The following is a 72,089-nucleotide window of genomic DNA, read 5'->3' on the forward strand; positions in this document are numbered from 1 at the left end:
ACAGAACAGAACCTCATCAGGTATTCAGGGACAGAATAAACCCTCCTCAGGTATTCAGGGACAGAATGGACGATCCTGCGGTACGGTATTCAAGAACAGAACAGACCCTCCTCAGGTATAATACTGTACAGTGAATAGATAGCGTGCTACCGGGTATAAATTTACCGCAGTTTGCGCAATGTTTGAACAATAAAAAACGAAACAACGGTTTTATGTGTTTTTGCCTCGGCATGAAACCGATGTAAAGCGAGCAATTCGACAATGTTGAATCGTGTAAGTTACAGGATATATGATCAGTGTCCGTCTCCTCAATACATACTAGGGCTTCGTGGGAAACTAGCGCAACTCGGGTTTTCAAATACACGCTATCAGATAGTAATTATTATTGCCAAAAAATTCTGTAAATTCGACCACCGATCACATTACTTTATAATATCTGTACTCCGATTTCCGATTTCAAAAATCATTCTCCCTGTTTTGCTCCCGGCAGATTTGGTGGGTTTGTAAGGGACACCAAATCAAGACAAATCAAACGAAATCTAACAATCAAATGAATAACCGGGACAATCCCTATTCCAAGATCATATACCCTAAGATGGAATTGAAGCCATTTAAAGATTACCTTTCATCTGACAGCGAATATTTGATTCAACTACATCAATTTATATAAATTTCATTGGAATCAGAACACTCTGAGTGAACGAATACGATGGACTAATATCTCCTAGGAAAAAAAAGCACATATTCGAGTCGCTGTTTCGTTGTAAAATTCTCGCGTACAGAACTGAGCCCACAGAGCCGTCACCACAATAACACGGACACCTTTTGTCATACACGCCACGAACTGGTTTGTACCAGAACAATCAAAAACTGACCTATTTGGCCAATCTATAGATTGCGCATGAGTGGTCTGTCGAAGGATTATTCCAGCTCGCCTTGAGCATGATCTACCAGAGACCAGGGTCACATAAAATGATAAACACACGACCTGAGGTGCCACGACCACAATTTTGTAGATTTTAGCTAAAAGTACTAAGAACTCTACCAGGACATCCTCACCTTTGATTGGTGCAGTCTTTGGGCTCGAGGATGTCTTATCAATTATATACAGGATAGGTGGCGGTAAATCAATATGAAATAGTTTACATATTGAACTAAATGGTTCACTACGTTAGCGAGGAATGAACTATGTTAAAGACAAGCTAGGTCCGGTTTCACAGTATACCGAGTTAGAATTAAAATCAGTTCATTTTAAATGTCTAAAGAGTCAAATTCAACTCAGAACTATGACACTGGATCCCGGGATAAAGATATGCCAAGTTATTCTCGAAAAGGCTTTAAATCAATAGAAAAAAATACTCTAAATATAGTATAGAAAAAATACTCATGCATGTAAAACAAATCACTTATAGTACTTTTGTAATGTAAGTCTTATTATATCTTGTATACATTGATGTAAATTATTCAGAAAATAAATATGATATGATATGATACTCGCACTTTTTTAGTTGCTGTTTCCTTTTCAAACTCGCTGTTTCATTTTTCGAATTACGGGATATTTCTGTTACGACTATACCGAGAAACTAGGTTCTTGTGAGTTAAGAATTGACTCTGAGTTATCGCATTGAAAACGAACTAACTTTTGACTCGAGAGTTAAGTCTGACTCGCAACTGCGGATCCAGGCTTCTATATTCGTCGCTGTGATCACATCGAGCACGCGTATCAATCGGTGGAATTCAGATTTTAATCAGTAACTCGTAACACCCTCCTTAATGTTGTCCAATTCGCGTTTATCGGCAATCGGAGACTAGACGCCGTTCTCGTTGTTTTCACGGGTTTTTTTTCGCTTTCGCAGCGATAACCGTTTCGAGAGAACATTGATGTTTGAAATGTTTGTCAGGTTTTACTCGATCGACGAGGCGGCGGAGATGGTTATTTTTACGTCGGTTATGTTTAAGCGTTATCGGGACGGGATCGAAACCGGGGCTGCTCTTACGAAACCGACGATATGGGTAATTCAGGGAAAAAAAGCTACACAAAGACGGGCTGTTGTATAACAAACTAGCGATTCATTCAAAACACCGAAAACGTCTAGAAACTTATCTAAATATAGATCCGGGTGTAAACATCTGCAGGTTGCATTTGAAACAACAGAATTAAGAAAAGTTCCTAGGTTAGTTACGTCAAAATTAGACCCACACAACTGTTTAACTGGATTCAAGGTCATATTAAACCCACACAACTGTGGAACTGGGCTCAGAGTCGATTAAAACCCACGCAACTGTGGAACTGGATTCAGAGTCATATTAAACCCACGCAACTGTGGATATGGATCTAGAGTCAAATAAAACCCACGCAACTGCGGAACTGGGTTCAGAGTCATATTAAACCCACGCAACTGTGGATATGGATCAAGAGTCAAATTAAACCCATACAACTGTTGAACTGGGTTCGAGTCAAATTAAACCCCACGCAACTGTGAAACTGGGTGCAGAATCAAATTAAACCCCAAAATCGATCGAGTTACTGTTTCAACTGACTTTGAACTGAATTTTCGATTTTCAGTTTTGAAGAATGTCACAGCAATCTGTATTGAAGTTTATGTGATTTTCGGCGGTCGTATCTTCTGAGAAATGAGAGACTTGTGAGTGTGTTCCAAGTGAACCCGGGACTCGTCGTGTTGTTCGTGAGTTTTATGAACTTATAACACGATTTCAGTGCAAGTCGATTCGACACGTAATTCACAATCGCTGTCGATCAATTATTCATAATAATTCCAGCCACGACAAACAATCAGTGCAGTAGTAAATTCTGATAGTTTTGTAGCGGTTGCGGTTTTCTTTTTGAAAATCGCCGTAGCATTTCCAAAAAATCGATTCTTGAACCAAATAAAACCAATACAACTGTGAAACTGGAGGCAGGGTTAAATTGAGCCCACACAACTGGAGCCAAAGTTTAGTTAAACCAACATAATCGTGGAACTGGGTCCAGAGACCCACACGGAACTGTACCCAGAGTTTAGTTAAACCCTAAACTGGGTTCAGGGTCAAATTAAACCCACGCAACTGTGGAACTGGGTCCAGAGACGAATTAAACCCACACAACTGCGTAACTGGCTTCAGAGACAAATTAAACCCACGCAACTGATGAACAGGATAATGATGACAATGATCAGACGAGTGGATGAGTCAATAATGAGGAATATATTTATCAATCAATACGGATAATCACGTGACCTACTATGCAAAATAAGAAAACGCCTCGTAATGAGATAATATATAGTCGATATGTTAACGATAATTGTCGCGTTCGGCTATTGTGGAGAATTACAAATTAATCATTACTCGAACATTATGGGAACGGACAGGACAGGACAAACCGCGCTACTTGTGACGCAGTGATAATTTATTCACGAAACGACTTGTTCGTTACTAGCAACATATATAACAAATTAATAACTGAAAGAGCGTCACTTGATCGGATTAATCACGGTACAATATACTGACTATATGCATGGTGTCTCTGATCGCGCGTAGAGGGAGAGGGAGGGAGAGAAAAATAGTTGCTGAAATACTTTTTAAAAGTCTTTTTCGATGATATCTCCAGTGCCTGGTTTCACGAAAAGATGTTTGGCGTAATTGCAATTGGTTACTTCATGTTTTCAATGAGGACAACAATTCAAACTTAACTGATTTAAGCTTAAACTTTTTTCACGAAACCGACCCCAGTTGTGCTGTTCGAAATTACCTTAAAACACGCGACGAAATAGACGAACCAAATCTACGCATTGTTCGGTGTTTGAAGCCGTTGCTAAAAACAAATCTAAATTTCAAAATCGAACCCCCTGTTTCGCTCCCGGCAGGTGTGGTGGGTTTGTAAGGGACACCGAATAAAAAAAATCAATTTGTATTTTTTTTTTTAATTTTATACGATTCTGTTAAAATTTGAATTCAAAATGCACCCGATTAGAGAAGTCAAATTGATATTCGAACGAAAATGAAAGAAAAAGTTAAAGAACGACATACCTGTTTAATTTCTGAAATTACGAGGGCTGAATATTTTGTTAGTTTGTTGTTTGTTCCTCGGGGAGGGGTATCCTGCAGTTCTGTACACAGACACACTGTTAATCCGTAACTGAGCGTCTGCACACAGAGCGCGCGCTGGCGGGAGTTCGGCATGCGCCGCCGGACTGCGCGCGCCATGCACATGATTGTGGAGCCAGCCGGGATCACGTAAATCTGGCCCGGATCAGACCCGAACTATAGAAACGGTTGAAATTTTTTAAAATTTAGCCCGTCACTTGCGTTTTTAAATTTTGATAATTTCGTACATGATATCGCGACGAGCGTGAAATGTCCTCAGTCTCGACAAGTAACAGGGTTTAGTTTTTAGAAAACATCATCAACTTCAGGGCACGATGACAAAATCGAAGATCGAAGAGGCATTATCCGGCCAAGTCCGCATTTTATTGTGGGAGGTAGGTGAAATTCGATACGTTTAATACCGACTAAGCGGATTTACACAGACTACTCAATAAAGCTTTGCAGTGAGCGAGTGAGGCTGATGGTTTCTAGACGGAAGCCATGAGTTCTCAGTCAGGGAAACTACTATTATTTCGAGCTGAATGATCGAGAATTTGTGGCACAGACTCGAACGTGGGTTGTTTATCGACACATTCCGGCAATTGAAGAACCTGCAAGAACCATCGACGCTACTGTGGTAATCGAGGATTCCTCGTGTGGCAAGTGAAGATCCACCAGGTGTGCTAGTAGTAAGCAAGGTTACTGCGGCAGCCGATCATTCCTTCTGTGGTAAGTGAGGTTCAATCAGGTGCGCCAGTGCATGATAGGACAACAACATTGACAAAAGAGGATTCCACTAGTGGCAATCGAGGACTCACCTGATGTCACAAGTGTTACAAGTAAACCGACAGCCCGGGAAGGCACGTAATCGTGTAAACCGACAGCCCGGGAAGGCACGGAATCTTGTAAACCGACAGCCCGGAAAGGCACGGAATCGTGTAAACCGACAGCCCGGGAAGGCACGGAATCGTGTAAGCCGACAGCCCGGGAAGGCACGGAATCGTGTAAACCGACAGCCGGGAAGGCACGGAATCGTGTAAACCGACAGCCCGGGAAGCCACTGTCAAAACAATCTAGTGAACGCGCTTCACGACATTTAAACTAAAAAGCGAATAGTATCAGGTGAAGTACGATCGAGCCGGCGGCGTTCAGTGGAAACGATCAATTTTCAAAGTAGATTTTATCTTTTGTTTCAAGAGACGGTTTTGCGACGAACCAAATGGCCCGTAATTACTAAGATTAATGAGGTCATTATCGGCAAGTGAAACCGTTCACGAAATGGCCGGTGATATTACTGAGAGTCAGAGAGAGAGCGAGAGAGCGAGAGAGCGAGAGAGCGAGAGGGAGAGAGGGAGAGAGCGAGAGAGCGAGAGAGCGAGAGAGCGAGAGAGCGAGAGAGCGAGAGGGGAGAGAGGGAGAGAGCGAGAGAGCGAGAGAGCGAGAGGGAGAGAGAGAGAGAGAGAGAGAGAGAGAGGGAGAGAGCGAGAGAGCGAGAGAGCGAGAGGGAGAGAGAGAGAGAGAGAGAGAGAGAGCGAGAGAGCGAGAGAGCGAGAGAGCGAGAGGAGCGAGAGAGAGAGCGAGAGAGGGAGCGAGAGAGGAGCGGGAGAGGAGCGAGAGAGGGAGCGAGAGAGGGAGCGAGAGAGGGAGGGAGGGAAGGAGGGAGGGAGGAGAGAGAGGGAGAGGAGGGAGAGAGGGAGAGAGGGAGAGAGGGAGAGAGGGAGAGAGGGAGAGAGGAGAGAGGGAGAGAGGAGAGAGGGAGAGAGGGAGAGAGGGAAGAGGGAGAGAGGGAGAGGAGAGAGAGAGAGAGAGAGAGAGGAGAGAGAGAGAGAGAGAGAGAGAGAGAGAGAGAGAGAGAGAGAGAGAGAGAGAGGAGAGAGAGAGAGAGAGAGAGGAGAGAGAGAGAGAGAGAGAGAGAGAGAGAGAGAGAGAGAGAGAGAGAGAGAGAGAGAGAGAGAGAGAGAGAGAGAGAGAGAGAGAGAGAGAGAGAGAGAGAGAGAGAGAGAGAGAGAGAGAGAGAGAGAGAGAGAGAGAGAGCAGCAACTACACCATTTTACTGTCATACATCATTTTTGAATTGAAAGAGTTTTTTGGGGGATATATTCAAGTTAGCGGAGGAACCATATCCAAATTAGACTCGATTCATAAAAGAAATATCAGAAGACACAATTTATGGTTTTTAGGGCCACACAGTCAGTTCATTGGTCTTGCTATAAACCAGTATGAGCTTAGACTGGTCCTGAGTTATTAGATTGGTTATAGAACCAAAATGAGCTTAGAGACATGCGTTAAGTTGTTAAAATATATACAACCGAATGAGCTTAGACTGGTCTTAAACTGATAGATTGGCTAAAGAACGATATCTAGCTTAGACTGGTTCTAATTTAAACATCGACAGTGAAACAGGCCTGGAACATAAGTACAAATCATGACACAATCTTAGCCACTACTGCCCCAGTTCTACTGTGCCCGTGTTGACATTTCGTTTGATAACTTAACCTTGGATCTATTTGTAACTGTGGGTCAAATTGATAAAACTGTAAAGCCTATGCCACGAAATTACGCCTCAGTTGTTTTTCAACCTATATCTGACGAAACTACATTAGGATAGTTATCAGTTATATTCGACTCATAAGACATTCAGTGACTGCTCGGTTGAACTGGTGTTTGTATGATGGGTATGCACAGGCAGTTGTACGCGATGTGGCTGATGTTCTTGACGGCCAGTTTTATAACAATTATCTGGATCGCTGTCAATATTCACTTGTACGGTTGGAACTGCGATAATATATGCGCAGGTAAGAGATTCACCTCCAGCACATGGGAGCCCTTCACCCGACTGACAGGGTTCGTGAGGAGCCCTTCACCCGACTGACAGGGTTCGTGAGGAGCCCTTCACCCGACTGACAGGATTCATGGGAGCCCTGCACCTGACTGACAGGATTCATGAGAGCCCTGCACCTGACTGACAGGGTTCGTGAGGAGCCCTTCACCCGACTGACAGGGTTCGTGAGGAGCCCTTCACCTGACTGACAGGATTCATGGGAGCCCTGCACCTGACTGACAGGATTCATGGGAGCCCTGCACCTGACTGGTAGGGTTCATGGGAGCCCGTCAGCCGACAAGCAAGGCTCAATGGGAACCCTTAACCCGACTGGCACGGCTCATGGGGAGCCCTTCATCCGACGGGTAGGGTTCATGGGGAGCCCTTCGCCCAACTGGAAGGGTTCATGGGATGCCCTTCACCTGACTGACAGGGTTCATGGATAGCCTTTCATCCGACTAGCAGAGTTCATGGCGAAACCCTCCTTGACACCAATAAATTCATTAGTATGATGTTGTTGATGTTTTGCAGGTTGTGTCTCTTTAGTGTTAGTCGTTATAACCGGTATCATCAGTGATATTCGCAGCCGAGATCCCAGTGATTCTCACTCCTGGTCCAGTCTCTATCACCAATACTACGAAGTTGTAAGAACACTAACCACCGGCAGATGGCGCTACGCTCAGTTTATACGTCACTCGCTGGACGTCGCCAAGCAGCAAGAAGCCTTCCTAGTCAATCTACTGAAGGAAGCAAGTCACACAGAATACGGCAGGAAATTCGGATTCGCCGAAATTAACGACGTAAAGAGATTCCGACAGCAGGTGCCACTGTCTAAATACGACAGTTACCGTGAACTGGTGAATAGGATGCTAGAAACAGACGCCGGGGACCTGGTCAGTCCGGGTAAAGCCATCAAATACGGTATGACGTCGGGAACCACTGGTCCGAATAAACACATACCTTACAATTATAAAGCTTGGAATACGCTCGTAAACGACTACCTGTATTTAATCAGATACACTGAATACAAGCACGGTATGACTGCACGAGCAGGACTTCGTAAAATCCTCGAGCTTCTAATCCTGCATAAACCGAATCTAAACCGTTTTGGTAAACCAGTCGCCGGTATACTGGTGCTAGTGGGCGAGCAGGCTTATTCGGTAAAACCGGACTGTATGCGAGGACGGAAACTGAGTGAATCGTTACAGATGTACATTCAGGCGCGGATTGCTTTACAAGAACCAAAACTACAATTCATACAAGGCTCATTCCCGACTATTATGCGCAGTTTCGTTTCCACGATCGAATCTCGCTGGCAGGAAATCTGTGACGACATCGAACGCGGTACATTGACCGACAAACTCGACCTTGACATCGACCTGCGCCGTCAGATCGTCTGCCAGCTGAAGCCGGATAAAGCTCGCGCTGATGAACTGAGAATGTTGTTCGGCGAAGGTTTCGATAAGTTGCTCAGTCGCGTGTGGCCGGAGTTGCAGATGGTTGCACAGGTGACGACTGGAGCGTTCACTCATGAGTCAGCTGTCATCAGAGCCAAATATCTGAACGATTCTGTAATGATGAAGTCTATAATGTATGGAGCTACTGAAGGCTTATATGGTATCACTATGCCTGGTGTTCCTGATGGTCATTATGTTCCGATGTTACCGCTACAGTTTCTAGAATTTATACCTCGTAACGAATGTGAACTCGACAAACCGACCACAAGACTAGCTCATCAGGTTTATGAATATTCTTTTCTCATTTCTTTCATCATCTTAACCTTACTTATCATCGATTATGTTCATCTATTTCATTCCTCATTTACCAGGCATTTCATGTGGTTTTTTCCCATTACAAAAAAATGTAATATGTTTTATAACGTACTCGGGCCAGATTTCAAAGGTGACACGATAAGATATAGTAAAATCTATGTCAACAAAGATACCTTAGTATTTAAAGAAATATCTATATAAACTGCCATTCGATGACAGATACCAGAATCACGAGACGGCATTCTGCGAGTTGCGGTTTCAAGGTATTGTAAGATGGGTATGCATAGACGGTTACATGCGTTATGGCTGGTGATTTCGACGACCAGTTTTGTCACGATGACCTGGATCGTTGTCAATATTCACTTGTACGGTTTGAACTGCGATACTATATGTGCAGGTAAGGAGCAACTGTTTCCAAATAATATCGATTGAAAATTCTGGACCAAAACACATGAAGACTTATAGTGCCTAATAGGTTAACGTGATTGTATCGATAACTTTCGCTACTACATCGTAGTATATAGTGGCATAGTGTCGTCATCAGGTAGATGAGACCTGTTGAAGCTTACATGCACTTAACTGATTAGCCCGTGTTCTTAAAACAATCAAGGTTACCTACCGTTCAACCAGTCTTCGCAATTATTGATTTTAAACGGCTACAAATTCAAGGCAACTTCAACCAATCCTGATATGACCTTCGATGCTGTTGATGTTTTGCAGGTTGTGTGTGCTCAGTGTTAGTCGTTATAACCGGTATTATCAGTGATATTCGCAGCCGAGATCCCAGTGATTCTCACTCCTGGTCCAGTCTCTATCACCAATACTACGACGTCGTGAAAACACTGACCACTGGTAGGCGGCGCTACGCTCAATTCATACGTCACTCGTTGGACGTCGCCAAGCAACAAGAAGCCGTTCTTGTTGATCTGATGAGGGAAGCAAGTCACACAGAATACGGCAGAAAATTCAGATTCGCCGAGATTAACGACGTAAAGAGATTCCGACAGCAGGTGCCACTGTCTAAATACGACAGTTACCGTGAACTGGTGAATAGGATGATAGAAACAGACGCCGGGGACCTGGTCAGTCCGGGTAAAGCTATCAAATACGGTATGACGTCGGGAACCACTGGTCCAAACAAACACATACCATTCAACTATAAAGCTTTGAATATGATTGTAAGTGACTTGATCTATTTACGCAGATACACCGAGTACAAACATAGTTTGACCGCGAGAGCGGGGCTTCGTAAAATCCTTGAGCTTCGTATCCCGCATAGGCCGAATCTAAACCGTTTCGGCAAACCTGTCGCCGGGATAATGGCGCTAGTTGGCGAACAGGCTTATTCGGTAAAACTAGACTGTATGGGAGGGTGTAAACTGAGTGAATCGGTACAGATGTACATTCAGGCGCGGATCGCTTTACAAGAATCAAAACTACAATTCATACAAGGCTCATTCCCGACTATTATGCGCAGTTTCCTTACTACGATCGAATCTCGCTGGCAGGAAATCTGTGACGACATCGAACGCGGTACGTTGACCGATAAACTCGACCTTGACATTGACCTGCGCCGGCAGATCGTCTGCCAACTGAAGCCGGATAAAGCTCGTGCGGATGAACTGAGAATGATATTCGGTGAAGGTTTTGATAAGTTGCTCAGTCGAATGTGGCCGGAGTTGCAGATGGTTGCACAGGTGACGACTGGAGCGTTCACTCACGAATCGGCTGTCATCAGAGCCAAATATCTGCACGATTCTGTAATGATGAAGTCTACAATGCACGGAGCTACTGAAGGTGTATATGGTATCACTATGCCTGGTGTTCCTGATGGTCATTATGTTCCGATGTTACATCTACAGTTTCTAGAATTCATACCTCGTAACGAATGTGAACTCAGCAAACCGACCACCAGACTAGCACATCAGGTTTATAAATCTTTTTCCTTCATTTTACCAGTACTTATCGTAAATTTCGTTTCAATTCTTTGTTTTCTTATTTCTCATTTTTTACGCCTCCGGGCTACTTGTTTGTTTTTCATAGCGAATGATTGCATGTTTTAACAAAGTGCTCGGGCCTGATTTTTAAGTATGACACGATAAGATATAGTAAACTCAATGTCACAAAATGACGACAGTTGTTATACGCATATAAACTATGTGTATGACGTAATCGCCTGAGGATAGTTATCAGATCAGGATCACGAGACTCATAAGACATTTTGTGACTTCTCGGTTTAACTGGTGTTTGTATGATGGGTATGCACAGGCAGTTGTACGCGTTATGGCTGATGTTTTTAACGGCCAGTTTTATCACAATTATCTGGATCGCTGTCAATATTCACCTGTACGGTTTGAACTGCGATACTATATGCGCAGGTAAGGAGCGACTGCTTTCAAATAAGTGAATCATAAATTCTAGACTGATGCACGTGAAGACTTATAGTACTTACTAGGTTATCTTGATTTTATTAGTAACTTAAGCTTCTAGTACACAGTGTTACCATCAGGGGCCGGTTGCATAGTCATGGCTTAGACTTAAGACCAGTCTAAGACCAACTCAGTTCTATAGCCCATCTAACAACTTAAGACCAGTCTTAAGATTTAGGACCACTTTTGGGCTTAAGTCACGACTGTGCAACTGGCCCCAGGTTAATGAAACCTGATGAAGCACTAGTAGCTACTTTTTCTTATAAACTCAAGGTAACCTACGAGCAATTAGTTTTCAAGTGTATTGATTTTACACGGCAATTGATTTTAGAGAACCTCAACCAACCCCGATATTTATGACCATTGATGTTTTGCAGGTTGCGCATGTTCAGTGTTCGTCGTTATAACCGGTATTATCAATGATATTCGCAGTCGAGATCCCAGTGATTCTCACTCCTGGTCCAGTCTCTACCGTCAATACTACGACGTCGTCAAAACTCTGACCACCGGTAGATGGCGCTACGTTCAATTCATACGTCACTCGTTGGACGTCGCCAAGCAACAAGAAGCCGTTCTTGTTGATCTGATGAAGGAAGCAAGTCACACAGAATACGGCAGGAAATTCAGATTCGCCGAAATTGATGACGTAAAGAAATTCCGACAGCAGGTGCCACTGTCTAAATACGACAGTTACCGTGAACTGGTGGATAGAATGATAGAAACAGACGCCGGGGACCTGGTCAGTCCGGGTAAAGCTATCAAATACGGTATGACGTCGGGAACCACTGGTCCAAATAAACACATACCTTACAATTATAAAGCGTGGAATTCTCTCGTGAACGATATGATCTATTTTGCTAGATACACCGAGTACAAGCACGGTTTGACTGCAAGAGCGGGGCTTCGTAAAACCCTCGGGTTTCTAATGCCACATAAACCGAATCTAAACCGTTTTGGTAAACCAGTCGCTGGTATAATGGCGCTAGTTGGTGAGGAGGGTTATTCGGTAAAACCTGACTGTATGCGGGGGCATCATCTGAGTGAATCGGTACAGATGTACATTCAGGCGCGGATTGCTTTACAAGAAACAAAACTACAATTCATACAAGGCTCATTCCCGACCATAATGCGCAGTTTCGTTTCCACGATCGAATCTCGCTGGCAGGAAATCTGTGACGACATCGAACGCGGTACATTGACCGATAACCTCGACCTTGACCTTGACCTGCGCCGGCAGATCGTCTGCCAACTGAAGCCGGATAAAGCTCGCGCTGATGAACTGAGAATGTTGTTCGGTGAAGGTTTTGATAAGTTGCTCAGTCGCGTGTGGCCGGACTTGCAGATGGTTGCACAGGTGACAACTGGGGCATTCGCACACGAATCGGCTGTCATCAGAGCCAAATATCTGAATGATTCTGTAATGATGAAGGCTGTGGGGTATGGAGGTACTGAAGGTGTATATGGTATCACTATGCCGGGTGTTCCTGATGGTCATTATGTTCCGATGTTACATCGACAGTTTCTAGAATTTATACCTCGTAACGAATGTGAACTCGACACACCGACCACCAGACTAGCCCATCAGGTTAAATATTTTCACCTTTTATCGGTACTTTTTATCAATTTCTTTTAATACTTTTTCATTCCCCAATTACCGATGTTTTACGTGTTCTTTTTCATAAAAATCGTTGCATGTTTTTGTGTAACGTATAACGACCTGATTTAAAGTGCGATACGATAACATACAGTAAAATCTGTGTCACAAATTGGCGACAGTTGTTAAAGATATATCTATATGAACTGCTAATCGAGGACAGATAACGGGATCACGAGACGAATAAGACATTTTGTGACTGCGCGGTTTTAAGGTGTCTCTACGATGGGTATGCATAGGCAATTAAACGCGTTATGGCTGATGTTTTTGACGGCCAGTTTTATCGCAATGATCTGGATCGCTGTCAATATTCACCTGTACGGTTTGAACTGCGACACTATATGCGCAGGTAAGGAGCGACTGCTTCCAATTATTATCGATTGCAGATTCTAGCCCGCGACGACTATAGTGCTAAGCACGTTAGGTTGATATAAATAGTAACTAATAGCCTAATAGTGTATAGTAGATTGTTCGGGTAAACAACCTGATTAAGCTACTTTTGACAAGTAGCGAAAGCTTGTATTTCTCGTGATACCAGTCTTCGTGTTTTTTTTTTTAATATTTTGCACTGCTAAAAATTCTAGACGACCTCGTACAACCCCGATATTCATGACCTTTGATGCTGTTGATGTTTTGCAGGTTGCGCATGTTCAGTATTAGTCGTTATAACCGGTATTATCAGTGATATTCGCAGCCGAGATCCCAGTGATTCTCACTCCTGGTCCAGTCTCTATCACCAATACTACGACGTCGTCAAAACCCTGACCACTGGTAGGTGGCGCTACGCTAAATTCATACGTCACTCGCTAGATGTCGCCAAGCAACAAGAAGCCTTTCTAGTCGATCTGATGAGGGAAGCAAGTCACACGGAATACGGCAAGACATTTCGATTCACCGAAATTGACGATCTAAAAAGATTCCGACAGCAGGTGCCACTGTCTAAATACGACAGTTACCGTGAACTGGTGGATAGGATGATAGAAACAGACGCCGGGGACCTGGTCAGTCCGGGTAAAGCCGTCAAATACGGTATGACGTCGGGAACCACTGGACTGAATAAACACATACCGTACAATAATAAAGCGTGGACAATGATTTATAACTATTTTCATTATTTCTGCAGATACGTCGAATACAATCACGGTGTAACTTCAAGGGTGGGATTGGGCAAATTATTGGAGCTTCGCATCTCACATAAACTAAAAGTTAACCGTTTCGGCAAACCGATCGCTGGGGTATTAGTTTTACTTGGTGAGCAGGCTTATTCGGTAAAACCGGACTGTATGCGAGGGCACGAATTGAGTGAATCGGTACAGATGTACATTCAGGCGCGGATTGCTTTACAAGAATCAAAACTACAATCCATACAAGGCTCATTCCCGACTATAATGCGCAGTTTCGTTTCCACGATCGAATCTCGCTGGCAGGAAATCTGTGACGACATCGAACGCGGTACATTGACCGACAAACTCGACCTTGACCTTGACCTGCGCCGTCAGATCGTCTGCCAGCTGAAGCCGGATAAAGCTCGCGCTGATGAACTGAGAATGTTGTTCGGTGAAGGTTTTGATAAGTTGCTCAGTCGCGTGTGGCCGGAGTTGCAGATGGTTGCACAGGTGACGACTGGAGCGTTCACTCACGAGTCAGCTGTCATCAGAGCCAAATATCTGAACGATTCTGTAATGATGAAGTTTAACTTGTATGGAGGTACTGAGGGTTTATATGGTATCACTATGCCTGGTGTTCCTGATGGTCATTATGTTCCGATGTTACCGCTACAGTTTCTAGAATTTATACCTCGTAACGAATGTGAACTCGACACACCGACCACCAGATTAGCACATCAGGTTGTTAAATTATTTTTCATTATCCTCCAATACTTTTTATCAATAACGTTTCATTTTTTCATTCCTCATTTTCCAGGCTTCTAGTACTTGTTGTTTTTTTTTTTCAAATAAAAAACCGTGAACTCGGGCCGATGTTCTGACTACGATCTGTTCGGGTCGTTATGCGACCTGAGCTTGGCTAAAATGTGAGACGATAAGATAGAGTAAAATCTATGTCACGCAATGACGGCAGTTGTTAAACATATCTGTGACGAAATCGCCTGATAATAGTTATCAGGATCACGAGACCCATGGAACGGCCTGTGAATGTGTGGTTTCAAGGTTTTTTTTCTATGATGGGTATGCATAGGCAGTTATACACGTTATGCCTGATGTTTTTGACGGCCAGTTTTGTCACGATGATCTGGATCGCTGTCAATATTCACCTGTACGGTTTGAACTGCGATACTTTATGCGCAGGTAAGGAGCGACTGCTTCAAATTAATATCGATTGTAAATGCTAGAGTACGCAGAGACTAAGAATGTTAATGTTTTGCAGGTTGTGTGTGTTTAGTGTTAGTCGTCATAACCGGTATTATCAGTGATATTCGCAGCCGAGATCCCAGTGATTCTCACTCCTGGTCCAGTCTCTATCACCAATACTACGACGTCGTGAAAACACTGACCACTGGTAGGTGGCGCTACGCTCAATTCACACGTCACTCGTTGGACGTCGCCAAGCAACAAGAAGCCGTTCTTGTTGATCTGATGAGGGAAGCAAGTCACACAGAATACGGCAGGAAATTCAGATTCGCCGAAATTAATGACGTAAAGAAATTCCGACAGCAGGTGCCACTGTCTAAATACGACAGTTACCGTGAACTGGTGGATAGGATGATAGAAACAGACGCCGGGGACCTGGTCAGTCCGGGTAAAGCCATCAAATACGGTATGACGTCGGGAACCACTGGTCCAAATAAACATATACCATTCAACTATAAAGCGTGGAATTCACTCATGAACGATTACCTGTATTTAGTCAGATACACTGAATACAAACACGGTATGACTGCAAGAGCAGGACTTTGTAAAATCCTCGAGCTTCTAATCCTGCATAAACCAAATTCAAACCGTTTTGGTAAACCAGTCGCTGGTATAATGGTGCTAGTGGGCGAGCAGTCTTATTCGGTAAAACCGGACTGTATGCGAGGACGGAAACTGAGTGAATCGGTACAGATGTACATTCAGGCGCGGATTGCTCTACAAGAACCAAAACTACAATTCATACAAGGTCTTTTTCCGACTATTATGCGTAGTTTCCTTACTACGATCGAATCTCGCTGGCAGGAAATCTGTGACGACATCGAACGCGGTACATTGCCCGATAACCTCGACCTTGACCTCAACCTGCGCCAGCAGATCGTCTACCAGCTGAAGCCGGATAAAGCTCGCGCTGATGAACTGAGAATGTTGTTCGGTGAAGGTTTTAATAAGTTGCTCAGTCGCGTGTGGCCGGAGTTGCAGATGGTTTTACAAGTGACGACTGGAGCGTTCACTTCTGAATCGGCTGTCATCAGAGCCAAATATCTGCACGATTCTGTAATGATGAAGGCTATCGAGTATTGGGGTACTGAGGGTTTATATGGTATCACAATGCCTGGTGTTCCTGATGGTCATTATGTTCCGATGTTACATCTACAATTTCTAGAATTTATACCTCGTAACGAATGTGAACTCGACAAACCGACCACCAGACTAGCTCATCAGGTTTTTAAAATCTTTTTACATCATTCTATTGGTATATTTCGTCAATTTAGTTTTTTTTTATTTTCATTCCTCATTTCCCAAGTGTTTAGGTGTTTTTTTCTCAGATAACGATTAAAATCAATATAGCTGCAAGGCAGCGATAACATGTTTTCTACACCTCTTACATTTGAACTCAGGGGAATGACCATAGAATATACAAGGTTTATAAGGTAAATTCATTGCCGGGAATTCGAAGCTGATATTATGATAAGAGAAAATAATGGAGAATGTGACTGAAATGGATGTTTGATTCGGATATTCCCGGAGTATTCCATTTATTTTGGCAAATGAATAATGCTCACAGCACAAACAAACGAAGAGTATGTGATATCCTACAGCAATTATATACCTACCTACAAGAATCCTTGAAATTGAAATATTTGATAATTTCAAGTTTTACCTCATTTGTTGATGGTGTTCTGTTCCGTAAATAACGAGTTTAAAATCGGATGCATACCACATACATGGAATCCACTAGTTCAGAGTGTCTGTTATATTTTAGTCAGAATTTATTATCGCGTCAAGATGCTGCTACTAGTCGAATTTGATAGGACATAAATTTTTAGAACGCTCGCGAAAGGGGAATGGAAAATAATATCACGAAAATAACAATAGTTTCCTGCGAAGTTATCAGTGATGATAATTTAATTTTCTTTTCTGCGCTCCACTGCGTTTCAGAGCAGTTTACATACTTAAGTAAAAAAGTGCTCGATGCTTTATAACGCAGTCCTGTCAGACAACTGGATATACAGTCGACCTCGCAATAATCGTCAATTTAGGGACCGGCTCAAAAGTAACGATTCATCTAATTGACGGATTAAGTGCATTGTGACTTTCTGACTCATATCACCAGTCTCTGTTTTTCAATATCTACTATGAATGAATGAGAACATGCGATGAGGTCGTCGTGATTCATGTATGTATCGATTTTCTGTGTGTATTTGCTACAAAGCTATAGGGTCTGTGTCAAGGCAATATGGCCTAATAAACGCGGCACCTGCTGATTAATATTCATTTGTGCAGCGACGGTTTAACTGATATCATTACGTATGAGCAGTACTTATAAACGGACTTGATGTAGCAGTGTCTATGCAATAAAATGACAGCTCAGTCGCTATAGATATCTAGCGAAACCGGCCGAACTAGTTTTCTGGCTAAATGAGAATATTTCATTCTGTGACAGCGCGGTGTAAGGCGTTTTTATGACGTTGGGTATGCACAGGCAGTTATACGCGTTATGGCTGATGTTTTTGACGGCCAGTTTTGTCACAATGATCTGGATCGCTGTCAATATTCACCTGTACGGTTTGAACTGCGATATTGTATGCGCAGGTAAGAAGCGACTGCTTTCAAATATTAATTATATCGATTGTAAATTCTAGACCAAAACACGTGAAGACTTATAGTAATTAGTAGGTTAACTCGATTTTATAAGTAATTTTAGCTTCAAGTGCACAGTGGCTCAATCAGGTTTAATGAAACCCGGCGAAACATAACTCGTCACTAGTAACGAAAGCTTGCATTTCTCGTGTTACCAGTCTTCGCGGTTATTGATTTAACACCTCTTCAAATTCTAGACGACCTCGATCAACGCCGATATTTATGACCTTTGATGTTTTTGTTTCGCAGGTTGCGCATGTTCAGTATTAGTCGTTATAACTGGTATTATCAGTGATATTCGCAGCCGAGATCCCAGTGATTCTCACTCCTGGTCCAGTCTCTATCACCAATACTACGACGTAGTGAAAACAATGACCACCGGAAGATGGCGCTACGCTGAGTTCATACGTCACTCGCTAGACGTCGCCAAGCAACAAGAAGCCTTTCTAGTCAATCTGATGAGGGAAGCAAGTCACACAGAATACGGCAGAAAATTCAGATTCGCCGAGATAAACAACATAAAGAAATTCCGACAGCAGGTGCCACTGTCTAAATACGACAGTTACCGCGAACTGGTAGATAGGATGCTAGAAACAGACGCCGGGGACCTGGTCAGTCCGGGTAAAGCCGTCAAATACGGTATGACGTCGGGAACTACTGGCAAGAGTAAACACATACCGTACTGTTGTACAGCTTGGAATTCACTCATGAACGATTTCTTCCCTTTCCTGAGATACACTGAATACAAACACGGTATGACTGCGAGAGCGGGGCTTCGTAAAATCCTCGAGATTCTTATTCTACAAAAACCGAATCTAAACCGTTTTGGTAAACCAGTTGCCGGTATAATGGCGCTAGTAGGCGAGCAGTCTTATTCGTTAAAACCGGACTGTATGCGAGTGCACAAACTGAGTGAATCGGTACAGATGTACATTCAGGCGCGGATTGCTTTACAAGAACCAAAACTACAATTCATACAAGGCTCATTCCCGACTATTATGCGCAGTTTCCTTTCCACGATCGAATCTCGCTGGCAGGAAATCTGTGACGACATCGAACGCGGTACATTGACCGATAAACTCGACCTTGACCTTGACCTGCGCCGTCAGATCGTCTGCCAACTGAAGCCGGATAAAGCTCGTGCTGATGAACTGAGAATGTTGTTCGGGGAAGGTTTTGATAAGTTGCTCAGTCGAATGTGGCCGGAGTTGCAGATGGTTGCACAGGTGACGACTGGAGCGTTCACTCACGAGTCAGCTGTCATCAGAGCCAAATATCTGCACGATTCTGTTATGATGCAGTCTGAGTACGGAGCTACTGAGGGCAAATATGGTATCACTATGCCTGGTGTTCCTGATGGTCATCATATTCCGATGTTATCGCTACAGTTTCTAGAATTCATACCTCGTAATGAATGTGAACTCGACAAACCGACCACCAGACTAGCTCATCAGGTTTATGAATATATTTTAACCATTTTACAAGTACTTCTTATCAATTTCGTTTTATATAATTTTTCCATTCCTCATTTTCTAAGCTTTTACCGGTTTGTTGTTTTTTTTTCATAGATAATGATTATGATTAATGCACCTGCTAAGCAACGATAAGCAGTTTTCCGCACCTTTTGCATATGAAGTTAAGGGATTAAAAAATTGCAAAAGATATTTATTGCCGGGGAATAAAACCTGATATTATAACTGTAGAAAATCGGTAATGTTACTGAAATGGATATCTGATTTGGGTATTCTCGGTTCCGTCCACTTACTTTGGCACGTGACTAATGTCACAAACGATCAATATCGTGCAGTAATTATATCCGAATCCACAACAGTACTTGAAACTGAATTTTCAAGTAATTGTACGTTTTACCGTATTTCTGGGTGGTGTTTTGTTTCGTAAAATAAACATTTTAAAATAGGATGGACGGTACACATATTGAAACTACTGGTCCAGAAAGTGTGTTTTATTTTTGTCAAAATTTATTATTACGTTTAGAAGCTGTAACTAGTCGTGTTGACGAGGCACACGTTTTATAGAACGCTTGCTGCTTGACAAGGGAAATGAAAATGACAATCACGAAAATAAACATATTATAGAATTTTCTGCGAAGTGATAATTACTGATGATGATTTCATTTCATTTTCTCTGCGCTCGACTACGTTTCGTGGCGGTTTACATGTTCAAACGTCAATAAGTCAAAATCAAAAATAGCTTTATTTGTTTGATAACGTAGTCGGGTCAGAAACGACTCAGTATTGTTAAATCTATACCATAAAATGAGAGGTCACAGTCTTTAAAGATATCTAACGAAACCGCCCGAACTGGTTTTTAAGCCAAGCGTAGGTATTTCATTTTGTGCATCGCAGTTTTTAAGGATTTTTAACGAGGGTTTACTGGTGTTTTTATGATGGGTATGCGTAGGCAGTTGTACGCGTTATGGATGATGTCTTTAGCCGCCAATTTTTTAACAATTACCCTGACCGTTGTCAACATTCACCTGTACGGTTTGAACTGCAATACTTCATGCGCAGGTAAGAAGCGACTGCTTTCAAATAATATCGATTGTACATTCTAGAGTAGTACGCAAGAATAGTTTTTTAGTGGTTAACTTGATTTCATTGAAACTATCGCTAGTACATTGTAGTAGATAGTGGCTTCATCGGGTAGATGAGACCTGTTGCAGCTACAATGCACTTAAAGTAACTTGTGTTCTAAAAACAATCAAGGTTACCTGCCGTTCTAACCAGTATTCGCGTTTATTGATTTAAGACGACTACAAATTCTAGACGAACACAATCAACCCTCATATGACGTTTGATGTCGTTGTTTTGCAGGTTGTGTGTCTTTAGTGTTAATCGTTATAACCGGTATTATCAGTGATATTCGCAGACGAGATCCCAGTGATTCTCACTCCTGGTCCAGTCTCTATCGTCAATACCGATGCGTAGTAATAACGCTTATCACCGGAAGATGGCGCTACGCTCAATTCACACGTCACTCGCTGGACGTCGCCAAGCAACAAGAAGCCGTTCTTGTTGATCTGATGAGGGAAGCAAGTCACACAGAATACGGCAGGAAATTCAGATTCGCCAAAATTGACGACGTAAAGAAATTCCGACAGCAGGTGCCACTGTCTAAATACGACAGTTACCGTGAACTGGTGGATAGGATGATAGAAACAGACGCCGGGGACCTGGTCAGTCCGGGTAAAGCCGTCAAATACGGTATGACGTCGGGAACTACAGGCAGGAGTAAACACATACCGTACAATAATAAAGCGTGGAAAATGCTGTTTAGTTATTATCATTATTTCTTCAGGTACATTGAGTGCAAACACGATGTCACATCAAGAGTGGGTTTGGGAAAAATATTGGAGCTACGTATGTTACATCGACCGATTCTAAACCGCTTCGGTAGGGCAGTAGCTGGGGCATTAGTTTTACTAGGTGAACAGGCTTATTCGGTAAAACCGGACTGTATGCGAGGGCAAAAACTGAGTGAATCGGTACAGATGTACATTCAGGCGCGGATTGCTTTACAAGAACCAAAACTACAATTCATACAAGGCTCATTCCCGACTATAATGCGCAGTTTCGTTTCCACGATCGAATCTCGCTGGCAGGAAATCTGTGACGACATCGAACGCGGTACATTGACCGATAACCTCGACCTTGACATCGACCTGCGCCGTCAGATCGTCTGCCAACTGAAACCGGATAAAGCTCGCGCGGATGAACTGAGAATGTTGTTCGGTGAAGGTTTCGATAAGTTGCTCAGTCGTGTGTGGCCGGAGTTGCAGATGGTTGCACAGGTGACGACTGGAGCGTTCACTCACGAGTCAGCTGTCATCAGAGCCAAATATCTGCACGATTCTGTAATGATGAAGTCTATAATGCACGGAGCTACTGAAGGTTTATATGGTATCACTATGCCTGGTGTTCCTGATGGTCATTATGTTCCGATGTTACATCTACAGTTTCTAGAATTTATACCTCGTAATGAATGTGAACTCGACAAACCGACCACCAGACTAGCTCATCAGGTTTCAAAAATATTTTTACATCACTCTATTGGTATATTACGTTAATTTATTTTTTTTTATTTTCATTCCTCATTTCCCAAGTCTTTATGTGTTTTTTTTCTCAGATAATGATTAAAATCAATATAGCTGCAAGGCAGCGATAACATGTTTTCTACGCCTCTTACATTTGAACTCAGGGGAATGACCATAGAATTTACAAGGTTTATAAGGTAGATTCATTGCCGGGAATTCGAAGCTGATAAGAGAAACTAATGGAGAATGTGACTGAAATGGATGTTTGATTCGGATATTCCCGGAGCATTCCATTTATTTTGGCACATGAATAATGCTCACAACACAAACAAACGAAGAGTTTGTGATTTCCTACAGCAATTATATACCTACCTACGAGAATCCTTGAAATTGAAATATATAATAATTTCAAGTTTTACCTCATTTGTTGATGGTGTTCTGTTTCGTAAATAACGAGTTTAAAATAGGATGCATACCACATACATGGAATCCACTACTTCAGAGTGTCTGTTTTATTTTTGTCAGAATTTATTATCGCGCCAAGATGCTGCTACTAGTCGAATTTGATAGGACATTAATTTTTTAGAACGCTCGCGAAAGGGGAATGGAAAATGATATCACGAAAATAACAATAGTTTCCTGCGAAGTTATCAGTGATGATAATTTAATTTTCTTTTCTGCGCTCCACTGCGTTTCAGAGCAGTTTACATACTTAAGTAAAAAAGTGCTCGATGCTTTATAACGCAGTCCTGTCAGACAACTGGATATACAGTCGACCTCGCAATAATCGTCAATTTAGGGACCGGCTCAAAAGTAACGATTCATCTAATTGACGGATTAAGTGCATTGTGACTTTCTGACTCATATCACCAGTCTTTGTTTTTCAATATCTACTATGAATGAATGAGAACATGCCAAGAGGTCGTCGTGATACATATATGTATCGATTTTCTGTGTGTATTTGCTACAAAGCTATAGGGTCTGCGTCAAGGCAATATGGGCTAATTATTGCGGCACCTGTTGATTAATATTCATTTGTGCATCGACGGTTTAACTGATATCATTAAATTTACGTATGAGCAGTACTTATAAACGGACTAGATGTAGCAGTATTTATGCAATAAAATGACAGCTCGGTCGCTATAGATATCTAGCGAAACCGAACAGGTTTTCAGGCTAAAGGAGAATATTTCATTCTGTGACTGCGCGGTGTAAGGCGTTTTTATGACGTTGGGTATGCACAGGCAGTTATACGCGTTATGGCTGATGTTTTTGACGGCCAGTTTTGTCACAATGATCTGGATCGCTGTCAATATTCACCTGTACGGTTTGAACTGCGATATTGTATGCGCAGGTAAGAAGCGACTGCTTTCAAATATTGATTATATCGATCGTAAATTCTAGACCAAAACACGTGAAGACTTATAGTAATTAGTAGGTAGATTGTATAAGTAATTTTAGCTTCAAGTGCACAGTGGCTCAATCAGGTTTAATGAAACCCGGCGAAGCAGCAACTGGTCACTAGTAACGAAAGCTTGCATTTCTCGTGTTACCAGTCTTCGCGGTTATTGATTTAACACCTCTTCAAATTCTAGACGACCTCGATCAACCCCGATGTTAATGACCTTTGATGTTTTTGTTTCGCAGGTTGCGCATGTTCAGTATTAGTCGTTATAACTGGTATTATCAGCGATATTCGCAGCCGAGATCCCAGTGATTCTCACTCCTGGTCCAGTCTCTATCACCAATACTACGACGTAGTGAAAACAATGACCACCGGAAGATGGCGCTACGCTGAGTTCATACGTCACTCGCTAGACGTCGCCAAGCAACAAGAAGCCTTTCTAGTCGATCTGATGAGGGAAGCAAGTCACACAGAATACGGCAGAAAATTCAGATTCGCCGAAATAAACAACATAAAGAAATTCCGACAGCAGGTGCCACTGTCTAAATACGACAGTTACCGCGAACTGGTAGATAGGATGATAGAAACAGACGCCGGGGACCTGGTCAGTCCGGGTAAAGCCATCAAATACGGTATGACGTCGGGAACTACTGGCAAGAGTAAACACATACCGTACTGTTGTAGAGCGTGGAATTCACTCATGAACGATTTCTTCCCTTTACTGAGATACACTGAATACAAACACGGTATGACTGCACGAGCGGGACTTCGTAAAATCCTCGAGATTCTTATTCTACAAAAACCGAATTTAAACCGTTTTGGTAAACCAGTTGCCGGTATAATGGCGCTAGTAGGCGAGCATGCTTATTCGTTAAAACCGGACTGTATGCGAGGACGGAAACTGAGTGAATCGGTACAGATGTACATTCAGGCGCGGATTGCTCTACAAGAATCAAAACTACAATTCATACAAGGCTCATTCCCGACTATTATGCGCAGTTTCCTTTCCACAATCGAATCTCGCTGGCAGGAAATCTGTGACGACATCGAACGCGGTACATTGACCGATAACCTCGACCTTGACCTCAACCTGCACCGTCAGATCGTCTGCCAACTGAAGCCGGATAAAGCTCGTGCTGATGAACTGAGAATGTTGTTCGGGGAAGGTTTTGATAAGTTGCTCAGTCGAATGTGGCCGGAGTTGCAGATGGTTGCACAGGTGACGACTGGAGCGTTCACTCACGAGTCAGCTGTCATCAGAGCCAAATATCTGCACGATTCTGTTATGATGCAGTCTGAGTACGGAGCTACTGAGGGCAAATATGGTATCACTATGCCAGGTGTTCCTGATGGTCATTATGTTCCGATGTTACATCTACAGTTACTAGAATTTATACCTCGTAACGAATGTGAACTCGACAAACCGACCACCAGACTAGCTCATCAGGTTTATGAATATATTTTAATCATTTTACAAGTACTTCTTATCAATTTCGTTTTATATAATTTTTCCATTCCTTAGATTCTAAGCTTTTACCGGTTTGTTGTTTTTTTTTCACAGATAATGATTATGATTAATGCACCTGCTAAGCAACGATAAGCAGTTTTCCGCACCTTTTGCATATGAAGTTAAGGGATTGAAAAATTGCAAAAGATATTTATTGCCGGGGAATAAAACCTGATATTATAACTGTAGAAAATCGGTAATGTTACTGAAATGGATATCTGATTTGGGTATTCTCGGTTCCGTCCACTTACTTTGGCACGTGACTAATGTCACAAACGATCAATATCGTGCAGTAATTATATCCGAATCCACAACAGTACTTGAAACTGAATTTTCAAGTAATTGTACGTTTGACCGTATTTCTGGGTGGTGTTTTGTTCCGTAAAATAAACATTTTAAAATAGGATGGACGGTACACATATTGAAACTACTGGTCCAGAAAGTGTGTTTTATTTTTGTCAAAATTTATTATTACGTTTAGAAGCTGTAACTAGTCGTGTGGACGAGGCACACGTTTTATAGAACGCTTGCTGCTTGGAAAGGAGATGAAAATGACAATCACGAAAATAAACATATTATAGAATTTTCTGCGAAGTGCTAATTACTGATGATGATTTCATTTCATTTTCTCTGCGCTCGACTACGTTTCGTGGCGGTTTACATGTTCAAATGTCAATAAGTCAAAATCAAAAATAGCTTTATTTGTTTGATAACGTAGTCGGGTCAGAAACGACTCAGTATTGTTAAATCTATACCACAAAATGAGAGGTCACAGTCTTTAAAGATATCAAACGAAACCGCCCGAACTGGTTTTTAAGCCAAGCGAAGGTATTTCTTTTTATGCGACGCAGTTTTTAAGGATTTTTTAACGAGGGTTTACTGGTGTTTTTATGATGGGTATGCGTAGGCAGTTGTACGCGTTATGGATGATGTCTTTAGCCGCCAATTTTTTAACAATTACCCTGACCGTTGTCAACATTCACCTGTACGGTTTGAACTGCAATACTTCATGCGCAGGTAAGAAGCGACTGCTTTCAAATAATATCGATTGTACATTCTAGAGTAGTACGCAAGAATAGTTGTTTTAGTGGTTAACTTGATTTCATTGAAAACTATCGCTACTACATTGTAGTAGATAGTGGCTTCATCGGGTAGATGAGACCTGTTGAAGCTACAATGCACTTAAAGTAACTTGTGTTCTAAAAACAATCAAGGTTACCTGCCGTTCTAACCAGTATTCGCGTTTATTGATTTAAGACGGCTACAAATTCTAGACGACCACAATCAACCCTCATATGACGTTTGATGTCGTTGTTTTGCAGGTTGTGTGTCTTTAGTGTTAATCGTTATAACCGGTATTATCAGTGATATTCGCAGCCGAGTTCCCAGTGATTCTCACTCCTGGTCCAGTCTCTATCGTCAATACCGATGCGTAGTAATTACGCTTATCACCGGAAGATGGCGCTACGCTCAATTTATACGTCACTCGCTGGACGTCGCCAATCAACAAGAAGCCTTCCTAGTCAATCTGATGAGGGAAGCAAGTCACACAGAATACGGCAGGAAATTCAGATTCGCCAAAATTGACGACGTAAAGAAATTCCGACAGCAGGTGCCACTGTCTAAATACGACAGTTACCGTGAACTGGTGGATAGGATGATAGAATCAGACGCCGGGGACCTGGTCAGTCCGGGTAAAGCCGTCAAATACGGTATGACGTCGGGAACTACAGGCAGGAGTAAACACATACCGTACAATAATAAAGCGTGGAAAATGCTGTTTAGTTATTATCATTATTTCTTCAGGTACATTGAGTGCAAACACGATGTCACATCAAGAGTGGGTTTGGGAAAAATATTGGAGCTACGTATGTTACATCGACCGATTCTAAACCGCTTCGGTAGGGCAGTAGCTGGGGCATTAGTTTTACTAGGTGAGCAGGCTTATTCGGTAAAACCGGACTGTATGCGAGGACGGAAACTGAGTGAATCGGTACAGATGTACATTCAGGCGCGGATTGCTTTACAAGAACCAAAACTACAATTCATACAAGGCTCATTCCCGACTATTATGCGCAGTTTCCTTTCCACGATCGAATCTCGCTGGCAGGAAATCTGTGACGACATCGAACGCGGTACACTGACCGATAAACTCGACCTTGACATCGACCTGCGCCGTCAGATCGTCTGCCAGCTGAAGCCGGATAAAGCTCGCGCTGATGAACTGAGAATGTTGTTCGGCGAAGGTTTCGATAAGTTGCTCAGTCGCGTGTGGCCGGAGTTGCAGATGGTTGCACAGGTGACGACTGGAGCGTTCACTCACGAGTCAGCTGTCATCAGAGCCAAATATCTGAACAATTCTGTAATGATGAAGTCTATAATGCACGGAGCTACTGAAGGTTTATATGGTATCACTATGCCTGGTGTTCCTGATGGTCATTATGTTCCGATGTTACATCTACAATTTCTAGAATTTATACCTCGTAACGAATGTGAACTCGACAAACCGACCACCAGACTAGCTCATCAGGTTTTTAAAATCTTTTTACATCACTCTATTGGTATATTTCGTTAATTTAGTTTTTTTATTTTCATTCCTCATTTCCCAAGTCTTTATGTGTTTTTTTTCTCAGAAAATGATTAAAATCAATATAGCTGCAAGGCAGCGATAACATGTTTTCTACGCCTCTTACATTTGAACTCAGGGGAATGACCATAGAATTTACAAGGTTTATAAGGTAAATTCATTGCCGGGAATTCGAAGCTGATATTATAATTAGAGAAACTAATGGAGAATGTGACTGGAATGTATGTTTGATTCAGATATTCCAGGAGCATTCCATTTATTTTGGCACATGAATAATGCTCACAACACAAACAAACGAAGAGTTTGTGATTTCCTACAGCAATTATATACCTACCTACGAGAATCCTTGAAATTGAAATATATAATAATTTCAAGTTTTACCTCATTTGTTGATGGTGTTCTGTTTCGTAAATAACGAGTTTAAAATAGGATGCATACCACATACATGGAATCCACTAGTTCAGAGTGTCTGTTTTATTTTGTCAGAATTTATTATCGCGCCAAGATGCTGCTACTAGTCGAATTTGATAGGACATTAATTGTTTAGAACGCTCGCGAAAGGGGAATGGAAAATAATATCACGAAAATAACAATAGTTTCCTGCGAAGTTATCAGTGATGATGATTTAATTTTCTTTTCTGTGCTCCTCTGCGTTTCAGAGCAGTTTACATACCTAAGTAAAAAAGTGCTCGATGCTTTATAACGCAGTCCTGTCAGACAACTGGATATACAGTCGACCTCGCAATAATCGTCAATTTAGGGACTGGCTCAAAAGTAACGATTCATCTAATTGACGGATTAAGTGCATTGTGACTTTCTGACTCATATCACCAGTCTTTGTTTTTCAATATCTACTATGAATGAATGAGAACATGCCAAGAGGTCGTCGTGATACATATATGTATCGATTTTCTGTGTGTATTTGCTACAAAGCTATAGGGTCTGCGTCAAGGCAATATGGGCTAATTATTGCGGCACCTGTTGATTAATATTCATTTGTGCATCGACGGTTTAACTGATATCATTAAATTTACGTATGAGCAGTGCTTATAAACGGACTAGATGTAGCAGTATTTATGCAATAAAATGACAGCTCGGTCGCTATAGATATCTAGCGAAACCAGCCGAACTGGTTTTCAGGCTAAATGACAATATTTCATTCTGTGACTGCGCGGTGTAAGGCGTTTTTATGACGATGGGTATGCACAGGCAGTTGTACGCGTTATGGCTGATGTTTTTGACGGCCAGTTTTGTCACAATGATCTGGATCGCTGTCAATATTCACCTGTACGGTTTGAACTGCGATATTGTATGCGCAGGTAAGAAGCGACTGCTTTCAAATATTGATTATATCGATCGTAAATTCTAGATTAAAACACGTAAAGACTTATAGTAATTAGTAGGTTAACTCGATTTTATAAGTTTAGCTTCAAGTGCACAGTGGCTCAATCAGGTTTAATGAAACCCGGCGAAGCAGAAACTGGTCACTAGTAACGAAAGCTTGTATTTCTCGTGTTACCAGAGTTCGCGGTTATTGATTTAACACCTCTTCAAATTCTAGACGACCTCGATCAACCCCGATGTTAATGACCTTTGATGTTTTTGTTTCGCAGGTTGCGCATGTTCAGTATTAGTCGTTATAACCGGTATTATCAGTGATATTCGCAGCCGAGATCCCAGTGATTCTCACTCCTGGTCCAGTCTCTATCACCAATACTACGACGTAGTGAAAACAATGACCACCGGAAGATGGCGCTACGCTGAGTTCATACGTCACTCGCTAGACGTCGCCAAGCAACAAGAAGCCTTTCTAGTCAATCTGATGAGGGAAGCAAGTCACACGGAATACGGCAGGAAATTCAGATTCGCCGAAATTGACGACGTAAAGAAATTCCGACAGCAGGTGCCACTGTCTAAATACGACAGTTACCGCGAATTGGTGGATAGGATGATAGAAACAGACGCCGGGGACCTGGTCAGTCCGGGTAAAGCCATCAAATACGGTATGACGTCGGGAACTACTGGCAAGAGTAAACACATACCGTACTCTTGTAGAGCGTGGAATTCACTCATGAAAGATTACTTCCCTTTACTGAGATACACTGAATACAAACACGGTATGACTGCACGAGCGGGGCTTCGTAAAATCCTCGAGATTCTTATTCTGCAAAAGCCGAATTTAAACCGTTTTGGTAAACCAGTTGCCGGTATAATGGCGCTAGTAGGCGAGCATGCTTATTCGTTAAAACCGGACTGTATGCGAGAGCACAAACTGAGTGAATCGGTACAGATGTACATTCAGGCGCGGATTGCTTTACAAGAACCAAAACTACAATTCATACAAGGCTCATTCCCGACTATTATGCGCAGTTTCGTTTCCACGATCGAATCTCGCTGGCAGGAAATCTGTGACGACATAGAACGTGGTACATTGACCGACAAACTCGACCTTGACATCGACCTGCGCCGCCGGATCGTCTGCCAACTGGAGCCGGATAAAGCTCGCGCTGATGAACTGAGAATGTTGTTCGGTGAAGGTTTCGATAAGATGCTCAGTCGCGTGTGGCCGGAGTTGCAGATGGTTGCACAGGTGACGACTGGATCGTTCACTTCTGAATCGGCTGTCATCAGAGCCAAATATCTGAACGATTCTGTAATGATGAAGTTTACCGTGCACGGAGCTACTGAGGGCAAATATGGTATCACTATGCCAGGTGTTCCTGATGGTCATTATGTTCCGATGTTACATCGACAGTTTCTAGAATTTATACCTCGTAACGAATGTGAACTCGACAAACCGACCACCAGACTAGCTTATCAGGTTCACGCAAACATGCATATTTTCATTTTCTATATCAAGAAGGTTCAATTCAATTACGCTTTATCGAGGTTCCTTGAAAAGTCATTTCAGATTAAGCTTATGACCGAGCAAAAAGTCATTTTTATCCATAAAACATATATTTTAAAGGGTCCATGAGCACAGTGTAAAGTCATTGATCGGTTGCAAATATTCCAAATGCATATTTTTCTAGAAACACAATTTTTGCGTTCTTCACAAGTGCGTTGCGTGAATATTCTGTTATTTCATTTTGTTCTCCTGCCGATGACTTATATTACTTTTGGCCGAAATTTTGCTCGAAATATATACCACAGAGCTTTTCACTTTTGGCTGAATCTATTCTGGGATTTCCCTCTTCATCGTACACGGATAATGTGTATCTTCTCCACCCATGTATTAACTAATAACTATGATTTCTATTTTTGGTATAGTTAGTCGAGGATGAAGAATATGAAGTTGTCAGTACAGGAATGAATGGTGTTTACAGATATAGGACCGGGGACGTGGTTAAAGTGAAAGGTTACTGGAATCAGTTACCAGTTTATCGTATAGAATACAGGTAAACTCCCGAAAACATGGCTGCCAACATAAGTCCCATTACGACATCAACGTCAAAACACTCTTGATTGGTCGCTTCCACAATCCCTCTTCGGCATCATGTGACCACTCGTCACGAATTTCAATCTTGTATTTTTTTTCTCTCGAAGGTTGGGTCAACTTTTGAATTTGTTTTGGGAGAAGACACCAGAGGGCGTATTTCAAGCAGCTATCGACGCAACAATGGGCGAATTGACGGAGGTCGAACTGGTCAGTTACACGGCAACCGAGAACATACACTGGCAGGCGATTACTGGAGAAGGTGAGTTTGAAATATATACAAGGGCAGTTTTGCAGTCATGGTTTGGAGTGAAGACCAGTCTAAGACGAACTTGGTTCCATAGCTAATCGAACCAATCTAAGCTAATTGCGGTCATAAAGCCATTCTAAAAATTTCTTAGTTACCGAATCGTTAGTGGTAAGTTTTTTGCAATCAGATGGGCTTATACCAATATGTGGTTTGTGAAAATATCCGATCGTGCGTGAAACTATACCACAGGACATGTTACTCACTAGACCAGTCTAAAACCAGCATAGTCCTATAGCCGATCTAACAACTTGAGCTAAGTCTAAGCTCACTTTGGTTCTATAGCCAATCTAACAGCTTAAGACCAGTTTAAACTCATTTTGGTTCTACAACCAATCTAACAACTTAAAACTAGCCCTTTTAAGATATTTAAACCAATTTGTAGTGAAGTCACGTTGACTGTGATGCAACGAGGCTCGGGAAACTATGTATCTGCATCTAATTCCATGTTCTGTGTTTATGTTTCATTAAGACGGAGGAGATGAAGGGAAGCAACGATTTTACGTGTTGTTTATTGAGATACAAGGAGACACGGCATTGACAGCTGAACAGAAAACAAAGGTATTTCTATTAACTAAAGTTCTGCGAATTTGATAAGAATCCAGGAAAAAGTCAAACCACGATAAACCCATGGTCGGCTCCGGCCTACCATCCGGCCAGTTGTGATCTCGATCGTGTCTTTTGATTAATATTTCCCTATCACCCTTAAGTAACTTGCCTCAGTGAGATAAGGCGTGATGCCGTTGCATCCACTATCAGTGCTGAGTGACCAGTGGGTTCGAGTCCTGCTGGCTGACTTGTGCGGGCAACACGTCAAAGGCCTTAGTCCCGTCGTGAGGTTAAACGAATAATCGGACATGGTTGGGGAAAACAAGATCCAAACGACGTTAAGCCAAAACAAACAAACAAAACTTTATACCGAGGGGGACCTTTGTAGCGTGACCTGATGCCATCACCCTATTTTTACACTTACCCACCCACTATAAGACTAATTGAACCATACGCGAAATCACGAACATCCCCTACGAACTTGTTTATCCTCATCGTTTTTTTCCCCCTCTTCGTTCTAGTTCGACGAGAATTTGATTCGTAAATTCGACGTTTACGGCATGCTCAGGAAAAACGGTTCGATCAGTCCCATGCAGGTGATACAGGTGCAAAAGGGAACGTTCCTCGAGTTGAAACTTCTTTACCTAGAACTGAACCCGAACACAACCAGCAACCAATTCAAACAGCCCAGAGCTATTCGAGATGAAAGGTGTCTGGAATTAGTCAAACGTAACATCTTTCAAGCTTGAAATAGATTTATGAATATGAGAAATTAGCAATTTCGTCGCACTTGTTTCTTAGAAACGTAATAAGTTTTAAGATGAACATTGAGAGAAGAAAACGATTTCTAAATATTGTGATTATTTTAACGTCTGGGGATTACTATAAGCTTAAACTTTTCAAACAGCTATTTCCTCATTTTTTGTTTATTAGAAAATCATACGGTAGTTTTCGATTTGAAGTATTCCGGTTTAGGAATATCAATTCCGGATTACAAACTCTCTACCGGCCGCTTCCGTTAGGTTTACAGATTACAAACTCTCTGCCGACCGCTTCTATCAGGTTTACAGATTACAAACTCTCTACCGGCCGCTTCGATCAGGTTTACAGATTACAAACTCTCTACCGGCCGCTTCTATCGGGTTTACAGATTACAAACTCTCTACCGGCCGCTTCTATCGGGTTTACAGATTACAAACTCCCTTCCGGCCACTTCTATCAGGTTTACAGATTACAAACTCTCTACCGGCCGCTTCTATCAGGTTTACAGATTACAAACTCTCTACCGGCCGCTTCTATCAGGTTTACAGATTACAAACTCTCTACCGGCCGCTTCTATCAGGTTTACAGATTACAAACTCTCTACCGGCCGCTTCTATCAGGTTTACAGATTACAAACTCTCTACCGGCCGCTTCTATCGGGTTTACAGATTACAAACTCTCTACCGGTCGCTTCCATCGGGTTTACAGATTACAAACTCTCTACCGGCCGCTTCTATCGGGTTTACAGATTACAAACTCTCTACCGGCCGCCTCTATCGGGTTCACAGATTACAAACTCTCTACCGGCCGCTTCTATCAGGTTTACAGATTACAAACTCTCTACCGGCCGCTTCTATCGGGTTTACAGATTACAAACTCTCTACCGGCCGCTTCTATCAGGTTTACAGATTACAAACTCTCTACCGGCCGCTTCTATCAGGTTTACAGATTACAAACTCTCTACCGGCCGCTTCTATCAGGTTTACAGATTACAAACTCTCTACCGGCCGCTTCTATCAGGTTTACAGATTACAAACTCTCTACCGGCCGCTTCTATCGGGTTTATAGATTACAAACTCTCTACCGGCCGCTTCTATCAGGTTTACAGATTAAAAACTCTCTACCGACCGCTTCTATCAGGTTTACAGATTACAAACTCTCTACCGACCGCTTCTATCGGGTTTACAGATTACAAACTCTCTACCGGCCGCTTCTATCGGGTTTACAGAATATGCTAATTCCGGAATAGGTAGAGCGTATTCTGGTTGAAACGTACGCGCCAGAAGAGAATCCCGGAATCGGCAGATGTCAATCGAAACCTGCCTAAAGTTCATAATATGAGCCCTATGAAGAATTCAACGGATCCAAATATTATTCCTAGCCCGACCCGATACTGTCAAGTACTAAACTGAAGTATACACTAGAAAAATAACTTGTCAATAAATCTAAAAGCGACGAAAATATGTCGATGAAATTAAGCGCGGTAATTGATCTGAATTTGTGGAAATGAATTTTAGTAAGGCGACGAGTAGCGAGCGAACGAGGTTCAATGGTCGTAACCCAGACGCGTAAATTACATTCGATAAAAACGTCGTGTCAAAATGTGACAAAACAAGTGGCGCTCTTGACTTGATTTTCCGCATTGAAAACGACGCCATTTTCACCGGCAAATAATAATGTTCGCCCCTAGTAGAAACCGATTATGCAAATGAAGGGCTTCTCGACGAGTCTCAGCGAGATATAAACAAGGTCCATTAGTCGAGATGAGAATATATTCATTGTTAGGCGAGGATTTATATCGTTAGAAGTTTCTACTCTTTACGATAAGGATTTAGAGTCAGATTTGGCCCGTTGTATTGTGAATATTTGTTAGCTGGAGTGAATCTCCCGACGGTGGGGTATTCGTGCGCCGGAAAAAAATAATCCCTCTCCGTTTAGTTGTCGAGAAACAACGGATTAACGGAAGCATAAAGAGATTAGGATTATCATGGTTCTGTTTCGGCGTTCGATGGACGCGGAAAGAAATTATAGGTATTGAATTTGGAGCGAGATGTAGCGCAAGTCTAAGGACGGAGCGCCCCCTGGGGAGTGAGTAGCGATAGGTCAGACTTGATCCCGGTCCACGCGGGGATAATTACGAACAGACTTTAATAAAATCCCGAAGCGCATGAAATTGAATAACGATAATATAATCGCGTTGTAAGATACCGGCTAAACGAATGATAAAATGTCTGCCGCTGACCTCTTCTGGGAACGATCTCTCTCAGTAGATCAACGGGGTCAAAACTCCTCACCCTATAATTCGGTTGGGACGTTTGTACAAGCAGTTTGTCACTCACTCTCTATAACTGAGGTACATTTATTCCTCACGACGGTTTTTCCTCAACTTGACCACTGAAAGCAAGATTCTCGCTAAACTTTCCGTGTTCGTACGTAACTAGTCGTCGGAACTTTCCGCGGGTCTGGTTGTCAATAACGGATGACTCCAATAAATTCGCGGGTCGGCTTGAAATAAGTAACCGGTTAAAAGAATTATCGAATTGGTTTGAAAACCAAAGAACAAGCACATATCTATATAACCCACCTCTAAAAGTTTGATAAAACGTCCCACATCTGTGTATAAAATGTGATCGTATGTTCTGTATTGAAATAGTATTCCGACAATTTTATTATTATTATTATTATTATTATTATTATTATTATTATTATTATTATTATTATTATTATTATTATTATTATTATTATTATTATTATTATTATTATTATTATTATTATTATTATTATTATTATTATTATTATTATTATTATTATTATTATTATTATTATTGTAACCTGTTTTAATGTTAATCTAAAGCGCTATTATTATTTTAGAATATATAGCGCTATATAAAGAAATAAATTATCATCATCATCATTATATTATTAAAATTAGTTGTCATTTACCTGATCAATGTTTCCGTTTAGCAGAAGCAGCAATAGGTTGAAGGTCACCAGTCCATCCATTTCTCTGCCGGTTCGATTTATCGCATATAAATCCAACAATGACTAAAAAACACTTTTGAACGTTTCAAATGTTCGTCTGCAACGAGTGAACCCGATTCGACTCGATCTATAGAATCGGCAATGTCCGTCGCTTACGCAGGAATCCGATTCGACTCGAACTATAGAATCGGCAATGTCCGTCGCTTACGAAGGAATCCGATTCGACTCGAACTATAGAATCGGCAATGTCCGTCGCTTACGAAGGAATCCGATTCGACTCGAACTACAGATTCGGCACTGTCCGTCGCTTACGAAGGAATCCGATTCGACTCGAACTATATCCGTCGAATGAATCTCATTCGGCACCTCGTGAAAATTCGGCAATGTCCACAGGTTCTCTCGCGGATGTTGAGAGCGCACACGTCGGTTCAGTCTTATGTATCAATAAACCTCGGTAACCTTCAGAATGATTCCGAATCGAAGGGCTCACCACTTCGTCGGTCGAATGTAGGCCGCCCTATATTTGATTCCCCGGCAAATTTCCACTTTTCTATGGTGAGAGGACTATTTATATTTCTAGTTGAATTCGTCTGGCGAATAACCACGATACACGCGTATCAATTGCATATTAGTGACCGTTAAAAACTGTTACATTCAAATTCGAAATATTGACCCGATACCTTCTTGTCCAAGCGTAGTAGTGAAAACTATCGGTATTTTTGAACAAATGGGTTTCTAGACACAGTGTTTTGGAATCCGATATTATTCTATGTAAATATATATATTTATATTAGATCTTAAAATCGGCTTATTAAAGTTATATATCATATACATATACTTCTAACAGGTGATCTACACGGAAGGCTACGGGAACGAACCGCAAAAAAAATTACACCGAAATTCCCCTCACGCCGAACCTCTTACGACAAATTCTAACCAATCAATGCTGATGGCTTTCTCTCCCGCTCTCCGTATCTCCTCTCTCTCTCCTCTCTCTCTCTCGGTAGATGTGCCTGGCTACAGATTTCGACGGATTAGTCTGTGTCGATTGCGTTCGCTTATCTGAAAAGAGATTACAAACAAGATTACAGACGTGGCGAATGTTTGCACTAATGTACCGGGACTAATTTAACAATGACAGCGAGCGGATATTGCCACTGTTTAGACACGAACGCACCGCCTGACGTGCAAACTTCTAAATCAACAACCTGACGCGTGACGTCATCCACGCCATCGGTATCGACAGCGATATCGCCGCTGTCCACGGGCTCATTAAACTTTTTATAAGGTCAGCTACCCTTTTCAACAAAACTGTGGAACGTCTATGGTTAGGTAGTCTACACTAACTGTCCCTACTCAGAGCGTATTTCTAGCAGATGGTAGTGGGCCCTCCACCAAGAAATTTTGAAAAACTGCCCTTTTGCAAATATTTTTGTTAAAATATCCTTTTCCGGATTTCTCTGCCCCTCAAAATTCAAATGCTAGGAATGTGGAACTGAATCCAGATTCAAAATCAAACTCACAATACTGTGGAACTGGATGCAGAGTTGACTGAAACCTGCACAACTGTGGAACTGGATCCACGGTCAAATTAAACCGACTTTACTGTGGAACTGGATCCAGAGTCGAATTAAACCCGCACACTGTGGAACCGTTTATACAGAGCCAGCACGTTGGAATTGGTTATATTCTATTCAAACTCTATTCAACAACATATTTTTATGTATCAATAATTTTGCGCCGTTTCGTTTCGATTCCGCTACAAACGCTCGATAAACGATTAGACACAGAAACTCGAAATCCTCCGCTAAGATCTAAAATCTAATATCTTAAATCTTAAATAGATCGAGGTTTTACCGTCTCTAGGTTTCGTTAACGATAACGATGGAATTACTATTAGTCTGTCTGAAAAACCTTTAATACGCGGACAAAATCGATGGTTTACATTAATGTCCCGTTCCGAGTGTGGTTTATTGAATTCCCGGAGAATCTCGCGAGAACTTTCACTTAACACTTTTAACTGTTGAAATATGTAGGAAATCGACAGATATTTCTGGGTTTATCTACACAAAAAAAAATCTTAATGGACTGCGCAGAAATCTGTAGAAAGCAACAGGCAACTGCCAACGCGGCTACTGGTGGTAATAGAGGATTCCACTTATGGCAAGCGAGGAACCTTTAGGTGTCGCTAGTAGTAGTTGCTCGGTCTTCTAGGTTCAATTTTTCTAAACATCAGTTAAAAATCGAATTTGAACTTTTCTCCTGGAAATGTTTCCGAAATGTCCCCTTGAACTGTCAGTTAGAACAATAGCCAATCATCCAGTATTGCTGAAGATTAGTCTCAGGATAAAGTCAAAGCGATGGAAATATAACTACGTACAATAGCTCAAGGAAACATTTCAGACTCGTTTCGTTCTTTGTGTACATAAATATTAGCGCTGGCTACTTTACCGCTCACACATAGTCTCCCCTCCCTCCCCTCCCCTCCAATAAATAGAACGATCAGAAAATGCTCACTTTTTAGCTAAACACTAGTCATTATTTTCGCTCCAGAAGAATTAACGTGCTGTGAATGTCGCCACAGTGGCACAGAAGTCTTTCACCCAGTCACACATTTTTAAAGATTGTGCCGCGCGATTAGGACTGGTTTTTATGAATTGGTATCAGTAGCACAGCGGGAGGGTGGAGGGAGTCAGTTGTTTACGGGAAGGAAAAGTAAAAATGGTGATACGGTCTGTTTTTACGACTGTTGCTTAGGTGGCAACAGCCGCTCTGCAAAACAGAAAGACACCATGTTCAAAAAACTCGAAACCTATAAATGAAGAAAATTACATCTAACAGAACAGATGGAATGGATTCGTGGTGAGAGCCCGTCTGCTTACGAGGGAGAGAGTGTCCTCTCCTCACAGCTGTAGAGGGAGAGAGTGTCCTCTCCTCACAGCTGTAGAGGGAGAGAGTGTCCTCTCCTCACAGCTGTAGAAGGAGAGAGTGTCCTCTCCTCACAGCTGTAGAGGGAGAGAGTGTCCTCTCCTCACAGCTGTAGAGGGAGAGAGTGTCCTCTCCTCACAGCTGTAGAGGGAGAGAGTGTCCTCTCCTCACAGCTGTAGAAGGAGAGAGTGTCCTCTCCTCACAGCTGTAGAAGGAGAGAGTGTCCTCTCCTCACAGCTGTAGAGGGAGAGAGTGTCCTCTGCTCATAGCTGTAGAGGGAGAGATTGTCCTCTCCTCACAGCTGTAGAAGGAGAGAGTGTCCTCTCCTCACAGCTGTAGAGGGAGAGAGTGTCCTCTCCTCACAGCTGTAGAAGGAGAGAGTGTCGATGAGTTTTAAATCTGTAACTCAGAACTGTGGAACTGGGTCGAGAGGAATAGTTTATATGGCCTGACTGGTCACGACAGCGATTAACGCACGGACCAGATTAACTTTCAAACCCTTAACATTCCGCGCCTAGCGCCGTAGTACACAGTGGTAGTCGTGCAATTTCTGAATGCTGGGCTGCAATAAGTGATTTAAGTTTTAACTGACTGGAAATAAACTGATTTCAACTCAGAACTGTGGAAACTCTATCCTGGGTTCTTTATTTGATAAATGAGTGACGTCGTGGTGGGAATGGGAGATATTGGTGACGACTGGAACCAACCATTTTCCTTTCCTCGATAAGAAGAACTGCTTAAACCAACAGGAGATATGTTTTATGATGTTTTTTAGTGACAACTTACGACGGTTACTAGCATCAGTTTGTCGATTATCCGACTGACTGCTGACTGTGTTATCTGAAACACATCGACCTGAAGGTGAACACTGTCTGCCCACGCGACGGATCGGAGACGCCCGCTTGCAGTTCTACGCGGATAAGTGCCATACTTCTATATTGACCACATGTTGTCTTATCCGACTGTTCACACGACTTATCACGCTTACCTCTCTTATCAGTGTATAAGGTTTTGTAATACGCGTTAAAGACCGTGCGCTATGGTATACAGCAGCGAATCCGGCCGGAGTAATTCGAGCGCGCTAGACGGTCAAGCGTTCACTCCTCAGACGTCTCAGGTACCGGGTGAGAACTTATGTTCGGTGACCTAAACTTTGATTTCAACAAAATCAACCGACCATCCAAACCTATATCTATATCTCTATTCAAAATCAGACCCTCTGCTTTGTCCCCTATAGGTGTAAATCTGGTCGGTTTGCGAAGGAAACGCCAAAGATAGAAAAAACCATTGACTTTTCAACAATGATTTATCAACTATGATATCTGTACTTCATTTTCGGATTTCAAAATTTAATCCTCTGTGTCGTCCTTGGTAGGTGTGGTGCTGGGTTTGTGGGAAACTCGAAGGATCAAATCAAGTCAAAGAGCGAGAATCATCCTTATATTTCAATCAAGATTTAATGAAGAATATAGTTTGGACCTCGCCATCCTTGATTGCCAGTGTGGCTGAAGGCGACCAAACCCTGGCAAGCGAGGACGGGCTGATAAATGTTTTCAAATCTAAGTCTTTGCTAACGAATTGACGCGTGTTTATACTTGGCTCCGTTCGTTTTACAAATCTCAAACGGATCTGATTTATAATTCCGATATACTTCCCTGCACACGCTCGTTCAGCGAATGAAAATCGTGATTTTGAAAACTGTTAGCGACAATCTGTTTGATCTGAAAGCCCAATCCCCCGCGGGAGCTGTTGCTACCCGGCTATATCGTCCGGCAGATCACGTAACAACAATTAATCAAACAACTTAAAACCGTTTCGGCTTCTAGTCGCTCACGCAATGTTCAGACTGCTCGTCGTGTTATACACGAAATTGGTCGTCATCATCAATTACGGTACAAATTCAAACATCTGTAATAATTTGATTAAAAAATACGCCGTCGTCGTCGTTTCGCCTTCACGAGTCGGTAGTTTTCATTTTACAAGCAATCGATCTTCGCAGACGAAACGAAACGATGTTGTTATATTGAAACAAGTGTTGTTCGCGTTTTAGTAATCGCCGAGCCGTGCAGCGCGTGTACGGCTCAATCGCGTCGTTAAGTCGTTAATCTTCGACGTATTAAAAATCTATTCCGCCGACGGCGACGGAGAAATATTCGGCGGCAATTAATGTTTCTTTAGAGTTCACCGGTTGGGTTAATTGCGTCTGTGTACGTTTTAACGCTTGTTTTTCTTCAGTATAGTTTAAACTTGTCGTCGCGCAGCTGCTGCTGCTGCTGCTGCTGCTGCTACTGCTGCCGCCTCTCCCTGCTTTGGTGATCGTTATACACTGATTAATCCAAATGACGATTTTCACTTAGTAAATTGGATTATTAGAAATACAGATCGGGAATCAAAAATGCAATGTGCCGACTTATCCGAATGACGACTTAACCTAGTTCTAGCAGCAGCAGCAGCAGCAGAAGCAACAGCACCACCAGTAGCAGCAACACCAGCAGCAGCACCAGTAGCAGCAACACCAGCAGCAGCAGCAGCAGCAGCAGCAGCAGCAGCAACACCAGCAGCAGTAGCAGCAGCAACACCAGTAGCAGCAGCACTGCGCCATGACCCAATGACATCCTGTACAGTTTTACATTCAGTTATCACACAGTCGTTTCCCCCAACGAGCAAAACATGTTCCAGTAAAAAACCCCGAACATGAACAGCGCATTACTATAGAATAGTCCGTACGCTCGGAGAATAGATTTAATCAAACCAACTTCATAGAAATACAAAATTCAAAAGATTTAGATTGAAATTTATTTGTCAATATTGTTAAATTAATAAATCATTATTTTCTATTTTCCTCATTTAAACAAACTATCTTTTTTACTCTCCGAAGCTTTGTTCCATGATCTTGATGCTATTCATTATTACAGAAAACTAAAAAACAAAAACGTCTGAACGGTTTTGAACACAATAAGTTTTTAAGGAGCGGTGGTCACCCGTCATTTTCACACCTACCCTCTCTGATAATCGGGCATTCCTGTTGAAAGATTTGCAGCAAGTATGTTCTTTTTTTATTTTAGTGGCTAAATAAGCGGCAAATTGTATAAAAAATTAAGTTTTTTGTATATGTTGACGTAGACAGCCTCGATGTTATATCAGAGGTATGTACAGTCCCACATACTCCAGCATAATGGAGGATACCCATCTTGATAGCAGCGACATCTACCGCCGATTTTGGTCAACGATCGCGTTTCGTTGTCCATTAATTTTTTACTCGCATTGTCGACGAATGAAAATTGGAATCGTGCGAGTGCTTATCACTGACTTATCACCGGCTTATCATACGGGTATAGCTGCTTACCGTAGCGTGTTATTACCGAATCAGACCCGATCGCTTATTGCGCGACGAGTCATGAATCGAAACCGGTCCCTACGGAGTTATACATAACATACACTTCAGCTGCGGGTCAAAAACCAGCAGCAGCAGTAGCACCACCACCAGCAGCGGCAGCAGTACCCCAGCATCACCACCAGCAACACCACCAGCAGCACCAGCAACACCACCAGCAGCACCAGCAGTGGCAGCGGCAGCGGCAGTACCCCAGCACCACCAGCAACAGCACCACCACCAGCAGCAGCAGCAGCAGTACCCCAGCATCACCACCAGCAACACCACCAGCAGCACCAGCAGTGGCAGCGGCAGCGGCAGTACCCCAGCACCACCAGCAACAGCACCACCACCAGCACCATCACCACCAGCAGCAGCAGCAGCAGTACCCCAGCATCATCACCAGCAACACCACCAGCAGCACTGGCACCAGCGCCACAGCCATTACATTTTATGCTTAAACTCAAGTTTTAATTTTTGGAAACCAGAGATTTAGAAAAAAACATATAGGATTTAGAAGTTTTTCACCAACCACAAATACACGTTAAAAAGAGAAAGAAAAACGAAGGAAAACTAAGAGACGTTTAGACTAGTTTTGAAAATGTCTCCCAGTATTGAGAATAAATGTCACTACTCGCTTAGTTTTTCTTCATATTCGATGGTTTTTCCTGAATTACTGTTCTTACTGTCTATCACTGCACTACTGGGCAGATAGAATTGACCTCGCAGATTATCGATCGAAACATGAAATTCTCCGATTCTCGCAAACTTCCGGCTGCTGCAAACGGCAACATCCGGGACATTATTTGTAAGTTCCGGTCCTCGCGGCGTGGTCGATCGATACGATCCGCCTCGTTGTCGCGCGGTAATCCAATCGATAATTCTAATGCAGACGACACGTCATATGGGAAACATCACGATAAAACAAACTTCATATCAGACAATTTCATTTTCGTTTTGTATACCGCATTTTGAGTAAAATATCGTTCCATTGAAAGTCGATTCAATCAGTCGTGAAAGTCGTGACTTGAATCAGAAATTGGCATCAAATCTTTAGACTTAGTCTGAAAAAGGCAAGAAAACTAGAATCCGAAATGTTTCCTAAAATAGTTGATTCGACCTATGGGTTAATTACTAGTCGTTCCGGAAGATGATTGAACTGTTATCTCAAGGAAACTTTTCTGACCCGTTTTTTCGTAACTTCTGTAATTCAAAGATCGACAGTGGGATAAAGTCGAAACATCCAATAAGCGACTAGCCCAGGGAAGTTTTTCCGACTCAATCTTTCATTCTTAGCGTGAGGATTCTCTATATTGGATTGTTGTCTCCTCGCTTCTGATCTCGCCGCTTTAACCCGGCACGAATGCCGTACAAAATAACTAACTAGCCGCTTATTGGCGGTCAATCGAAAATGGCAAAAGCCAAACGTCGGGCACAAGCGAGGATGACAAGTCTTGGAACAAAAGATCAACAAGCCGACGATTGATGTTAGATAGATGACGGTGGATATTTCTGTAACGACAAGAGTAGAGAGAGAGAGAGAGTTCACCGACGGGTCTCGTTTGTATCAATAATATTTCTGTGAGTCAGAAATAATGAAAGGATAATGGAAATCCGGTTTTTCTCGTGTGGTTATCAAGATTGACGGTGGTCGGTCGAGGGAGACGCGCGCGGTGAAATTGACCGAATGATTTTTTCAATTAATTGTCGATGAAGATAGCGACAATAGGGAAGTGTTCTATAGGGAGTTATAGTGGCAACATAATCATGTACTTTTTATAGAAAAGAGAAGGGAACTTGTTTTTTTAGAAAACATCCAAGTCTTTATCTAACCAATTCTATTGTCTAATTTATAATTTTACAAGTCATTTTAGATTCCAGCTTCTTTTCGCAATGGTAAATTCTCAGAATCCAGGTCCCTTGTGTTGTTCACGAGTTCGATTAAGCTCCCTGAGTTGAAATAAGTTACTTATTGAACAGAGTGAACACGTTAGTTGTTTGTCCATGTTGTGAGTTCAAGTGGAGTGTTCGAGACTAACTTTCGAGGTTACATCGTTAGGTTTATCAGCGAACCGAGAGGGACCAAACGTCGTGAGGTCGGCTTTCTATAGCACAGCGTGACGCTAAGCCATAACATAAAGTACAAATTGTTCCAGTTTATTAAATATAAGTTCGTTTTTAATTAGATTATTTAGACTCGAATTTCACCTCACATCATTGTGTCACATGTATCTGAGTCCAGAACCGTGCGTGTTCATCTTGCCAAACACGTCTTGCGCTGTCAAACCAATCAAACCGCTGAAAAAGACCCGTCTGCCGGTGACGACCGATTCGACCCCGACAACAATTCATATCCCAACGTAATTGATTCGGTAACGAGTAGACGTTAATCTTGATCGTGTGCGCGCGATACTCGAATGACGAATGTGGAGCGTTACTTTGATCCAGGGGTTAATTGAAACGTCGCTGCGGTGACCGGACAGAGTTTTATATTTACTGATGGCAAACGCGTCGTAGCGAAGGGAGGAATGGAAAAAGCCCACCAAAGATTTGGATTTGAACCTGATGGTATCACGAGCATTCGTATAGATAGACTGGTTGCCTGTCGAATTCTGCGCCGCCCACATTCGCAGTCCGAGACCGGCAACCAGTCTACTCGCATAGAAAAGTAACGAAAAAGAAAATAGCCCTAACACTGGGATTCGAACCTGATGGCCGTGCACCACGGTGTGTAGAACTAGAAGCTATTCCCGAGAACCCAGTTTTCATCGAGTGAGAATAACGAGGACAGTGCAGCTTACAAAGTGCTCAAACTTTATTTTCACAGAATCACCGATTCTCCACTCGCTGTCCCGAGAGGGGGGGTTGGGGGTAAGAGCGTTAAGACTGACTGCGCTCGACGACCCCTGCTGCGGTATAACGGCGCCATCGGCAAATTGAAACCAATAAACGTCAATTGAGATGAATATATGTTGATGAAATGCGTCGAGAAGTCACAGTTAAATCGTGACATGTTTACTAAACTCACATAACAACAGAGCTTGAGTCTCACTGCGCAGTGTTCATCTAATCAGTAAACAGCGATTATACACTGCGATAACTACTAACGCAATATTCATTTAAATCTGGACCCGAATACCTACCTATGTGCAGTTCCACAGTGTGGATTTGATTTGACTCTGAATCCAGTTCCACAGTTGTGTGAGTTAAATTTGACTCTGGACCCAGTTCTACAGTTGTGTGAATTTGATATGACTCTGAATCCAGTTCCACAGTTGTGTGGGTTTAATTTGACTCTGGACCCAGTTCCACAATTGTGTGGGTTTAATTTGACACTGGACCCAGTTCTACAGTTGTGTGGGTTTAAATTGTCTCTGGATCTAGGTCCACAGTGGGTTTAATTTGACTGTTAACCCAGTTCCACGGTTGTATGGGTTTAATTTGTCTCTGGATCCAGTTCCACAGTTGTGTGGGTTTAATTTTACTCTGGACCCAGTCCCACAGTTAAATCGGTTTAATATGACTATGAACCCTTTTCCAGAGTTATGTGGTTTTAATTTGACTCCGGATCCAGTTCAACAGCTGTATTATGAATTAGCTGTTGAACTGATTTGACTCTGAACCCAGTTCGACATCCAGTGTTTATTTCAAGACTGTAAATTTTTTTAACTCGAATTCGATTCAAACCGACGTGCACCCGGATCCATGTTATACAATGATTAAAGCCACGTTTCCATGATTGAGTTAATGAATAAACACTACCAAAAAAAACTATATAAGATCTGATCCAATTAGGACATGAAATAAGCTTTTGATAATGTGTATAGGAAAAAAAATATCGGCGGAAGAAGACAACGAACGGGGCTAGGAAGACGGCTTTATCAGTGTTGTAGTAAAGGATGGGCCCTTTAATAAATAATCCAAGCGTCACGATTCGTCACTCGTTTCAACATGCCTCCTTATATAAACACATATTATCAGCGTTAAACTCTTATCCGAACTTCACGTCTCTTCCGGGGAGACGAGGTGCTACAAATTGAATTCCCTCGAACAGCACCGCGTCGCGCGCGGTCAACCATCGTTTCAAACGAAACAAAAATACAACTCGATTGATGGAAAGGACACTTGTTAATTTGCGCGCTTGTTTTAGTCTTCGGTTCGGGTTTCGGATCGATGAGGTTCGCGCGCGAAGGGGTCGGGGGTCGTGCAGAGCAGGCGGAGAGACCGGAACGTCGATCTATCTCCGTAAACGTCCCGGGAACATATCGTCGTCTGAAATGTTAGTCGCCTGTGTGAGACAGTTATATGTTCTAGTAATACGTCAGCCGGTCGTGTCATCTCAATGTGACAGTAAACAACGGCAATTTATATTCGTTGAACGATCAGTCTTCCCCGAAACAGATGAGTCAATACCGCAGGTACCGACGCCTGAAACAATGGAGTACCGGCCTCGCTACTGTGGCAATCGCGGATTCCACGCATGGCAGGCGAGGATCCACCAGGTTCGCTAATGGTTACTCGGTTACCGCGTTTCAATTCCTTCTACATCATAAATTAAATTCTAATCAACTTTTCTCATTAGTAAATCAATTTCTAATCTAATTTTAACTGCCAAATAACTGAGTGTATTGTAGCGCCAACTGGTGTGTGCCGATACCCCATGGCCGCGATCACACGGCCGATATCGCCCCGCACCTACTTTAGCGTCGGACAAGGCCCGAAACTCCGAAACGATGTTGGGCGCCGGGGATTCACTGTTTCAAGCCTGAATAAAGTTCCCGTATCTACCGGCTCTCACCAGATGGCGCAAGAAAACACATTCGTAGTGAAAATAAGTTCATTTCAATAAAATTTGAAATTATGATTTCACTGAAAATTGATTTACTAATCAGAAAAAAAGGACTGGGAATTTTATTGAAATGTAGGAGATATTGGGTCGCGGTAACCCAGCGCCACGGGTGACACCTGGTGGATTATCGCCAAATCCTCACTTGCCACAGTAGCGTTGCCGGTGCCCCATCCCCTCGACGGCAGTGACATTGAACCAATTGAATGTCGAGACGTGATTTTTCGTGTATAATAAAAAAAACAGTAATTCGCGTCATCACATTTTGACAGACAGTTGAAATTACTTCATCGCTCTTGTGCGCAAGCTGTTCCAGACGTCAACGACAAATCGTTAGATTGGACACAACGTCAACGCGCACCGCGCGCGTGTGCGCTTGACAAAACCGACAAGAAAAACTATCAACAAACGGCGGGTGGCTCCGGGCGAAATCGAGCGATCGAGTTCATCATCGACGTCGTCATCAGAGTTTGAAATATTTCAATCTTGTCCCCACTGGGGGAGAACCTCATACCGTCAATATCCGCGATGATTATTTTTGTGTATTACGCATCGGTAGAAATGATGTTTCGGCGACGGCGGCGACGGAGGACTCCGCGTCGTTCGGCAGACGATTTTCAAATGGAACAAGTTACTTTTATACGGTGATTGCTGCCAATAATGTCGTCTAGTGTTATTAATAACGCTCTCTCTCTCATACGTAAGAAGAAATAGACAATAATCAAAGTTTTCGATCTCTCAGAACTGCGGATGATCGACTGTGACTATGCACTCTCCGTTCGCGGTGGTATAAAATTGATGGACACGTCCGATTAGGAAATCAATCGTATTTTCTCGGAAGAAAGATAATAGAAACGCACCGACTTTGCGCATCCGTTTTATTTGATATAGTATCTCACGATAAGAACGAAAAAGAGTCTGAAATGTTTAATTTAGTTAGACGGAGGCCTGATCTGATGAAAAACTAAGAGATTATTGTCGTTTAGACTCAATTCTATATGAGACATTTTCAAAAACTAAGAGAGTAGTGACGTTAAGACTCAATTCTATGAGCTATTTTCAAAACTAAGAGAGTATTGACGTTTAGACTAAATTCTAGGAGCCATTTTCAAAAACTAAGAGAGTATAGTGACATTTAGATTCATTTCTATGAGCTTTTTTCAAAGCTAAGAGAGTTGTGACGTTCAGACTAAATTCTATGAGCCATTTTCAAAAACTAAGAGAGTATAGTGACATTAAGATTCATTTCTATGAGCTTTTTTCAAAACTAAGAGAGTAGTGACGTTTAGACTCAATTCTATGAACATTCATTACTCATTTTTAATTTTTCTTCAAAAAAAAATGATGGACAGTCACGTGTCTATTGAAACCAACATGGTCGCTCTCAAGTATTCTAACCGAGACGTGAGAATGATTTCATGTTGGCTGTTCTTCATCTGACTGTGGATTTTTAAGTGAAAACCTTTTGAAAAAAATGGTTCCATCGATAAGACAATAATCTAATGCTAAAGCCGGCACGTCGCCATGGCGTGTTACTTACAGGCACGACACTGTGCGCATGACATTTAGCGATCTAATTTTCATTATTCTGAAAATTTCATCGAATTTTTTTGTTCTTGTTGTTGTTTAAAATCCCATCCATCACACGGAGTTTAAGACGCGTAGATTAGTCGCTAGGCGCATTGACATTTTACAATCTGATATCCACGCGCGCGCGCTGTGATACACGAGTAATCGCGGCGCTATTTTCATCTTGTTCACCGGCGTAATAAAACAACGACTCACGCGAGAATTAGACGCGTGATTTTACGAGATTTCATCGGCTGATATGTAATTCGTAGCTGATTAATCTTCGGCGACTTTTTTACAACTTTTGCTTTAACGACTGACGAGATATTGCGATATTTGACGAGGTTTTGTAATTAATGCTTTCACTGATTTGAATCTGTTTGAATGAATGGACGGCTTGGTTTCTTAGATCCATGGGGATAAAACCATTAGGAGACAAATTACGCCGTGTCGACACACGGCGTTGCTGATGGTGTTACCCTCCCGACCTATTAGGCCAAGATGCAGCCACTATGAAACGAGGTGAAAATAAAAAGATCGCTAGGCGGCGCTGATGGCAGCGGTCTTGACGACCCTCTATCGCATGGCCATAACGAAACTTATAACGTCAACAAGACAGTATTGATAAACAGATCGCTAGGCGGCGTTGATGGCAGCGGTCTTGACGACCCTCTATCGCATGGCCATAACGAAACTTATAACGTCAACAAGACAGTATTGATAAACAGATCGCTAAGCGGCGCTGATGATAGCGTTCTCCGACCCCGAGAACTAGCTTGGAACAATATTCACCGAGGCTGCGGGAATGTTGCGTTTAAGACAGTAAAAACAAACGACCACTAGACGGCGCTGGTATCAGCGCGTTCTCGTTCCCGCGATGATACGGCCATTACGCGACTAATTACGCCGCATCGCGACAGGTGTCGTAAAAACGAATGACAAACATCAGCTAGGTGTTTTTAATGACCGACTCGATGGGGATTTGATGTTAACGTTTGATCGCGATTGATGACGATAACAATCAGTGTTGACTGCGTCCAGCAGCAAGTCCTCGAGGCTCGTAAAATACAGACTAGGAATTAACGCTTTTGGCTGTTAATGGCAGCGCCGGGTAACACTGTTCCCTCGTCATAACTATCATTCGCTATCAGACAATTGGAAGTTGAAAAAGTCAAGGTTCTTTGTTCATGAAATATGGATTGTTCCTGTTATCTATTTCATCGGTAGACTCGTCTGGGACTCTGACAAACCCATCACACCAGCCGCGAAGCAGGGGGTTCGATTTTGATATCGGAAATCGAAGTAGAGATTTTGTTGTATGATCGGCGGTTGAATTTACAGATTTGTTTGTTCGAATCGAAATACATAATTGGAAATTTCGGCCTAGGTTTTAACTGGATAATATTGACTGTATGTATGCGACGAGTATCATTTTCGTGAGCAAATATCTCAAAATGATTGATATCTGTCGACCGACAGACAGACGAGGATTTAACGCGTTCCAGATAATTGACAGCTCATTATAATCAGCATCAAGATTAATCTTGCAATTCGATCTGATGCGTGATTTACTGTAAATATCGGCTGCTCGAACAATATCGATTGAAATAGTGGTGAAATTAAAAAGTAAATTGAGATTAGGGATGGGATCTAGATGATCCCCATCTGTACCGAGCGGTGAAGATAGCTTTGCTTTATTTACATCGGATCTTAGTTTCCAAAGACTAGCGACTACAGCTGAACAGGGCCATGGTAGGTCATGCTAGGTTTCAGTATCCAAAGATGTGCTAGCAGCCCTCCCCCATGCTTTGCTGAGCCCTTCGCTCTCCATCCCACAGCCCCGGTCATGCTAGTAGCCCATCGCTCTATCCAGCCCACACCCCACAGCCCCCTCCCATCATGCTGAGCCCCTCACTCTCCAGTCCACACCCGACGGACTCCTCGATGAAAATTCCATCCGTCGAGGTGACTGAGGAAGGGTAATAGAGGTTTTTGCTCTGATATAACAGTAAATTTTTCGATCCAGCTGTATACTAATGAGTTAAGATTTATCTAACGGTTAACTAATTCGTTGAAAATTACTGAGAGTTCAGTTTTAGCTCTAACTGCGGAGCTTGGATCCTCCCGGCGGCCGTCACTCCGCAGTGAGAGCGGCGTCGTGGCTTCAGTGACTGTTGATTAATCAAATTTTGATGTCATGCACGGATCGTTGAGTTTTAGAATCGTCGACGTTTTAATCTCTATAATTGAACTACACGCGAGACGACGGCGGCGGAGAACAGGAGAGAGACATGCCGCCGGAGAGATAAATCGTCTGTCCGCCGCCACAGTCTCGTTTAACTCGAGAACACGCGTCGCTCGATGCTCATCATCTCGAGATATGAGAAACGAAGTTGTGAACGAAGAACGACAGCGAGTTTTAACAGTGTCTGGTGACGAGAGAGGGGAACTGGAAAATTGGATCGAAAACTTTTGCTTCTACATTCACACAAACACACACGCACGCACGCACACATTCACGCACGCAGATTCATCGAGTGAATCGAAAATTATGTTTCAAAAAGGCACCTTGAAATTCGGAGATTCAAGATGGCGTCGCCGCGTGAGGGCGCTACCAAACGATATGCATGACTGTACCTTACTTAACGAACAACGCAAAAACTTTTTGAATTTGAATACCTTTAATACCCTTGATATTCTGAAAAAACCAACGGTCAACTTAGCTAAATTCATTAAGACCGGCTTAGATGTATATAGATCCCTCCAATAGTATATATAGTATTGTGAATAGTTGATGTATATATATATTTTGTTACGTTTTCATTCTCTAAATTTTAATCACTTCAGTGTTGTTTTGTAAATATTTGTATACACATGTGTAATAGTTTTCCTCCATATACCATGGAAATGGTTGGAGTGTAAATAAATCGTAATCGTAATCGTAATCGGAATCATAGACTCGATTATCGCTGGGGCCCAACGTGCAAATTACATGTACTTGAGAAAGTGGCCCCTGGTATCCAGTTGGTATCTTGAATAACCCTACTGTCTGACGGAAGAGGGCACTTTCATACTCTACGCACGTTTGAACTAGGTGGTAGCATCAGACACATTGAATAAATCAATGTTTGAACCGAATTCGTGCATCGAATACTCATTTACATAACGAACCAATTAGCCAATCAAATTCGATTAATAGAAGAAAGTTAACATGTTGATACTTAAAGCGTAAACGCACCTGGGTTTGGGTTTTCAAAATAACCGAAATTAACCATGTTGCACCGGGGTTTAGCTTTACATACTCATTTGCATAAAACGTTCGATTGGCCAAATAAATTCGATAAAACTAGAAATGTCGCCCTTTTAACTGAAAGCGCACAATAGGTTTTCAAAAAACTAACCGAAATTATCTACGTCGCATCGGGCAACTTAAACGTACTCACTTACATAAAATATTAGATTAGCCAATCGAATCAGTGCATTTGAATCGGTGGCGGTCTCGTGATCGGATTGACGGTTAGAGAAAGTGTCGTCTGCTGTTGTCGGGTATAACTCGGTTAATTACACCGAGAAAAGAAAAACGCCGCCGCCCTTCCGAATTACGAATAAATCACAGACACACACTTCACGTTTTAATCGGATTGTTAAACGTGCGTGGTGACCCGAGAATAGAAACCGAGTCGATATCAGCAGACGATAAAGATTTCATTGAAAGCGTCGTTAACAGCTAGTGACATCCTGGATACGGGGTCGCGCGTGATCGAAATCTTTTTACCGCCCGGGATGAGATACACACGCTGTCTGCGGTAATTCGATTCCGCAGCTGGGTTCTTGTTCTCCGGGGGAGAGGCGTAGGCCTGTTCCACCGCGATTCAGACTGAAAAACTCGGTTATCGTCGATAACAAATTCAATTGGCACCGACCGCATCGAACTCTCGCGGGACAGACGAGAGATGATCGGTAGTCTCGCGAGAGTTCGCTGATACATGTTTTACTCATAGTTTCTGAGTCGTCATCTCGTGATAGAATTTGTTTGATCAGTTATAGCGTCACGACGGGGGTTAAGTCAGTATGCAGCACTGTAGGCCCAGGCCCTATTCTTATTTGGCCAAGTTTTGATATGAAAACTACGGATCTCGTTGAGCCATAGTATGAATTTTACAACATAGCGAAATTTCGAGTTTTGTAAATCGGAATTTCGGTTTCAAAGTCGAAATTCCGACTTGAAAAGAATTTTCATGTGACCGCAATGCTCTTCCGTAGAAAACGCCTTCAATACAAATCTACGAACTTGCTGGACCAGTTTTGGATTCTTGAAATTGAATACATAGGCCCTATAAAATCTTATGTTTTTATCATGTTAAAAAGTGATACTAAAATGATCTTGATATCGTCTGATTGATACCAATCTGATTAATTACTCCAAGGAATGATATAGTGAGTATACATGTACACATATTTCATATTTGCGTGCCTATAACTTATGAATTCTGACTAGCCCATGGGCTAAGCCTGGTCTTTATTAAACGTCGAATTTGCAGTTCTTGGACTTATTGCTTCCAATCTGGTTAGATCATGAACTCGCCTCGTCTCTAAAACTGAAATGTCCATCGTCAGAGTTATCTGACGCAAAAATAGCACTGCTACAGTCCAATCTCAATTGTCACTATATAGCCTGTGATGCGCGATCGCTCCATCGCCCGTGTGTCATCGGGTTCGAATCCCAGCGGAGGCAGGGTAACTGCACGGGTTAACTGGGTAGATTTAACGAGACAGGGTCCATTGTCGAAGCTGTCAGGCTGGACACGAACTGCAGTTGTTCTGCTCTGATCGACCTAATACCCGTTTCGCGCCGCATCTCGCCGCAAACGCAATTACCAACTTTTTTCTCCAACCGACGACGCAGTAGTTTTTACAGGAATAACTTCTGACGTGAACATAATCAGAAGGGTCGTGTTGACGAAACCGACGCCGACAGCGCGCCCGGGGGATCAGCGATTTAACGGATACAATTATACATCGAAAACTTCACAAGAAACAAGTTTAGATGTATTTCGATATTACTCGTCGCATAGACCAGGAGTTAAACGGGCAATTAAATAGAAACCATCCACCGCCTCCACCGTGACCTTGAAAACCACTGCCGAAACCGATAAACATCAATTTTACAATTCTGAGAACTACTTTAACTAATACAATGTGAACAACGATTTTGTATCAGACAAGATCTCTTCCAGGAGATTGCGTGAATGACATTGTCCCATAAAACTGAAACCTCATAAAACTGAAACCTCATAAAACTGAAACCCTCCTAGTAGAATGAATCGCGTGCTATCGGAGTAAATCGAGTTCGAATCCTGCATTGTTAAGACAATTTTCTTAATCTAGCGCGTTCAGATTTTTACGAGGGAATTTCAAACCAAATGGATTTATTTTCATGTTATCACCTAGCGTAGTACAGATGTAGCCTGCTACATACATACTAACCAAGGCAGAGATGTCTCCTTGTTATTTGGTGATTACTTCTGCTCAGCAGCCGCGCGATGTCGTTCGCTGCCTGAAGCAGACGGTGAAACTGATGGTGATGATCGCGGTGACAATTAAACCCGTTGATGAGTTTTGGAATTAACCGTTTTTCTGCGGTAGCTCGAAAAACGCACTCCGCTTTTAATGAACTACAGGAAGAAATACCGCCACATAAAATACCCGCGATAACAGGAAGAACTGCACGAGGAACTGTGTTATTATAATGTTATTTGAGAAGGTAGCTTAATTGAAAGGATTCCAAAAACGAGCCCAACCAAACCACCCTCTCCTACAACAGGTGGAACTGAGTCCAGGGTCAAATTAAACCCACACAACTGTGGAACTGAGTTCACAGTACACACAATTGTGGAACTGGATCTAGAGTCAAACTGAACCCATACAAACTGTGGAACTGAGTTCACAGTCAAATTGAACACGCACAACTGTGGAACTGGATCCAGAGTGAAATCGAACCCATATTTCGTAACTGGGTCTGGGTTCAAGAAGTACCTATAGTATCTGCGACCGAATATAGAATTTAAAGGATTGGTTTAAAAACATTGAACAGCGTGCAGAAAGAGTGTCAAACTGTTACAGTGAAATTATCAGATTAATTAAACTCGATCAGAACGAGACGGAAACTGGGGAATCCCCGTCGAGAATATAGAAAGGTTCTACGCGAAAATTACGAGCGCATTAACTGCGTTAATTTCTCGCAATTTCTCGCCTACGCACGGCGAGATTCCCCGCGACGAGAACACCGCTTGCCGTTAATTGTAACATTTTTCGCAGACGACTTTAAAAGACGCAGTAAAATATCGACGGTTATGTGTACTTAAATATTTCTCTATGACAGTATCGCGACTGGTTGTATCGGTATGCTGGTAGTCGGGTTACACGGGAATGCTTTTACGAAGCGCAATCTCAATAGAATAGCGGGCGGTAATTAGGCGGATGTTGTTGAATAACACGTGGATGAATACATCGACATGGCGCGCGGACGCCACGGCGGGTTATGATGTAACTTGAGAGACTCGGAGGGCTTTCAGAGCAGCGGGAACTGACTTCTCTATAACATCAAAGTAAAAGTTAAAAGGAAAACGCACGTTCTCCCGATAAAAATATCGTAAACGAACGGAATGGAAAATGCGTTTGTGACCGGTTTTTTCAGCGGCAGCCATTTTGAAAAGATGTCTAACGCCGGATGTGCGTGCGAGCGGAGAACTAGTGCCCCGTGTCACCTTTTCGAAAAAACCAATCAAGTGAACCTTTTTAAACGTTTTTAGATTTGAACAGAGTAAGAAAACGGATGAATTGGTTCTCAGTGAACCCCGCCTCTCTCTCCTCACAGCTGATATATTATATTAGATATAATCGCGTCCTTGACATTTTTCAATATCTCGTCTGCAGCGAGGTTAGAGGAGGTATTCTGAAGAAAAACAGATGGTAGCGTGTTGGGCGTGTACTGGCGTGCTATGATTTCCCTGATGACGTGGTACGGAGTGGCTTTTATTGGTCTGGATATAGTTAATGCCCGTAATGACTGTGCATCGTTGGAATAATAACTAGTAAGACAACTGAGTATAACAGAGATAACTGTCACGTCCTCAATCTATAGATATCGTCGGCAAATTGCGACCTCGCCTGCCAGGGCTCTCGGTTATCGGTTGCGAACGCACGATACACGACCAAACCCTCGGAGTTCGTAGGTTCGAGGCCCTTATCGAAAATATGCCCTTCAATATCTGGTTTTTTGTTTATCTTGGCTATACGTCATCGGGATCTTTGTTTCCCGACACTAACTTAATAGAGGTCTTGCATTGACGTCAACATATCACGTGACATCATGTTAATCGGCCATGTTGGTTTGATATTTAAATGTGCTCAATTTATTCAACTCAGATTTTCTCAATCCTCCACACTGCACCCCCCCCCCCTTACTTAATCACACCGTCTCTTGACACGACTTGACTTTCAAATCGAACTATAAATATTTCGTGTAAAATACGAAAAATGTTCGGGGCCTCGGGAGAGTTAAAGCGATCGCGTTGATGACGATGAATAATGTCCTCGTGAATTATTTATTTCATAAGCTCGAAAATACTCGACGACCGACGCTTTTAAAGGTTTCCCAGGTTTATTCGTCGTTCGTCCGTTCATACGAGATATATATATATATATACCAAACCCAATTAGTTTTTAGGCCAGCCGTAGGTAAAACAGCAAATCCAATTCAATTATGTTTTATTGAGCAAATTTCAGAAAATTCAATTCTATTCCGCATTCAAATCAATGAGACCGAGGGGAAAGATTTATGTGAGGTATTTGTTCCTGCCAGCTCCGGCAGCTGCCTGTGCTACTTATGAAAACTTGAAAAATTGAATTGTGTAAATTATTAGCCTGGGATTGACTAGTCTATGAGCTGGGAGTGTATTTGGACAAATCTAACCCACAGAATGCATCATTTGCCATTTTATGAAAAGCTGACAGGCTGGCCATAGTGCCCCTTGGGGCTCTTTGTTTCACAGTTTCCGCCGCCATTGTATCCGTAAGAAGTCAACAATCTTTAGAGACTTTCAAGAACAGATGGCCACCTCTACGAAGTCTCCCTATGACGTCATCAAATAAACCATGCCATCTCCAGGGCCCGGTTCTACAGTTCTGAGTCATATCTTAACTCAGAACTGTGGAACTGGATCCTGAGCCTTCCGGAAAAGATGGCCGCTTCCATAAGTCTCTCCAACTTAAAACCCCCAATGACATCGTAAAATTATCTAGCCAATAGATCTTAAGACTTGTACAGAGAAGATGCCCACTTTACAGAAATCCCCTAATAACATTATGGATTCATTTTGATCACAAAAGCAAGCTTAAAGAGTAGGAACTGATAAGCCGTTACTTGGGAATTTAGGAAAATCGGCGGTTTTGTCATGAATATTAGATGACAAATCGACAGTGAATGTCACCTTCACGCAGACACACAGACTGATAGTGGTCAGCAGCAGCAGCAGCAGCAGTGCAGCTCATGCTGTGACGTATGATTGTTATCTGATGATGTCTCCAAGGATCACGAGATAAGATTCGGCATCATCGGATGTAACTTTGACAGTGGTTTGAACGTCGAGGGAGCAGAACAGTCGGTGTAACGGTTTCACGCGAAATTGGGTTAAGCCAGATTATATACACTAGTTGATCAGTATAATAGAGGAAGTGAGGGGAAATAGATCGAGAGAGGAGAGAGAGAGAGTGAGGAGAGAGAGAGTGATGAGGAGAGAGAGAGAGAGAGAGAGAGAGAGAGAGAGAGAGAGAGAGAGAGAGAGAGAGAGAGAGAGAGGAGAAGAGAGAGGAGAGAGGAGATGAGAGAGAGAGAGAGAGGAGAGAGAGAGAGAGAGAGAGAGAGAGAGAGAGAGAGAGAGAAGAGAGAGAGAGAGAGAGAGAGAGAGAGAGAGAGAAGGAGAGATGGAGGAGAGTGAGGAGGAGAGAGAGAGAGTGAGGAAGAGAGAGAGAGAGAGAGAGGAAGGTAGAAGAGTAGAGACAGAGGGGGCGGGCGAGTGCACTCTGAACAAAATGGTTCTTTGGGGGGCTTTCCAAAGAACCTAAGAGCTCTTTACGCAACCTTGGGGTTCTTCAGCACCCCAGAGTAACATTCGAGGGGTTGTTTGTCAATTGAAAGGTTTTCAAAGAACTCACACACAGCCTCTTTCACTTTCTTCGCATGTGAAGGGAGGCGAAAACATATTCAACTAACCTAATATATTGACACTACTCCGTCTGTGACTGCACTGTGACTACACTGCACCGTGACTGCACTGCACTGTGACTACACTGCACCGTGACTACACTGCACTGTGACTGCACTGCACCGATAGCGATATCTGAAGTTGAAAATTGACATTCCAACAAAACATACAAATCCTTTTCGCACCTGACAACTTTCATTCAACAGCAGCAACGCGTCATGTCTCTAAGTGTACTGTTTAAACCTGATGGGGAAAGAACATAATTAATTTTGAAGAAAAAAAAAACCAAATATAAAATCTGCTATTGACATTTTGAAATTCGTCGGTAATCCGTTGAATCCGCTTTCGAAAGAAATTCGGTGCGAGGCGCAATTTTTTTTAAATTTTACACTCGTCTGCATTTGAAACTTTGAAGAAAAGAAACTAAACTTGAAAGTAATCTGCGCGGGGTCTTTTCGATGACATTTCAAGACGTTTGAAACTGGTCTTTATCCAACTGAAACTGAAACTGTCCCCAGAGCAGCAGACTATAGAATGTTCTTAGCGGCATTTTCCTAAATCTCCGTCGTGAAAAAAAATGTTAATTACTTTAAGAGTTAGTTATTCCGCAAGCGTCTCGTTGTCTGCAATTTCTATACCTTCGCGGAAAATGAACACGTAACGAGTCGTTTACACGATTAGAACCTGAAATCGAGATTGGATTCGAACCGTGTCGTTTTGATGAGTACTTTTTTCGTAAAATGTTGCAACGATGCAGTGCAGTCACAGTGCAGTGTAGTCACTGTGCAGCCACAGCGTACAGTGCAGTCAGAGCAGTGCAGTCACAGTGCAGTGCAGTCACAGTGTAGTGCAGTCACAGTGTAGTGTAGTCACTGTGCAGTCACAGCGTACAGTGCAGTCAGAGCAGTGCAGTCACAGTGCAGTGCAGTCACAGTGCAGTGCAGTCACACTGCAGTCACAGTGCAGTGCAGTCACAGTGCAGTGCAGTCACAGTGCAGTGCAGTCATAGCGCTTTGAGTGCGTGGCCGCTAGGCTGTAAGAGACAGGTTAGAATTTATTTTTACTTTTATTTACTTGAACTTGAACTAGGAGAAAATTACTATTTCCTATTTTTTCATTGCTATATTGTGGCCCCCTCTACCCTTACAAGATTGAAGATACATTTTTTTCTGAAACTTTGTATTTTCTACTCATCCCTGTAAACTTCTTTCAGTCTCTCTCTCTTTTAACGTAAAGAGAACTACTTGTATCGTTGTATTTATTCTACACCCGGTAAACAAATCTTCTTCAATCCAGTGATTCTCACTCCCTCTCTCTTCTCCCCCTCCCTCCATCTATCTAAGTATAATCTCCCCAACCCTCGCTCTCTCCCCTCAGTCCACCGATCCATTTCTCAGCGCATCTTACCGATCGTCAGCCGGCAGTAAAGCGCGCTGCACTGGTGAGACTCGGCGGTTCTTAACGACTAATTTAGCAGAAAGCACCATAAATTACCCTTTGTTATGCGTTGACCACCGCAGGGACCTCTGACAGCGAGCTTGTACTGGACCTAGTCTCACAGCTCACTTATACACGACCCGAGCTGCTGTATATGTGTATATATATTTATTTATTGTATTATCGTGTTGGGAGGATGATAATCAGTGAAATCGCACCGGGCGGCGACAAAAATTATCAGCTCGCAAAATATCGGTGAGGATATCGTCATCTTCAACGAGTTTTTATATGAAGTCCGGATGTAGAACGTGCGACTGTCACGCACACGCACACGCACGCACTGGCGCGGTAATAAAAATCAGCACGATCAGACGGAGTGCGGTGAGCTAAAGCCAGTTCCTCGCCCCCTCCAGATACAGTTGTACCAGATATTAATTGTTAGAGTTCCTAGAACACTCAGTGCCCATGGATCCATTTACACAGTACGTGTGGTTTTAATTTGACTCTGGACCCATCCTCGCTTGCCAGGGGTCCGGGATTACTCCCATACTCGCTTCACCAGCCCCCTGGCCTCACGAAGCGTGAATTCATAACGGGCGCTGTTGCGCATGACGTCATATATCGATTTGCGAAATACTTCCTTGTTCGGTAAAACGTTCGCTGATTGGTCCATGTAACGGGAAAAACAACAGAGGTCTTATGTCGTTCGTTACAAGCGCTGTGATTGGTACGGTCGGATTCTGGTCGGCTAGTAACGACTCCAACGACTCGTGAGGTCAAGGGGTTCGGGGAACAGCTTTATCGTAGTGGGTTCGAATCCCTTGACGGGTGAAGATGCTCTGGACCCACCAGCACAGCTGTGCGGATTTATCTACAGTTGTGTGGGTTTAATTTGCCTCACAGGTGGTTCCACAGTTTTGTGGGTTCGGTTTGATACCGGTTCCATTTTCACAGCTTTCCGCAGGGTTTAGTCTCCACTGTGGGCTCAGCTCCATGACATTTACTGTGTGTTCAAAACGAGACAATTGAATTATATCAGGGTAAATTGGTAATCTGAGCAGTTCATTTTCAATCGCGAATCATCTCCTACTCGCTCCTCAAATATTAATAATCACCCAGATGCGTTTAATTCATCATGACTTGGGGCTGAAAATCTCCGAGATTCGAAAAATCGAACCGAAAACTAATTATCAAATCGGTAATTACGTATCTACGCGACGTCTCTCGGGCGGCCGCGATTGTTAACGAACGAGCCAATGAGCGTCGAAATAGACGACGGAAATCGCTATTCGGTTTCGCTCGGAGCCGTTCGGAAACGCGCAGACGACGAACGAGAATGGCTGTATTTACGCGACTTCCGCCGCCAAATGACAACGAAAATCATAGCTTTAAGCTGCCTATTAAATTCGACGTTGAGTTCAGTAGCAGTATTTATTTTGTCAGTACTATACGCCGAGACTCTCTACTCTCACGGCGCAGTAGTTAGAGGCGTTATTCGAAGGCGAAATGTGTAATTTTAAAAACAGAATTTTCACAAGCACTGCAAACCGCCTCCCATAGATGAACTGGAAATTGGTCTCATGCACGATACCTTTACAAATGTTTATCATCAATATTCCGAGCGCTGCGCGTATGAATGAAACCGTCATTTGCAGTTTACAGTGGACTCCAAGCCGTTATTTTCTATTTTCGGCTTGACTGCGAAGACTGTTATATAATCCAATTGTCAGAAAAATATGTATTTTGCAGTAACTCTTTGTTATTATATGGAAATATGCATCTTTTCCACGAGACTGATACACTGTTATTGGCCTGAGAAAAACAGTAACCGGTAATACTTCGGCGATCACTTTTATTCATCCTAGAGTGGAACTGGGTCCGGGGTCAGATTAAACCCACAAATCTGTGGAACTGGATTCAGAGTTATGCTAGACCCACACTTACTGTGGAACTGGATCCAGAGACAAATTAAACCCACACAACTGTGAAACTGGGTCTAGAGACAAATTAAACCCATACAACTGTGGAACTGGATCCACAGACATATTAAACCCACACAACTGTGGAACTGGATCCAGAGACAAATTAAACCCATACAACTGTGGAACTGGGTTAAGAGACAAATTAAATCCATACAACTGTGGAACTGGGTCTAGAGACAAATTAAACCAATACAACTGTGGAACTGTGTCCAGCGGACTCGGTTCCACAGTGCAATGAATGTTCTCAATACAGTTAAACATGTATTCCAAGAGTTTGCTGTAATTACAATAGAACTTAACTAAAGAAGAGTAGAACTGAATATGTTTTATTATACAACGACGAGTGAGTTGTCGGTGGTAGAAATCTCGTATAGAATCGTCGTAAAGCTTTAGGGAATTGAATAGTTGAATAGTTTGTGGCCGCTACACGCTGGCGTCCTCGGCGACAATTTACATAGAATCATCGGATACTACTATCACTCACTCAACAGTTCCACCATGTTTTATTCATCTCGTCTGACGGTATTTTTTCGCTCACACATATCCCCACAGGCCTAACCGATGATGTCCAGAGAACGCGCGCTATATGGCGAGCGGGGAGAGCGGGAAATCGCGGAATCGTCGGCATTTTTCTTTTTAACAATCCGAACTCTTTTTTCCCGATCCTTCTCGTGTTTAAATCGAGAAGGCCGGTTAGTTGCATAGTCATGGCTTTGATCCAAGACCAGCCTAGATAGCCACTTAACCATTTAACAACTTATGACCTTAAGTTCTATAACCAACAACCAGCCTTAACTCATTATTGTTGTATCGTTACTTTATGACTTAAATCACAACTGTAGTCCCCTGAGTGATAAGATTGAACCTGGAAATCATTCACACTGTGTGAATATCTACTTCTTTCAGCTTCTTTGTGAACTCAATATATATATTTGAGTAATTATTGGGACTGATGGATGTTGTCGGTGAATGGACACGGCGCACTACTGAGGTGTCGTGTAGTTGTAGAGAGTATCAGTCTCCGCTGTCGCTGAATCGATGAATAGTGAATGATTCTAATAGATAATGATAACCCGGTATCTTTTTACCCCCTTCGTATCTTGTATCTACAGCGATGTGAGTCGATTATGAAGAGTCCACCGTCGCCGTGCGTGCCCACTGTGTGTCAGTATGCAAAGCGAGAGACGACAGAGAGAAGAGAGGAGAGAGGAGAGAGGAGAGAGGAGAGAGGAGAGAGGAGAGAGGAGAGGAGAGAGGAGAGAGGAGAGAGGAGAGAGAGGAGAGAGGAGAGAGGAGAGAGGAGAGAGGAGAGAGGAGAGAGGAGAGAGAGAGAGAGAGAGGAGAGAGGAGAGAGGAGAGAGGAGAGAGGAGAGAGGGAGAGGGGAGAGGGGAGAGGGAGAGGGGAGAGGGGAGAGGGGAGAGGGGAGAGGGGAGAGGGAGAGGGGAGAGGGGAGAGGGGAGAGGGGAGAGGGGAGAGGGAGAGATGAAAGAGGGGAGAGGGGAGAGGGGAGAGGGGAGAGGGGAGAGGGGAGAGGGGAGAGAGGGAGAGGGAGGGATATCGTTAAAAGCTATGATAGAAATTCTCGTTCACCTATCACCACATTCTGAAAATACGAACCCTGGATTTATATCGGGCATCAATCATTTCGTTTGCGGAGTCGTAGTCGTTAGTTAGTTTTGGACGGCAGTACAATTCATTCCGGTTGCAGCGATGTGTCACTGAAGGTCGTTGCGACTCTAATTGCCTGCTCCGCGCAATTGTAAAATACCGCGAAAAGATTCATGATTTTTTTTCCTGTCAGTGATAGTATTGTTGTACTGTACACGAGACGAGATCGAAAATCATATTATTTGCTCTCGGGATGTTTCTGTTTGAATAGCGAAGGCTTCATTTGGGTCCGAACAAGTATCAGCTATTCGCGTTCGGTCGTCAATCAGCGATATTTATGGAGGCAAGATAAAGACATAAAGCATTTTTCATCAGAAAAGCAAAGACATCGCAACGAATTGGCCATCCTCTCGTTCGCCTGGAGCGGACTGGGAGTAGCCCCCGCGTAATTCACTCCCTTAAAACGGGTTCGCCTAGAACACACTGGGCCGACGCTGAATGCTATACACTGCCCCCTAGCGAAAGCGTGGAAAGGAAGTGGGTAATTTGGCAACGACGAAAATCTTTTTTAAGAATCCATAGCAAAATTTTCATCGCTATCTTCCTAAACCCGCGACCGACTCGAGTCCGGGTGATCTCTCACAGATTCAGTACTGTCAAATATCCGTAAACAACTACTATCAATATGTAAATATCTGAGAAGGCTTCCCTCCTGACACGGTCATAATTTGTTGATGTTTTTTCTTTTTGATTCCCTCAACCCACTAAGCGCCCACGCAGGGCATTGTAAGCGGGTTCGATGTTTCCTTTTCCCATTGGGAGAGACCAGAGAAGAACCTTCGACCAATAAACTCTGTCGCCACCAGGCTTTGCATAAATCAGGTTTGCATAAACCGGCGTCTTTATCCGAGCGTAAACCTAAACGGTTTGCGTTAACCGACTAAACCGGTTTACGAGCGGTTTGCAACATCCAACTGACTTATCAACATGGCCGAATAAGGAAATTTCCGCGGTCATCTGACTCAAGCTGACTTTTCGTTCTGTCGCATTTGTATCGCTCAACGGCAAACCGGTTTGTAACGCAACAATCCGATTTCAAACAAATGCGCCTCTGGATTGACGCGACCACGCGGCCACTGCGTCTTTCTACTAATCTCTACTAACTACTCTAATAGTTTAGGGTAATCGTTAGATTCCCACTACGTTTTTAATAATCACAGTCGATGTTGAAAATGAAAGAGTAGAAAAAGATCTCTGACGGGGTAGAGAATTTTAGAGTTTGTTTTTCATTAATCAAAATAAGCTCTTAAGTTTCACCCTGACTCTTTAATCATCTGTAGTCATTCATTGAGCTATAGCTTTACACGACTGGATTATAGAAACGCGGCGTGAGATTGAGTACTGAAGGGAGGTGACTCTCTGCTTGAATGTGTAAGCTGGGTGTGGTGGGATAACCTACGACCCGATATCATTTAAAACAAATCCCCTCGAGAGAATGGAACGTCAACCGTCAACCGACACAGCACCGCGCTCTGTCGCTCTACAGGTATTCCGGGGGTACTCGGGCTGCAGGTAGGCATGGCTCACATTTACGCGATTGAACGCTGCTATTCTACTTTCCTTTGCACAGGGTTTGAACCTGATGACATCGTGAGACTCGTCACAGCACAAACCCCTGTCCTAGTAGACACATCCTCCCTCACAGGGATTTGAACCTGATGACATCGTGAGACTCCATTACAGTTCAAACCCCTGTCCTAGTAGACACATCCTCCCTTACAGGGATTTGAACCTGATGACATCATGACACTCTGTCACATCACAAACCCCTGTCCTATTAGACACATCCTCCCTCACTGGGGTTTGGATTGTGCCCACTGAACTGATGTACTGCCCATGTTATTCTAGCGGATCTTACAGATTCTTAGAGCCTGAAATGTGCTAAGGAACGAAGCGGAGACTGAAGCTCATTTCGTGCCATTTCAAAAAATATGTCCGATCACAGCGGTGGAGAGGGAGAAATATGGATGTCAATTATCTGAATTGATATGAACGTCACGACACACACTCTCGTGTCGGAGTTACTGAGCAGTGCGGCGTGAGACCCTTCAGAGAGGTTTGTAATAACGAGATAACTAAAAAACCGAACAAAATAAATACTGGTGGTTAGCCACAGTTTGTATACGCATGAGAATATCGCCAAAACTTCATATCATCTAATTATAGACAGCACAGCGACCTGGCTGCGGAGTCAACCCAAAACCATCGTTTCACTGGCAAATTAAGAACGAATTGAACTGGATTGGTTCGAACCCCCGATACCCACCGCCCCCAACCCCCTCGCGCCACGGGCCTACGACGGTTATAAATCCTATAAATCTCATTGAAAAAAAATTACATTATATTATACAATACTGCGAAAAACAGCAGCAGGCTCCATGAGCTCCCTGTGGAATCCCAAATTATTCGATGAATTGAAGTCTAATCTTTTGTCGTGTCAACAAAAATCGTCAGAACCATAATATCGTAGCACTACTGAATCATTGGCACTAATATTATCAGCATCCCCTGGCGAAACAATGCTGGTCGCTTCCATAAAATACCCGCGTACTACACGCGCGAATTGATGACGTCATTGGGGGGATGTATACGTTGTTGAATTTTATGAATACTTCGTTTTGAGTATGGACGCTTTCGGGCAATTCAGAAATAACGATTGGTAAATCGAACCGAGATCCGAGACTTTCGCGCAGCATTCGAAGCAATTGTGTTCATTTTGAGTTACTTTCAGCTCAATGTCAACTTCGGACAGCGGAACTTCAAAATCTCTTTTTCATTAAAAAAAAAATCTTAATTTTCGTGATAAGTCATAACTCAGAAATTAAAGTGGAGTTTTAGATAAGCTTAGCTAACCTGCAAATGTCAAATCGGTAAACACAATAGTACTTAGAAAAATAACTTGATTTTGTTCAATTTTTCATTCTTTTACCTGACGAAGCTTGCACTTGTAGCGAAAGCATTCGTGTTAACCAAACAAAGTACTGAACAATCTCCACGTTTATAAAAACCCAAGAAAATAATAAACCCAAACTATATCTTACCTTCTGCGTTGGGGGTTTATAGCGAAATCATATCTAAATCCGCGAAGGAATAAAAGTCCTGGTCGACGAGAAAGACGCGATTTGATCGTTGCGGAGAGAGACTGCAGAGAGCAGACGATAGCAGCGACGAGATTTGAATATAATGTTTGATCAGGCGCGGAGAGCGGTTGGTTGACTCTCTCTCTCTCACGTCATATCAGTACCTGCCGCCGCACCAGCGACTTATTAACGATATTAATACTAAATTCACGATAGCAGTCTTATTTCGAATTCATTGTAAACAGTGGTGTCAACGACCCATCATTATTTTCTAAAATTTCGTGGAAATATTGATTCTGAATGTTCAAACGAGGTAGCGTACACACATAAAATCATGCCAACCTGAACTAAACTCACGTCTAAGAAGTGCTTCATATATATTCTAAACCCTCAATATATTCTAAAATGCTTTGCTGTCACGCCTATTGATCTGTGCAAATCCTGTATTCATATTCTGAATAATAATTATTATTTGTACGATGTAAGCAGGGGGGATAAACCCACAGAAATAAACAATTATTGTTAATTTCTATGGGTTTATCCCCCTGCTGCTTACACTGTACCCGGTGAGGCTGACTAAGCGATCGTGTTGGATTATATCATTTTTCAAAATGCGCATTGATGTTATACATCGTTGTGATTTAGTTGTAGTCTTATCGTTTATTCAACTACCCTTTGCCAAAAGTCGAATTTATTTCATATGAAGTCATTCCTTGTAGAATAGAAGGGTGAGCCATGAGGTGCTGCACTCGAGTGAAGGCCCGTGATCCATTGACCCCCTGAAAAGATGAACATTGCAAACTCGAAGACAACAGCGATGGCGACCACGATGACCGCAGACAAATTTACAATTTCTGAAAATCGTTATTAGAGCCTTTGATGAAACACTGCGTCATCGCCAGGAATACTACGATAAGATGATTACATTCCCGAAGATGACTATAACTATTGTCGAATGATAACCAAAATTTGCTCGAGGAAATATTTCGGTCTTGTTTTTTATTTTTATCGTTTATATCGCGCCATCAGAGCTCAGTGGTCTAGTATGGTTAGTGCGCTGGCCTGCCAAGCCGTCAGGTTCGAGGTAATTGGGTTTGCAGCTCAATAAAGATCGCTTAAAAAAAATATTTTTTGTCTTTTATCTGTCTCGCCCAGTTGGTTGAAAATATATTCCCACGTCGCTACGAAATTTCAAATTTCCAGGCTATGTACGGCGTAAAAATGCCACAGTGAACCACCAGCGCCCGCGAACTCTTCACGCGCAGTCTCCGCGCGAGATAAAATCAGACGGCGGCGTCGATTCTCGATTAAAACGATTACAGGCGAAATGACGATTTCTCCTCGTCGCTTGAGCCGCAATTAAACAAATAAAAACACACAACAACCAGACGTGGTCGAGGTAATCATATACATATATAGATCACACGGCTTCTGCACTGACAATCACTGACAATCACTGACAATCATATTGATGTGATAGTGAGAGTTCGACTGAGCAATGTGTCCTTTGTTTTCAATTTACAAAATCTCGCTTTTGAATTCTGACATTTGTACAAAGTGAGCTTTCATGATTTTAATGATTTATTTTCTTGTTAAAACATTATAAACATAAGTTCTTTGGATACATTTTCATAAATAATAGGTACGAGGTATCTATTCTCCACACGTTTGGCTTTGCTATTGCTTATCCATTCATCTTACACTTAAGAATTCGCACACCATGCATCAGTTAAATGCACTAACCACTTGTACTAGAATGAACAGCCGCCTATATTAAACAGTTAAATCCCTTTAGCCACATTTCGATTATTGGCGATGCAATTACCGAATATTGTAAACTTATTGTCTAAATCCCGATCGTATAATACGTATATACTTTTGAACAACCTCCGATTCAGGCTATGCTGTAGCCTTTCTGGGCGCCGGAAAAAAACGTAGGATTCGAACCCTCGCAAGCAATTTTAATCTTCAACACCAAAAAAAACTTAGGATTCGAACCCTTTGCGAGGTCCACTTCTCTTGGACGCTGTATACAGTCAACCCAACCATTTATCTTGGACACCAAAAACTTAGGGTTCGAACCCTCGCAAAGCCCATTTCTCTTGGACGCTATATACAGTGAACTACTATTGCCGTGATGTGCGGTGAGTCCCGCACCTTCCTTTCTTCTACATGAAATTTCTTTCTGCAGTCGCATTTATTTTCCGTTGTTCCCAATTAGTCACTCTCCCTCATTGCACTCCTCATTGCACTGGCAGTCGATCGTAATTCAATGAAAAACGCATCAGCGCCGACCGGCAATTACCGAACTATCAACAAACAACAGTAGATTCAATTTACCCCCAGCGCAAGCAGATTCAACAAGAGAAAGAAAAACAAATTTCTCCGGTGTTTGAACCATTCACAAGAGACCTTTATAAACTATACAAAAATCACGATTCATTATAGACTCGATCAAAGGTGGAAAATCGGAATCTGTAGAATCGGATTCCAGTGTAAAATGAAGCCGCCATGAAACTGTGGAACTGGATTCAGAGTGAAATTAGGCCAATACAATTGTGGAACTGGATCCACAGTCAAATTAAACCCACACAACTGTGGAACTGGGTTCAGAGTCAAATTAAACCACACAACCGTGGAACTGGGTTCAGAGTCAAATTAAACCCACACAACTGTGGAACTGGGTTCAGAGTCAAATTAAACCCACACAACTGTGGAACTGGGTTCTGAGTCAAATTAAACCCACACAACTGTGGAACTGTGTTCAGAGTCAAATTAAACCCACACAACTGTGGAACTGGGTTCAGAGTCAAATTAAACCCACACAACTGTGGAACTGGGTTCAGAGTCAAATTAAACCCACACAACTGTGGAACTGGGTTCAGAGTCAAATTAAACCCACACAACTGTAGAATCTGACCCAGAGTCAAATTAAACCCATATACAAGTGTGGTCCAGAGTCATATCAAACCTATACAACTGTGGAACTGGATCTAGAGTCAAATTAAACCGTCACAACTGTGGAACCGGCTTCAGGGTCAAATTAAACTCACACAACTGTGGAACTGGGTTCAGAGTCAAATTAAACCCACACAACTGTGGAACTGGGTTCAGAGTCAAATTAAACCCACACAACTGTAGAATCTGACCCAGAGTCAAATTAAACCCATATACAAGTGTGGTCCAGAGTCATATCAAACCTATACAACTGTGGAACTGGATCTAGAGTCAAATTAAACCGTCACAACTGTGGAACCGGCTTCAGGATCAAATTAAACTCACACAACTGTGGAACTGGATAAAGAGGTAATCTTAAAATTTAAGAGGTGGAACTGAGTTAAAAAATCAAAGAAAGAAAATATACATAAAAAGCAATCAGAATGGAGGAGTAATTTGGTGAAAATTGATTTACAGAATCAAACATCTGTGAGATTGATGGTTGATGTGCATGCGTGTCAGAAGTAATGAGTCGGTGGTATACTGTTTGAGGGTCTGGTGTAGGGTTTAGGTACCTACTCGGTATTTCCGCTGTACGCGACACAGTCGAATTGGTTCGTGACCACATTTACAGAACAATCGTTCCCAAAGAGATTGAGTTTTATTGATTGATTGGCCGGCTCGTCGCCCACTTGAGAGGAGGGGGGATTCAGGATGGAGCCGGATAGCGAGTGTGAGTGGAAGGAAGTTATAAGTTGAGGGTATTTGGGCAAACGAGGTAAAGGGAAGGAGAGGTAGTCATGAGAGGGAGATTGAGAGATGGAGCGGGGTGGGGGGGGGGGGTAGGTGAGGGAGTGAGAGGAGGTAAATGGTATGAAAAATGAGAGATGAGAGATAAGCGGAAGAGAGATTGATAGATTGATGGATCTGGATGTCAGAGAGGATGGGAGGGTAGGGAGGTTAGGGGAGGTAAAGAGGAGGGAGTATGAGGTGAAAATTGGAGGTTAGAGGGGTAAAAAGGAGGAGTGCGAGAAGGTGAGATGAGAGGTCAGGGAGGTTGGGGGAGTTAACGAGGAAGGAGTGTGAAAAGGTGAAATGAGAGGTCAGATCAGAGGTTAAGGGAGGTAACGAGGAGGGAGTGTGAGGTGAAATGAGAGGTCATATTACAGGTCAGGGGGTCAAGGAGGTTAGGGGAGGTAACGAAGAGGGAGTGCGTGAGGGTGAGATGAGAGGTCAGGGAGGTTAGGGGAGGTAACGAGGAGGGAGTGTGAGAAGGTCAGATAAGAGGTCAGGGAGGTTAGGGGAGGTAACGAGGAGGGAGTGTGAGAAGGTCAGATGAGAGGTCAGAGAGGTTAAGAGAGGTAACGAGGAGGTAGCGCGAGAAGGTGAATTGGGATTGCAAGAAACACAACAGTGTTGTTATCATCGATGAAGTTAAGTTCGTTATGATATTCATATTATGAACACGTCTGTTGCGGAGGATGTGTAGGATGAAAACGATGATGAAGATGACTAAAAGTATAGATGTTATTATCGCTAATTGACCGCAGCAGCAGCAGCAGCAGCATCTTCACCTCCTGTCCCTCTATCTCTCGTGTCTCGTGTACATACCAAACCATCCGGCCAATAATGAGCAATGGATATTTATCGATAACTAAGACGGAAATCATGATAGTCGTTACTTAGACCTCACCCATAAATAACCATGATTATATTATCTTTTATTATCATTATTATGATTATTATTATCATTCCATCCAAGGTCGGGAATTTGCAGCGGGGATAATCGTTGATGAGGATCATCATCAAAAATTCATAAAGACTATAAGATTTTTGCCATTATTCATATCCAGGGTCCGGTATGATAGACTGGTATTATCTTTAACCCGGGGGTTAACTCAATTGAAAATTAATTAAGTTATCCCCGGGTTACCGATCTATAAAACTGACCCCAGCATCTCAACGCTCATCAAAGAATATTACGATTACGATTACGATTACGATTACGATTACGATTTATTTACACTCCAACCATTTCCATGGTATATGGAGGAAAACTATTACACATGTATATACAAATATTTACAAAACAACACTGAAGTGATTAAAATTTAGAGAATGAAAACGTAACGAAATATATATATACATACATCAACTATTTACAATACTATATATACTATTGGAGGGATCTATATACATCTAAGCCGGTCTTAATGAATTTAGCTTAGTTGACCGTTGGGTATTAGAAAGGGATCTGGGGCGACACCACTGAGGTCGACGTCGGACACCGGAACTATTTCGTATACTGGAACCTAAGATGTCGTATCTCCTGGCAAAGTATAAACAGTAAAAACTCGTCGTTGTAATTGAGGCGATTATCATGTTGTTGACGAATCATCCAAATGGCGATTCCTACTTAGAAAATTGAATCGGAAATTTAAATCGGGGTTCAAAATTAGAGACGCCACTACTTCCAGTAATGCAAAGACTTAGATTTGGTAAATTGAATTAGAAGTACAAATTGAGACTCAAAGATTCAGTTATGCGATTCTGATGACAATTTGTTAGCGAGTTCAACTGTAGATAAATTTCATTTTTCCATGCGAAGGACTTTTGTTCAATATCTCTGAATAGATTATAAGGGTTTACGGTAGATACAATATTGTACAAATGACGAATTAGACTTTATTAAACTGAATTGAAAATAAAAACGCTAATTGGGACTCACAAACAGTGGTGACTTCAAAAATCTGACGACTTAAAAAACGGAGACGTTTCATTCAACCCGGTGACATTCGGAGCGTGGTCGTTCTTTTTTCTTCCTTCAAATTGCAATAAAAAATGCGTGACGAAGGAGCACAAAGATATATAATGAAGACGACGATGATAGTCGATACACTTGTCAAACATATCTAGTCAATATCTCTAGCCCCGGGATTCCGCGTAGCTCGTGTGAAGACACGTCTCTACGTGGTCTACTGGGCTATTATCATTTGGCCAGTGTTTTTTTGTGTTGATACACACTGAATGTGTACAATCGTTATATTGAATATTCTTACGTCAGACAACGTGTTTAACAAGACGCAATATCGAACATATACATCAGACGGGAAAAAAAAAACGATGGATATTCGTATATGTTACGGGGTTTTTATCAAGACACCTTCGTATTCACGGGAAGATAGATCGTAATGATAGAACGCTACTCGTCGCGACCTCCACTGAGATCCACACGTTCCCCGGGCCAAATTGGCACGGATCAGGCTCGGGCAAAATTTGGCCCGTGCCTAATTAGAGAGTGCGCTCATACGCAAACCACTCACTCGATACTAAACAATGCTCAAACAAAGCGATTTCCGGTGCCAGTTGCAAACAAAGCGAAGTGGATCATTTCCGGTGCCAGTTGCAATTCAAACGCAATCATTTGTCTGGTGCTGAAATTTGTCTCGACCTGTTCCGACGTTTTTGGTCGGGCCAAATTTGGCCCGGGCCAAACAGGCTCGAGCCGATTTGGCACCCGTGTGAACAGTTGTTCCGGGGCAAATTCCGGGCAAAACGCTCGTGTGACCGCGGCTCTAAATTCGGGTGAAGATCGTGATAGGTGTGAGCGCTCCTCACCGCGCAGAGCGACAATCACTGATA

At 42.6% G+C, this 72,089-nt stretch overlaps 6 protein-coding genes across 10 annotated transcripts; all 6 read left to right on the forward strand.

Annotated features, from left to right (window-relative positions):
- Positions 1 to 6,748: 6,748 nt before the first annotated feature.
- Positions 6,749 to 8,854, forward strand: LOC141911620 (uncharacterized). Its single transcript, XM_074802608.1, has 3 exons — positions 6,749 to 6,878; positions 7,436 to 8,643; positions 8,846 to 8,854. Exons 1-3 carry the CDS (start codon positions 6,752 to 6,754, stop codon positions 8,852 to 8,854), a joined length of 1,344 nt encoding a protein of 447 aa, XP_074658709.1. The 5' UTR covers positions 6,749 to 6,751.
- A 20-nt stretch (positions 8,855 to 8,874) lies between these two features.
- On the forward strand, positions 8,875 to 32,501 carry LOC141911654 (uncharacterized). Of its 5 annotated transcripts, none has more exons than XM_074802646.1 (6): positions 8,875 to 9,073; positions 9,397 to 10,604; positions 30,595 to 30,722; positions 30,871 to 31,022; positions 31,540 to 31,628; positions 32,138 to 32,501. In XM_074802646.1, the coding sequence occupies exons 1-6, from the start codon at positions 8,950 to 8,952 to the stop codon at positions 32,363 to 32,365; spliced, it is 1,929 nt and encodes a 642-aa protein (XP_074658747.1). In that variant the 5' UTR covers positions 8,875 to 8,949; the 3' UTR covers positions 32,366 to 32,501. The 5 variants fall into 5 exon arrangements, with proteins under 5 accessions (XP_074658747.1, XP_074658744.1, XP_074658745.1 ...); XM_074802643.1 differs by lacking the exons at positions 8,875 to 9,073; positions 9,397 to 10,604 and adding exons at positions 10,871 to 11,054; positions 11,483 to 12,690; XM_074802644.1 differs by lacking the exons at positions 8,875 to 9,073; positions 9,397 to 10,604 and adding exons at positions 12,750 to 13,108; positions 13,399 to 14,606.
- LOC141912164 (uncharacterized) lies at positions 14,902 to 17,087 on the forward strand. Its single transcript, XM_074803379.1, has 3 exons — positions 14,902 to 15,065; positions 15,145 to 16,352; positions 17,070 to 17,087. The coding sequence occupies exons 1-3, from the start codon at positions 14,939 to 14,941 to the stop codon at positions 17,085 to 17,087; spliced, it is 1,353 nt and encodes a 450-aa protein (XP_074659480.1). The 5' UTR covers positions 14,902 to 14,938.
- Positions 17,578 to 19,528, forward strand: LOC141912120 (uncharacterized). The gene is made up of 2 exons (XM_074803342.1): positions 17,578 to 17,723; positions 18,021 to 19,528. The coding sequence occupies exons 1-2, from the start codon at positions 17,594 to 17,596 to the stop codon at positions 19,337 to 19,339; spliced, it is 1,449 nt and encodes a 482-aa protein (XP_074659443.1). The 5' UTR covers positions 17,578 to 17,593; the 3' UTR covers positions 19,340 to 19,528.
- Positions 22,711 to 24,752, forward strand: LOC141912165 (uncharacterized). Its single transcript, XM_074803380.1, has 2 exons — positions 22,711 to 23,179; positions 23,473 to 24,752. Exons 1-2 carry the CDS (start codon positions 23,050 to 23,052, stop codon positions 24,750 to 24,752), a joined length of 1,410 nt encoding a protein of 469 aa, XP_074659481.1. The 5' UTR covers positions 22,711 to 23,049.
- On the forward strand, positions 32,437 to 35,036 carry LOC141911655 (uncharacterized). Its single transcript, XM_074802649.1, has 2 exons — positions 32,437 to 32,614; positions 32,852 to 35,036. The coding sequence occupies exons 1-2, from the start codon at positions 32,437 to 32,439 to the stop codon at positions 33,625 to 33,627; spliced, it is 954 nt and encodes a 317-aa protein (XP_074658750.1). The 3' UTR covers positions 33,628 to 35,036.
- Positions 35,037 to 72,089: the final 37,053 nt, after the last annotated feature.

This window comes from Tubulanus polymorphus, chromosome 10, assembly GCF_964204645.1.
Source record: "Tubulanus polymorphus chromosome 10, tnTubPoly1.2, whole genome shotgun sequence".
Lineage (NCBI taxonomy): Eukaryota > Metazoa > Nemertea > Palaeonemertea > Tubulaniformes > Tubulanidae > Tubulanus > Tubulanus polymorphus.

Coding starts and splice junctions, on each gene's coding strand:
- LOC141911620 (XM_074802608.1), top strand. CDS start 6,752: ATGATGGGTATGCACAGGCAGTTGTACGCGATGTGGCTGATGTTCTTG. Junction 6,879..7,435: donor CTGCGATAATATATGCGCAG/GTAAGAGATTCA, acceptor GATGTTTTGCAG/GTTGTGTCTCTTTAGTGTTA.
- LOC141911654 (XM_074802643.1), top strand. CDS start 10,928: ATGATGGGTATGCACAGGCAGTTGTACGCGTTATGGCTGATGTTTTTA. Junction 11,055..11,482: donor CTGCGATACTATATGCGCAG/GTAAGGAGCGAC, acceptor GATGTTTTGCAG/GTTGCGCATGTTCAGTGTTC. Junction 12,691..30,594: donor CCACCAGACTAGCCCATCAG/GTTAAATATTTT, acceptor TTTTTGGTATAG/TTAGTCGAGGATGAAGAATA.
- LOC141912164 (XM_074803379.1), top strand. CDS start 14,939: ATGATGGGTATGCATAGGCAGTTATACACGTTATGCCTGATGTTTTTG. Junction 15,066..15,144: donor CTGCGATACTTTATGCGCAG/GTAAGGAGCGAC, acceptor AATGTTTTGCAG/GTTGTGTGTGTTTAGTGTTA.
- LOC141912120 (XM_074803342.1), top strand. CDS start 17,594: ATGACGTTGGGTATGCACAGGCAGTTATACGCGTTATGGCTGATGTTT. Junction 17,724..18,020: donor CTGCGATATTGTATGCGCAG/GTAAGAAGCGAC, acceptor TTTGTTTCGCAG/GTTGCGCATGTTCAGTATTA.
- LOC141912165 (XM_074803380.1), top strand. CDS start 23,050: ATGACGTTGGGTATGCACAGGCAGTTATACGCGTTATGGCTGATGTTT. Junction 23,180..23,472: donor CTGCGATATTGTATGCGCAG/GTAAGAAGCGAC, acceptor TTTGTTTCGCAG/GTTGCGCATGTTCAGTATTA.
- LOC141911655 (XM_074802649.1), top strand. CDS start 32,437: ATGAACATTGAGAGAAGAAAACGATTTCTAAATATTGTGATTATTTTA. Junction 32,615..32,851: donor TATCAATTCCGGATTACAAA/CTCTCTACCGGC, acceptor TTTACAGATTAC/AAACTCTCTACCGGCCGCTT.